Below are 72,089 nucleotides of genomic sequence, written 5' to 3' on the forward strand. Positions count from 1 at the left end.
CACCAAAGAAAGAAGAACGTGTAAATAGTGCAAAAAATAGAAGTATTTTATCTAATTAAAACAGAAGTATATGTCAAAGAAGCGCAGCAGCTTACTTCATCTTTTAGAAGCAATGTAAAGCAGCGCCCTATTTGGAATGCTCTAGCTGTCCTTCCAGCACGATGAAGATATGCTTTGATGTAACGTGGCACATCATAGATAATGACATTTGCTACTGCTTCAACATCTGTTCCTCGGGACAGGTTATCAGAAGAAACGAGCACCTCCACTTCTCCTTTCCGAAATGCATCTAGTGTTTTGCTGCAAAACATGAGAAATTTACACTTCAATTTATGGCTTTTTCCTTGCACATTATTGAGACAAGTGATCAAATTAAATTTATCAATAAAAAGCAGAAAGCCAATACACCAAAAACATAGCAGATGTGATTTAAGAAGTAAATCCATGTATAACCATTTCTCAATCTAAATCCAGAAGTAGAGTTACCAGCATTAAATGCAAAACCTTATTTGCTAAAGAGAAAGGCGGGGAAGGGACTTAAATTAACAATACTAGAATGTTATCACAAGCCATTGTTATACCTAATCAAATTCAGAGTTTTATTGTGGAACTCTATAGTACACCAAAGATAAATGTATGGTAATCAAATTCTCTTCATGGTTATGCATGACTTCCAAGGTGTATGACTGGGGAGACAGGGGGAGAGGGTAGGAAGAGAGTAAGAGACTCATTTTTCAAGTTTAATATTAACAATACTTGTTTTAGTATAACAAACCTCTATATGTCAAACATAAGCAAAATAAGATATGCATCAAATTTTACCTCAGTTATTTATTTATTTATTTATTTTTTTTTCCAATTAGAATTTTACCGGTTATCCATTAGTAGGTCTTCACCAGCAAATAAGATCTCTCGCTAAAAGATACATACAGGATACAGCCATCAACTTTTCTCAGTTTTATGGGTCCTAAATAATTCCCAAGAACGCCAAAAGCTTACGGCAACAATTAACTTATTCCACCACATCCTCTGTCACAACTCGAAATTTTTCTTCCAGTACTCTAGTATGTGCCCGTTTTAACTAACAATAAATATTAATCCAACGCAGAATTAATTGCTTTAAAAATTGAATGAATATATTACTTCATATCAATATTACTTCTTACACATTCTAAAAAGCAATAGTGATGCATTATACTACCTCCGTTTCTTATTTTGTGCAGCTTTTGCCAAAACGGGATATTACAAGTTATGTGCAACAAAAAAATCTTTCCTTTTAAAGTAAATTTTTTTATGTAAATTTACCAATAAACCCTTTAATATAATCAACACCTTAAATCATATGATATTAACTTACGGGTCGTTTGGTTGGATCATTTGGAATGGAGTTAGAATCTATTTCATCTAGTTTTTTTTGTTTGGTTGAGGTTTTTAGTAATGGAATCTCATATCCAAAGGGGTTCTAACTACCCACATATCCATGGAATTCCATACCCACCCCTCCCTCTAAGATTCACAATCTATTCTATTAATGAAGGATAGAATCCATTCCAATAATAAAACCAAACAACTTTGGATTAGTATGTGTTTCAGAATCCATACCTCTCTAATATGAGATTCCATACCAATCCATTCCAACTTGATGAACCAAACACCCCCTTATATCCTAGCTTAATCATCCCTCAATTAAACCCTAACCTACCTTATCTCTCCAACCTCACAACCACATCCACCACCCACACCGACATTTTCTCTCCTCCTCAATCACCACCCTCACCACCAAGTCCACCATTATTCTCTCTCTTCTCTCACAACCACCGAACCACCACCATATTTTCTCTCCTCTCCCTCACAACAACCACCACCACCGGTAAATTTGACCGCCCTTCGTCACCGCCACTTCCTCTTCCCCCATAAAAGTCGTCATCTACCTTCCTCCTCGTCAAGGATAAATTTTCGCTGCCCCTACTTGTCAAGATCGAAGTTGCTGCCGCTCAATCTCCCCTCCTCGTCGAGATCGCTGCATCCTCTCCTCGTCAAGTCCATGCTCCTCATTGAAATTGAACCCTAAAGGTTGGTTTGTGTTGAGGAGTAGTTTTAGAGGTGGTTTTGATGGTTGCTACTTGTAGTTGTTGTGGCTAATTGTGCGTGAGTATGGAGTGGGATGGTGTTGTGGTGTGGTGGATGGGGGTGATTAGTGGTGGTGGTGTACCTGAGGGTGGTTTTGGGTAGGGTGTGGGCTAGGTGGGGTGGATGTTGGGTCGATTTTGGCGATTCAGTGGCTGCGTGGTAGATTTTGGGTGGGTTACTGGTGGTAGGGTGGGTGGTGGGTGAGTTTCTGGTGGTTTGGGTAGATGAGTGGTGGGTGGGTGTTGGTATTGGTGGTGATATGGTGGCTGTTAATGCTAATTTGGTGGGATGGTGGTGATTAATTATCTTATTTATTTGTCTCTTATTACTTTAATTAACCCCCTTAAAAGTTTTGTCTTGGGAAACGTGCAAGAGATTTTGTTGCACAAAATAAGAAACCGAGGTATTATAAGTGTATATTTTTGTAAAAAGCAATAACGGTGCATTACATAAGTGTATTTTAAAATGCATCATCTTATTTAATGCATCATTAGTGGGGAAGGACAGGAAAGGAGGGGCAAAAAACACACCTTCTCACAGCCTGGTGTTGACAACTTGAGTATCCCTTGATTCTCATTTCAAGATTTCCAAAACATTTCAGCAAGCTGCATAGCCTATGGGTCATATTTTTGGATGATGTAAAAACAATGCATTTCTCGCCTCTTAACTTTTGAAGAAGGGCCACTAGATACAGGGCTTTATCATTTGATTCACAAATCTGCACAGATAATGTACAACAGAGAATCTCAGCAAAAGCAAATCCATATTTATATTATAAAACCCGACTTACCAATTTATTAACATGGCAAATTGAAAACTTCTAACACCATTGTATCATATCTTGTATTACAGCATCCATTTGCCGGGTTTTTTTTTTTTTTTTTTTTTTTTAAATAAAAAAAAAAAAAAAAACTTTTTTTCTTAGGGTTTTTCTTTAATTGTGTGACACCAGGAACATATTCAAGCAATGCCTTATTGCACCACAACATGGCAGAGGATTCTTTGACAAAAAGTGTCATGGGATATCTGAGAGTCTGAGACCATATGTTTCACCTCAAATTACTTAAATGAAAAGTCCATTTTAAAACAAAAATGAAGCACTTGTTTATTCGTAATCTTTGGATTATAATAAACCAGATGGCTTATTAAATGTATACATAATCCTTATTCTCGTAAAACAGCACCAGTGATATTGATTCAGTAACAAAAAGTCTAACAACATGGATAAGGCCATGTCTTACAGTCACAGACCCTATACACAACACTATGGAAAGTTTCTATGCTTGAAGTCATAACCACATTGACATGGAGGCCAAAGGTAGCATGCACGTGCAGTGAAGCCATAATAAGGTAGGCGTACTAGAAGCTATGGCCCGAATGACAATGCTGCAAACCCTAAATGAAGCAAGGGCAGAGATCCTCTTTGTTTCTCGTCAATCATGTAAGCAAAAGCTCATGGGGTTATCTTTCATTAGAAAAAACTGGTAAAGGGAGGACATGGAGACTCAAACAAAAATGAGAAAGCTGGGTTTTTCCTAGCTAAAACACATCATTCCATTTTATAGCCTCAACCCTCAATGCTAATTTATCAGCATACTTTGATTAGTTCAAAAGTAAAAACTTTCCCCCTACCCCCTTCTGGCTTGCCCCATTAATTTTGGTTGAATGGAGTTGATATGAGACAAAAATATCGTGACCAATGGGGTGAATGTGAGAGTAAAATGTCAATCCCTAGTGATCATTTTAATATGGGGCAATCCAAAGAAGGAAAACGAGGCAAATAAAAGGGGACAAAAGGAACAAAGTCATGATTTATAGGAGAATTCAACCTATCAAAATCAGAATTATACCATTGCCTCTACAAGGCTCCCGCCCTAGGTGGGGCATGCAAGTTATGAAATATGCAATTGACGATGAGGTCAATCCAATTTATACCATTGGTACCAACAAGAAGGTTGTTTCCATACGACTACATATCTAAAGCAAAATATGATTTGGGTCTTTGGCTCCATTGGATATAGACCTGTAAAATAGGCTTATTGCCAACACTATGGTGAGTTATTGGAATGGTTTAAATAGATTGTTGTCTCTCTAGAAATGTAAGATCGCTACAATGAAGCTGAAATTTATCTAAAAATACATACTGATACATGATGTCAACATCTTTCCGTGAAATGACTTTCCTTGTTAAAGCCCGCCAAAGTATCTTCCTTGATACCTTGTCATAGGCCTTATACTAATCAATAAAAACCACATGTAAATTCTTCTTATCTTGATAATTCTACATTAGCTACCTCATAAAATGAATTTCCTCCACAATCGATCTTCCAAGCATAAAGCCAATTTGGTTCTTCTAGATCTTTACACTTTTCCTTAACCTTTGTTCAATCACTCGCTCCCAAAGTTATATGACTCATTAGTTTGATCCCTTGATGTTGGCATAAGGACACCACCTTTGTTCTTATACAAAGAGAACAATTCATCCACTTCATTGGCATCCATAAATTCCTCAAATCTTGTTGAAGAATGTTGCCAACCAATCAATTCCTCTTTCTCCCAAACATCTCCAAACCTCAATAAGAATGCCATAAAGCCCAATTGCTATCTTAAATCCCATTTTTTATCAATGCTATTTTGACATGTCCCTTTTGAATTCTCGGCATAAACTGCCGATTAACCATCTTGTGAGTAATAATTATATATGTGATATCTTGGATTTAATCTCCATTGAATAAGCTATAATCAAACAAAAATATATGACATACACCTTAATCTCCAATAATCCAATCCTACAGAAATCAGAACTTAGAAAACCTATACTTTATAATTGCTATGCACTTAGAAAACCTATACTTTAACATACTTGAGTTTTGCAGTGGGCACATTGTTCAGCGGGTACTCTCAGAATATTACTACTGTGGCTATAAATATGGTTAGTAATTAACATGTAGCTGCTGGGTACTCTTTTAAGGTATGCTACATTAATTTCAGCATTTACGAAAAAATTGTACCAATCACCCATCTTACCCAAGAGCTTTAGCAACTTGTTGCAGTTACTACAATGTTCATGTACCAAGGTTTTCATGATCTTCTATCTTCAAAGAATGTGAAAACCAAAGGCAGGCCAAATATATGTCCAGTGACTGAAAATTCTAATTGAGAGTTGCATTGAGAGTGCAATGCCAGCACAAACTCTGCTTGAGCTACATTGTGAAAATTAACTGCGCTAGCTTCACTTCCTCCCCTAGTATTATACTTCGTAGTATGTTGGGAACAACTGCTCTAATCTAACTAGCATACATAAGATTAAAACAATCCGACATGACCTCATATCCTAATATTAGAGTTTGTTTATTAAATTGCTAAATATCAAGGTCTTTCTTCTTGGGTAACATTCATGTCAGCAGCTTCACCTATATTTATGGACCACCATACAAATTTATAGAACACTTTGTGTACCATTATTGTCAACATGCCGTCCCTTAAGTTTTACACTTAGTTTGCGGAGACCAAATTCTACTTCTGCCTAGGTAAAAATGAAGAACAAAATTGGTTAAATTAAAATGACCTGTAAATGGGAATCCAGAAAAAATTAGACAACGAGATGAACATTGCACAAGCACATCACCATCTAATATAATCACTTCAAGAAAAATACATATTGACACTGCAATAATATCACTAGTACAAACAATCTGCCTTACCACTTTGAAAAACTCAAGCTTTTCAGGAAACGCATAACGTGATAGACCAGTTGTTAAGAATAAAGGGTGATGAAGATCCAGCAGATCAAGTTTGCTAGGATTTCGGGTCAGTGTAGCAGAGAAAAGCATCTTCACAAGCCTGGGATTAGCTTTATCCTTAAAACCCCTCTCAACTCCACTGCAATAGAATGAAGATAAACTCAAGGTCAAGCCTGAAGCACAGAAGAGCATTAATTATACATAATGAATTCTTGCAGGATGAAAGCTCAAAGTACAATCATTCACAAATGAAAACAATGCTGATTCAAGTAATGATAGCAGAACATTACATGCAAGGATATTGACTAAATTGTGATTTTCATCACCTAGATGTTATATCCAATCAAACAAGAACAGGTCTTCAACACAATTATGACTAGCTCGGCCCCAATCCATTAAGGTAAGATAAATCAAGAACAAACAAAAAAGAAAAGTTAAGCAAGAGCTAACCCAGAACATATTAAATACATAATTAGGGATGGAATGAACAACAATCATACTCACAATCTCCGAATGGTTTTGAAAGAACCACATATTGAAGCAGAAAAGGCTTCAACACAAGGTGCAAACACTTCGTCATTTGGACTGGACAACTTGAGCACAGCGGGCAACCATGACTGATAGGCCTCCCCTAATAATCGGTCAGTTTCATCAACTACCTACATCATTAACCAAACAACATCAAATTTACATATGGAATCAAACAGCATATATTAAACAGGGTTCGAGATCCGAAATCCGTATGTTTCCTTTTGCACTAAAACCAAGGTGAGAATAAAAGGGCCATGAGATTACAAACTTCAGAGAGTTCTGACAAAACTGGCAATTCACTCCTAAATTTAAGCAGTTATTTTGGAGATATAAGTTCCTTAATCATCAAAAAGGCTTATCCCAAGTTGATGGACTAAGCAACATGCCAACATGACCTCATTTTTATTCATGAATAATAAGATATATCTAGTTTAGTAATCCTATTCGTGACAAAAACAAGCTGGGAATTTAAAGATATGTCGCTAAGACATTAATATATCTTTCACAAAAACACCTATCATTTATGCAAGGATATGAGGGGGGGTGTAGATGTGCAAATAAGAACTGACAAAGAAAAATTATAATTTTTTTCCATCACTCAGTATGAAAAATGGCTTTTCCACTACAGATGATTAAATGTATCAAGCTCTTCGGAGGATAAGGAAACTAAACACAAAGAGGAACAACCAAAATGTCTCAAACTATTGTACTATAATTGTATCCAACAAATTTTTGGTACTGCTAATAGGGCCAACAAGCTACAGTGCAGATAATTAAGGAGAAAGGTATGCTACCTACAAGATAACGTAGATGCTCAAGTGTGAAGCCTTTAGTAGTATTGATATGGTCCATAAGCCTTCCAGGAGTTGCTACCAGTATGTCTACAGCACTTCGTGATTTGTTTGCATGATCTTCAGGGTCATAACAGAAGCCAGCCTCAAGTCTTGGTGCTTTAACTAGTGCTGAAATTTCATCAGCAAGTGAGGACTGCCCAACAGCCAAACCAACAGACAAGCCAACTGCTGCAGCAATATCATCAAAGACTTTTTTGACCTGAAATTTTAGAAACAAAAGTATATGAATGCATGCCTTCACGATTACTTACCACATTCCCCTGTTTTTAAATCTAGATTCACACCAGCAAGATAGCTACCTCCATGATGCCACTTAATTATGCGTTCTGATTATCTATTTTGAGCAGTTTAACTTTCTACTGACCTCAATTAATAGGAAGCAAGTTCTTTAATTTATATAACAGTTTTAATCTTTTTTTAGATCTCTATTCTAGACTACAAACATTGAAAAATTAATCATTTTCCTTTCTTTTGCAAGTGTGTTTTCATTAGTTTTGGAGGTAATTAATATCTATAATAAACTAAAAATTAATGATTTTTTTTCTAACATCAACTGTATAAGAAAACAAAGATTGGAACTACAAAGTATAATGTAACGGATTAAATTATAAATTATTCAATTTAATCTCGTTAACAATACAGAGTAAATGGATTTCTAATCCCCTTTGAGAATAAAAAAAATAATAATAAATCAGCTGTTAGCTGCACTGATCACAAGCACAACTCAAAGACCAAAAGTTATTAGCTTTCAACAGAATACATGTAAAGACCTTCAGGGGATCGACAATCTAGTGTCATTAATAAATCAAAGAAGCTAAGTCAGTCTCCAACCTCCAATTAGTCCAATATATGTATCACATGGCACATTTGCGCACAACTACTAGGAAACAAATGATAGCTGAGGAAAGACTCATGACTAACAGAATCATAAGATGTCAAAGCCAGAATTAGATGTATAAATATATAAATTGAGAAACTAAGAGTCCTAAAATAACAAACCTGCACAGCTAAATCACGAGTGGGCAACACCACCAATGCACGCAAACATTTCACAGAGTGTGTAGCTAGCTTCTGCACTATTGGCAGAGCATAAGACAAAGTTTTTCCACTTCCAGTGGGTGAGTTTACACATAGGTCACGCTCAAAAGCACCAGGACCTATAGTCTCTTGCCAAACAGCAACTTGTACAGGAAATAGTGAAGAGATATGGACATTCTTCAAAGCCTTATCCAATCTGAAAAAGAATTAATACACTACACCATCAATCAATCCAATAGAATAAATAATGGTCCAAACTTGGCTTGGAAGTTCAAGTTTATTCAATTTGACCATCCATTTATGGCAATATGCAATATGGTTTTGACCTTTTAACCTGAAAATTATAAGTTTAGGATAATGAAGTTCAGATGTTTATTCAATAAGTTTCAATAAGAACATGGCCATCCTAATGAAGAAACCACACCACTCTTGGAATAATAATCTTCTAACTACCACAATATATACTTCCTCCGTTTCTTTTTAGTTGACATGTTTTGACTTAGTGCACTATTCACATAACTTACTTTGCCTTCGTTTTGTGATTTAGTGTTAAGAAAAAACACAGTCATGTGGGTTCTTGTTAGATTCGTCTCAACGTTTATCTTCCAAATATCAAATTTTCCTAACACGTAACTAAAGATATTTCCATTTAAAAGTGTGCATTGGCAAACGTGCCAAAATGAAATGTGTCAACTAATATGAAATGAAGGAAGTATAGAATAAGGCTTCCCCAAACTTGGATCAGTTGTGCTGCTATCCTGTTTGTAATTTGAAATTGTCTATATAAACCATCTAATCTAGAAAGCACTTAAAGCTAGCCAATACTAAACTGCATTGCCTCCATTAGTAGCCCTCACTCTCTACACGAAACTTTACAATCATAAATGACAATGACATTCTTACAAATAACCTAAGATCCCAAAGTTCTACACAGCATAGTATAAAATTAGTTAGGAAGTTAAAATTCATAGCATTACATAACATTCCAAGTATAATCTATAGCATCCCAATGAAAATAGCCTTCAACATAATCTATATAGGATTTTTCCCTATCTCTTCTCTACGAGACACCAAGCCAATTATCAGTTTAAAGTCTTCAAACTTCTGAATCGGCTTCTTTGTAGATATACTAGAGTCCTTGATATCAAATGTATAGAATATGATTTCTAAATCCACTGAAGTAAAAAAGCTCCCACTCCCCAATAGATTTTCCAGACTACCTAAAGCTAACACCAAATTGCATGCCACTATTATAATCCCCAAATTTTGTAGCACTTACCAACTTCAGCTAAGCCAAGAATGTTCATTGATCTCTTCTCATAACATAGCATCACATTCACAAAAGTCCATCAATTATTCTAGTCACTGAAGACATACACAAACTATCTATTTTTCTTTCTAATCTAGATGCAACAACAAATATATCAAATTTTCAACTAATAGCAATCGATATCTATATCTACACTAATCCGCAGAAGTTTGTATGTCATGATCCCATGTCCCCTTCATGCTTCACCTCCCTACTTTCCTTTTATCATAAAATTCAAAGCTTACAACCCTTCTCATAATATTTTCTCTCCTTCAGTCATTCAATGTATTTTTTATGCACATATACATTTTCTCGTTCAAACTTTACAAAATTTCAAAATTAATATAAACAAGAAACTAATATTACTTAACCACATCACATGTATTTTATTAGGCTAAAACATAGTTAAAAAAATAAAATTAAATAAAATAAAATTAAAATTAAATAAAATATAAACAAAAATGAGAATAGAAACTAATCAAAATTTCACAGTAATTGCAGTAGTAAATCAATTATCATTAAAAAAAAAAAAAAGAAAAGAAAAGAAAAAGAAAAAAGGAATTTAGTGGGGATACCTAGGGTCGAGAAAAGGGAGCATAGTTAAAGGGGTTTCCTTAAAATCAACAATGTCAACTGGGTTTTTCATCCATGGAAGCACTGGTGTGCTCTTTTGAACTTGGGTTGTTTCTGCCATTGTTTGTAACAGGCCTTCACTGACAATTAAATTAACGATTAATAAAAGACTGAAATTGATATTCGATGATTATGAAAGGATGAAAATAAAAAATTTATACCTCTGAAGCTGCTTCAAAGGAAGAGAGAGGCGCTTCAATGGAGGAGAGAGAGGGATGAATGCAGCGGCTCAGCGTAAACGTGAATTGGCTCCAAGGGGAAAGTATAAGTGTTTAACATAAAGAGTAGACCAGCGTTTTTTTATTGTGAGGACGACAGAAAGCAGTGCGGTCTTGAACCGGACTGGTAGCTTCAAGTCTGGTCCTGGACTCCCGGTTCTTGAAAAATAAGGATTTTGGGTTTCAAGTTCGATCTAGTAAAGAAGTGAGTTATGGAGTCACATTCGCTCGTATTGGCTTCTACTCGATTCTTATTATGAAAAGTGATTCCTGCGATAACTATATTAAGCTAAGTTGGTTGAATGTTAATGCAACATATAATTCTAAAATATTGTGATCACTTCAATTAAACAACAAGATTAAAAAGGAACCTAAACCGACGTCCAAATTATCTTATTAGGCGTTATATCAATTACATATTCCCTTTAAACACGCAACATGGTGATCATAAATATAATAAAATCAACTTCAATATTGGAAGCAATTTAGCCATAATATTGTTGGTAAATCAAATCATAATAACCCTAATCATGATACTAGCAATAAGAATGAAAATAAGGGTAATTAATTAAGTGATTAGTTACTCAGGTTCCGTGCGTTCTTTTAAATTGGTACATCATGAATAAATTGTTAGTAACTTCAAAGAATAATAAATCAAAATTGAAATTAAATTAAATAAAAGTAGAGTTGATTTCGGGCCAAACCCTCAAACAGTTCTACCTTTCACACCTTGGTTTAATTTTAGAATCTCGGGTAAAGTATGGACTCTGGAGAGTGCTTAGGGGATGTATTGTTGAAGAATAGGAAAGGCTAGTGTTTAGGCTTAGAGCATAAGAGAGAAAGAGAGAATGATTTTTTGGTATATAAGAGGGAAAGAGAGAGAATTGTTTTGTGCCCCGAAACTGAGAAATCAACCTTGTATTTATAGAGAAAATATGAGGGGTGAAGCACGGAACCCTAAAATTGAAATGCGCCGCGGAGAAACCCTAGAAAATTGCCGTATCACGGTAGAGATTGCCGTGGCGCGGCAGAGATTGTCGTGGCGTGGCAGAGATTGCCGTGGCGCGGCAGCTTTTGCCGTGTCGCGGCATTTGTGTTTTCCAGAATTCCGTCCAAATTCATTTTTATATTTTACTTAAGCATTAAGTACGGGATAATTGCGCGTCGTTTAAGCTATTTTGGGTTTAATTAGGTTTAGGGTTTACATACTTATTAATCGGGCTCAATCAATAAAAATATGAAATGGATTAAAAAGGGTTTGGGTTGAAATGTGGATTGGACTGAGTTTGAATAAACATTTGGAATAATCTGTTGACTGATTTGCAGGCTATGTTTGATTGAATGTGGGTTTTAAGCACTCCTAAGATTAAATACTTGACCCAACCAATAATGGCGGTGAAAGGATGTTCATCATCGGGTTTGGTTTTGGGAAGACATTTTTAGGTGTCTACACATGCATAGTACCATTGAATGTTCAATGGTACTATTTGATCACCCAATGGTACTACTCTAAATTCAAGGTATGCATTTACGTCTAATTACACTTTTGCTTCTCGTTATTCAATTGTTTGTGCATAACCATCCTCCCTTTAAACATCCTCCGATCTAGGTTAAACCAGAATTTTTCAATCTTGTCCGAAAATTTGATTTTGGTGGAACTGGTTGGTTTATCGTGGTCAATTCTTGTAGGTTTTAGGGGTGGGGTGATTTCGAGTTGGGGAAAAAGGATGGGACCTGTTTTGGGGTAGGGAAAGGAAGGGGGTGTTAGTGGGGAGGTGGTTGGGTACATGTTTAAGGTTTTTTTTTTTCTTTTTCCTTTTCTTTTACCCAATAGCTTAGTGATACTGACACCGACACCAAAAGTGTACATAGTGGACCACTGGACCCTACTAACAGGTTGGACTTCGTTAGATGGTGTTGAAAACCAATCTTTAGATTTTTTTGTGGTGGTATAATAAAACTTTTAAAAAGTTGGTAGAAAAAAATAATTTGGTGTTTTTGTTTTTTTTGTGATAAAAATCAAAATTCCTTTTTTTTAAGGTGGCTTTTCACAAAAATTGGAATTTAAAAGGTTGATTTTGACCAAATTTCTTTTATAGTTACAAACAATTTTTACAAAGAAGGAAATCCATTAACTATTACTAAAACAAAATATGTTGAAGTCATCAATTCCATGGAGTGTCTTATATGCCTGACTTTCATTAAAAAAAATTTCTCCAAATTTATATTGATGTCATTAATTTATTATTTTTTTTTTTTTTTTTTTTTGCCATTTCCTTTTACTTGCTAGAAAACTAGCTAGGACCAAGTAGGTTTGAAACTAAAAATACGAAATTTGACATTGGCATCAATATTGTTGTATACTCCGTATTACTTTTGGATGTTTCAAATACAACAATATTTAATAGATATAGATATTGATAGCTAATTATCTACCTTTCTTTCGCTTCAATTTTAAACATATAATCTCAATAGATAATGCAACATTAAATGTATTTTGTCTAACCATCATTTTAATATATTTTACATAATATAGGAAATATTATGATGCTTATTCAATTATTATCATTTAACAAAAGGATTATGTACATGTTTATTTTAATATTTATATAACAATTTTATTTATATGAAAGCTTGCCAAGTAATTTTAAAAAGTTATCAACAACAAAAATATAAAAGAAATATGGAAAAATTACTTATTGACACGTGGGTACTAATCTAGTATATTTAATACTTCGTATAAAAGATATTATCTTACTAGGAATATTATCAAGAAAAAATTACAAAACATAATACAACCTTTAACCGGTTCTTTTTTAACAATACAACCTTTTGATTATTCCCTAATATTACTAACTTTGAACCCATCTATTTTTAACGGGCATTTTTACCTGAACCGGAAGAGTACAAGTCAACATTTATGTGACTGTACATTGTTATTAATTTCCCTCCTAAACTTGCTTATGTGGCACTGACCCTGCCAACTACCCCAATTACTCCTTCATTTCCCCTGTATTACTCACCATTGCAGGAGAGCATTTTAAAAAAAAAAAAATCAAAATTCGACCTTCGTCATTGATGATATACAACCACCAACCTAGTGAAACTGACGTTGCATCCAAGGGGAGAAGCTTATAGCAATTAAGACCTTGACAATTGACGTTTCAGCCATGGCACGATCTTCTTTACCCTTTTAAAGTTAAATTTATGAATTTTGCTGATTTAGGGTTATTAATGCGGCAAAAAATGTGGGGATGAGATCCATACTCCACCTGGAAGTGGAGATGAGACTGAAGTGGGAATTAAGCAGAGGAGGGGTATGCTTGTAAGTTTGGATGTTGATTTTACTAGGTTTACTTGGAAAGTTAGTCAAAGATTTGCAAATGGACATGAATTCAAGCAAGCTGTTGCTAGGTATACTATTATGCAGGGAAGAAACTTGAGCTTTACTCACAGCAATAAGAACAAGCAACAATTTGGTGTTAAGTGTGTGAGTGGTTGTCCATTTTACTTGTACTGTGCATGGCACTCAAGGAGTGGAAGGTTTTTATTGAAAAGGGTGATTGATAAGCATACCTGTCACATGAATATGAAGAAGAACGGGCAGCTTAAGGCTTCATGGGCTGCTACTCAATTACTTGAAGTGTTTAAGGCTAAGCCACACTGCTAGCTAAGGAAATTATTGAGTCAATTAGGAGGGCTTACAGAGTTGTGGTTAGCAGAGATTTTGCATACAGAGTGAAGTACAAGGCTCACAAAATGCTTCATGGGTCTATGAAAGACCACTACATGAAAGTGGAGAGGTATGTTCAGGCATTGAAGGTGAAGAGTCCTGGGACTGTTGTGGAGTTGGTGACTAGTGGTTCTGCAGAGGAAGGAACTCCAACATTTCAGAGACTTTTTTGCTGCTTTAAGGGACTTAAAGAGGGGTGGAAGGTTGGATGCAGGAGAGTTATTTGTGTAGATGCTGCCTTTTTGAAAACTTTCCTTGGTGGGCAGATATTAAGTGCAGTTAGGAGGGATGGTAATGAGCAGATGTTTCCAATTGCTTGGGCAGCTGTTGAGGGTGAAAATAACCTATCTTAGGTGTGGTTTTTCACTCACTTACAAAGTTTCTTGAATTTGGGAGATGGGACTGGCATTGCAATTATATCTGATGAACATTAGGAAATAAATCATCTCCTATTCTCTTTGATTGTGTATTTAATTGATTGATTATGTTTTACATAACATGTGAATGTACTTGGTGACTTTGTTGCTTTCCTGTTTTTGGTTCTGAACTGTTGTTGTTGCTGTCATGTTTTGATTTGGTTATCTTTGTTGTTGTTGTTATTTTATGTGAAAGCTATACTACATGCTATTGCAACTGTGTTACCTAGGGCTGAGCATAGACATTGTGCTAGGAACATTTTTGCTTTGTGGCATAAAACTTATAGGGGGGATAAACTGAAACTTCTGTTTTGGAAGATAGTTAAGTCTTATAATATGGCTGACTATGAGGATGGTTTAGCATAATTGAATGAGTTGAAAACAGATGTTGCATTATCATTTAAGTCTTACAACCCAAAGGTGTTTTGTAGAGCCTCCCTTAACCCTACCATCCACACTGATGCCATTACAAATAATATGGATGAGACCTTTAACGGGTACATTGTCAATGCAAGGACAAAACACCTTATATACATGATGGAGGATAGTAGGATTGCTCTAATTCAAAGGTAGTGAACAAAAAAAAAGGAGATGTAGAAAAACACTTCAGTCCTTTGTCCTAGGATTCAGGCATTATTAGAAAAAAGAGAAGGTCAAAGCTATTGACTATGATGTGCTACCTTCCTTAGAGACATTGTTCAATGTCTGATACATCCTTGACCAACTTATAATTGACTTAGATATTAAGTCTTGTACATGTAGGAAGTGGAACATGACAGGTATACCCTGTTGCCATGTTGTAGCCTACATTTTCTTCCTTAACAAGGAAGCTGAGTTGTATGTTGATGACTGTTTCAAGAAGGATGTGTACTTGAGTTCTTATGCTGGGTCCATACCTCCTTTGGAAGGAGAAAGACACTGGCCTAGACTTCCATGCAATCTAAACCCTCCTCCCATTAAAATTGGTCCTGATAGACCAAGAAAAATTAGGATTAAGGACCCTTATAAGCAACCTAAGAAGCTAGGGACACTATCTAGAAGTGGCATGGAAATGACCTACAGCCTATGCAAAACTAAGGGCCACAATAAGAGAAGGTATCTTGACAAGGGTAATATAATTGTCACTGAGCCACCACCAAAGAGAGGAAGAGGTAGACCTAGGAAGGAAGCTTAGGAAGTCCAGCAGCTTCATCAGCACCCTCCACATCTGCATTAGTAGCCCAAACTTAGCATCATTCATCAACAGCTCAGCCAACTTAGCTAGGAAGAGGTGGAAGGGTCTTATTGGGAGGAAGAGATGCTAGAGGTGGGAGTAGTCAAAGGGGTAAAGGACCAGGAAGACGTAGGGGAAGGGGGAGGACTTCTGCACCAGCTGGGGTAAGGGTCCTTTTTGGTGCAGATGGCATACCATTGTCACAGGTATGGTAATTTCAACCCATATTCTCTGTTTTGTATTTAATTTTCCTAAGTGTTAACTATATTAATGTATTATTATCCTAGGTGTTTTGGGGTTTTTTTGGAGTCCCTCGGGAGAGTTACAATTCTAGGAATGCGCGCCGACCGTCTGTACCTGCAAAACCACGAAACTCCGGTTGGGTGGAGTTCCGCCTCCGACGATCAAGTTAGAATGTATCCGGTGAAAGGAATGGTGTCCTTCCAACAAGTGTATTATTCTGATAGAGGGTTCAGAATTATTGCAGAGCTAATTTTCCAATAAGGTCAAGTGATCGGAATCCCTAGGTGGAGGCCGCTTCCAATCAGTAATATTAAGGTACAATTAATATTACAGCTTAATCTTAACTGAACCCTTCGAGTCGAACCCAATCGAACAACCGATCCGAGACGACGAATCAATCCGGAGGATTCGATGAGTCGTCGGAGTTTTACGAACACAGACGTCGGATATAGAGCCTAGGGCGTCGAAACCGAGCGTCGCAAAATCACAAGCAACAAGTACGAGCATAGCCGTAGCATCAACATTGGCCTAGCCATGTCAGTGCTAGGCTAGGCTAGTTCATCGCAAGCTTAGCATGCTAGGCGTGCTAGGTGCTTGCGCATATGCTAGCAAGCCATGCGCCCTAGCATCACAGCCCTTCGCACCATCACAGCCCTTCGCACAGCACAACACCATCGCAAGTGCTAGGCACTAGCGTGTGTGCGTGCGTGTGTGCCTTCGCACAGCACCATCACAAGTGCTAGGCACTAGCGTATGTGCGTGCGTGTGTTCCGTCGCACAAGCACAACACCATCGCAAGTGCTAGGCACTAGCGTGTGTGCGTGCGTGTGTGCCTTCGCACAGCTCATCGCACCATCGCAGCACATAGCACAGCACTAGGCAGCGTAGCCATGTGCGTGTGCATCGCTAGCACAGCACGCACCAAGCAATAGCATGCTTGTACGTGTGGCTGGCGAGGCAATCAATGCCCAGCATGCGTGGCTCGCTAGCAGCACGCATGCTGGCTATGCGATGTATGTGCGAGAGGCTAGGCAGCAGCACTACGCACCAGCCAACAAGGCTGTGCACATGCGTGTGCGAGAGGCTAAGCAGCAGCACTGCGCATCAACCAGCGAGGCTGTGCGTGTGTGTGTGCGTCGGCCAGGCAGCAGCACCACACTAGTAGCGCCCAGCAACCCAGCAGCACGCAGCACGCACATGCTGGGCGTGCTGGGGCCAGTGCGTGCTAGTAGTGCATGCTGGCACCTTGAGCTGGCTGGTGTGCTGGCGTGCTAGCTGGCTGCCAGCCCAACTGCCTTTGTGAGTGGCAGTTTAGGAGAGGTGGGGACCAAGGCCTCAAGGCTTCCCTTGGGGAGTAAGGCAATGGTCCCCCCATGGGATATGGTCCTCACCTAACCCATTCTCTCCTCTTGCCACTTGTTGCCTTGTGATTGCATTTGCTTTATAATTTATTTTAGAATTAAATAAATTAGTGCATTTGCACATGATCCCACATTGATCATGAAATGGGATTCAAGTCCCCATTCTCTATAAATACCCCTTGGTTGGGATTTTGAGAATACACAACTTGAGTAGAACTCAAAGGTATCTCCATTGTTGAGAAAGCCTTAAGATCGTAAAACTCCCTTTTTATTTGATCAGGTCCCGACTAACCTCTAGGACTTGGATCACTCAGGTCGGGGTTCGTGTGTACGAGTCGTCGGAGACCTTGCGATTGTGGGGTTCAAGTAAGAGCTCTTTTGGTGAGCGAAGCACGCGTCTAGGGTATAATTCTTTATCCTTTTTGCTCTTAATTATGTATTAATTATGTTTTGCATGCTTTAATTGCTTTAGTTATCGGGGCGGGTCTTGGTGGGTTTCCTTCCGCGTAGAGTGGGTCTCTACGAAACCCTACATCCGGATGTATAAAAGTGCGGAAAGTAAATGGGTTTTCTCTCTGATTCAGAGAGAATTCTGCAATTAAGATTGCTCGGTTTTTTGTGTTTATATTTATGAGTGTTTCTGAATGTCCCATAAATGAGGAGTTTTCCTCTATTTATAGTAGAAGAAGATCTGCTCCCCTATAGGGTTACAGTGTCACGTGTCAGCATCCGATTGGATCCCGTTCGGCCTTTCAAGGGCTGCCATGTGTTAGCTTGCTATTGGACCACGTGGAATAGGGGTTTTTTTTACCCCAAACATTTGCCCCTCACAGGTGTGACGTGGCTTGCCATGTGGCACCTGTGACACGTGTCACACTCTGGGAAGGTGACGATTCGTCTCCTTCCCTCCATTTTTTTAATTCGAATTTCGAATTTGAATTGGAGGGGGAGATGACGATTCGCCTTCTGCCCCCCCTCCTATAAATAGGAGGCTTCCTCCTCTCGTTCCATACTTTGCAAATTTTTCACAAAAAACTTCCTTGAGAGAAAAAAGCTCTGACACCGGCTGCTCTTGCGTTCAACCAGCTCTTTTGATTTAGACACATCCGGATACCGTTTGAGTGCTTTTTTTATCAACTCTCTAAGGTACCGTCTAACTTAGTCAATTTTCTCCTTGATTTCAATAGACCCACAACTGGTCATATACCGTCTAGGGTATCTTTAAACAATTGTCTTCAAAAATTGCGTTCCATAGGCCCACATCCGGTCTTATACCGTCTGGGGTATCTTAGAGTAATTTTCTTCATAAATTGCTTACAATAGACCCACAGCCGGTCTTATGCCGTCTAGGGTATCTTCGAGCAATTTTCTTCATAACTTGCTTTCAATAGACCCTAAGCCGGTCCTATACCGCCTGGGGCATCTTTGAGCCATTTTCTTTTAAAAACGTCTGATCATTTGTTTTGTTTTTCAGCTTTCAAAACGTACACAGCCGTACTCTTCCGCCTGTAGTATCTTCAAGCCACATTTTGGGAAAACGGTTAAGTCTTCTACAAATTTCAGTTGCTCTTCAAAGAGGTACCGTCTGGGGTATCTTCAAGAAACAACTCAAAGATCCGTCTGCTAGCAAGTTTTTCACAACTTCAAGGTACCGTCTCCGCCCCTTGCAACTTTTTTTTTTTCCCGGCTGTATAGGTTGTTAGAGAATAATGGACTCACTCAACACACACACGGCACAGCCTAGGGAAGTTGTCAACCGTTCACCGGATACGGCTGAGTCTAGGACTGGGGATGTCGTTTGGGGTGCTTGGATCACCCTTACTCTTCTACGAATCTGACCGTCTCTGTTCATGTGCTGGACAGAATGGCTCGGATAAGGAAAACGACTGTTGACCCCGAGTACCAGTCAAATGATTCAGCCGGAACTTCGGTTGATGATGCTCCGGTTGATAATGCTCCATATGACCAACCGGGCGTACTTAGCACGCTCGGAGATGAGATTCTTGAGGAATTCGGGAGCTTAGACGGTGAGGAAACCGTCCAGTAATCTGACTCAATTGAGTCTACAATGGAGCCGGATGCCCCTCAAGAGGATGAGGAGGCATACAACTGGCCTTCAATAAATAGCCCAGGACGTTATGACTTTAAATGCGACCCTCCCGTCATTTTTGAAGAAGCGCCCGGTAGGGGCCAGATGGGAGACAGTTGTGCCGCCGGTAGATGCAGTCGTTCTCTGGGATGACGATGTGGAACACGCCGATAATTACTTCGGTTGTTATGAGGCGGCATTCAAAGCCGGCCTCCGGTTCCCCCTTCACAACACAATCAAGGCCATTCTGAGAGGTTACGACCTTGGCGTCTGGCAACTCACACCCAACTCTTGGGTGAACATTTTGGGGTACATAGGCGCCTGCAAAATGTAGGACATGACGCCTAGCTGGGAGGCGTTTGCGCACATGCACTATCTTAGCCGTGCCCTAGGCGGCTGGAATGCATGGTACACACTAACCATGCATCCGCGTACATGATGACTTTGGAGAAGCCATCTAAGTGGACCAGCTGGAAAAGCAAATTTTATTTGGTCTCTTCCCTATCATCGGTTGCGAACCACCGGTTGCGCTGTTACAATAAGCACCCGGCTCTATTGGGAAAGAAATGCGCCCTCCCCAAGATACCGGAGAGGTCTTGGGATCAAATAATGGAGCCGGGCCTTTTTAAGAAGACAACCCTACCAGTGGATGATGGGACACAAGTCATTGTCCCTAAGTTCTGGGTCCCTCATCCGGGCTAGTTCAAAGACTAGGCGTTCCTTTCCGCCTGCGGTATTAGCATCTTTTGGAGCAAACGTAGGTGCATTACTTAACCGGCGTCTTATGCCGCCTGTATGGTGTTTGAATGATTTTTAACTCACTCTAATTTTTTCACTTTTTTTTTTTTTTTTTTTTTTTGTAGAGAAAGGACTCGAGATGACTCCTCCTGAAAAAACGCCGGCTAAGTCAGCCGCTGAAATCCAGAAGGAGCAGCTTAAGAAAAAGAGGGTCCAACTGGCGGCCAAGAATGATGGGGTAAGCACCGGCTGATCTTTTTACCGTCTGTATGTCTTGTAGCCCATCTTGATAATAACTGGTTGCTTTGTTTTCTTTTGCAGACGAGGAGCCAGAACGTTCCTCATTCCTTAAGGCAGATGGTGAAGAGACCGGGAGAGGAACTCTCCCAGCCTGCTTCACAAAGGCAGAGAGTCCCGCCTGCCCCTGCCTCTGCCTCTGCCGGAAGACAGCCGGCTCCTGAGAGGCCTACGTCCGCAGGCAAAAGTCTGCGTGATCTAGGCTTAGGCTCAGGAGCGGCTTAGGCCGGAGCTAGGGAGCCTGAGGTTCCCTTTAGCCGGGTGCTTGTTATTGCATCCGTCTCTAATGCAGTTGGGGGTGGTGCCAACCCTCAGCCTGAAAACCAAGGTACGGATCTCACTTTTGACCCCCCCTGGCCGCTTGGGCCTGTTCGAGTCAAGTCCCAAGCTACCCAGTCAGGGGATTCTTTATGCAGCCGACAGAATATAGGCGCTGCTTATGCTCAGTACCTAACAGATAAATGTCATGATGCAGATGTCTCTTCTCGTTGGCCGAATCTGCAAAATTACGCCAAGAGAATGCTAAGGACTCTCACCCGGTCTGAAAAGGAGGCGGTACCGAGTATCAACCAGGTCAACATTGATCGCATCAACTCACTGCTGGCCGAGGTAATATATCGGTTGGGGTACTTTTGTGCAATTTTGCTAATCGCCGGTTGTAATACAACTGAGAAGCTAACTTCTTTTCCGGCTGATTTTGCTGGTGATGTTGAGGGTTGATGGGATGAAAGCCCCCTTGCGGAAGAAGCAAGAGGAGGTAAGGGATGCCCAGAGACGGGCAGCCGAATTAATAGATGTCTATTAATGTAACTCTCTTATGCTTGAAATCCAAACTAAAGCCCGGGAGATGAAACAGGAGGAACTCATCCGGGAGCTCACGGCTGCTGCTAATACAGCCAACAAAAAGGCTGCCGACTGTGAACTCTAAGTCAACCAACTCAAGGCTAACGTCAAAGCCTTGGGGGAGGCTGACAAGGAGAACATCGGGCTGAAGGCTGAGGTCACCCGGCTGAAGGATGAGCTGGCCAAGACTCAGAAGGAGCACAAGGACTAGCTGGCGGCTGAGCAGGACCGGCTGGTTACCGAGAACGAGCGCGACTGCGAGGAGCGCATGAAGATGGCATGGTCTTTGATCCATCCGGATACCGACTATGCTTTCTTCGATTTGAGGTACAAATATGCTACAGAAGTATTTGACGCTCAGGTTCTCGGGGCTGAGAAGCCAGCACCCTTCGAAGAGTGGGCCGGCATCGAGGAGGAAGAGCATGTGGAAGAGACTGCGCCGGGTGAGGCTGGAGAAGCCCAAACCCAGCAAACTCAAGAAGCCCCTCCTGCCGGCCAGGACCATCCGTCAGAGTAGCAACACCAGCAGTAGCAGTAGCTTATCATTTTTATTCCTGCTTTCATCAAGCATGCGTGCCGCGTACTTTTGTATCTTTTTCCCCGGACAAGGGTCCGGCTGACATTTGAATTTGAATTTATATATATATATATATGCCGAATGTGTCGGTTTGCTTTGCTACTATTTGCTTCAATTTTTAGCAATTTTTGCAATTTTGCCTTGATTGAAATATCTTTGTTGCAATTTGAATTGATACATGCGGTATGCCGGATGCATTAGCTCTGTCTGCCCCTGGATGGTTGTTTGCTTATAGTTAATCCAAATCTAAGCAGGAAGCCATCCACAAGCATCCGGATGAATAAATAGATGGTCCATGACAGTTTTAAAATAGAATTATTCCTAAGTTGTATCTGCCGGCTGCGCCGGCTAAACCCTACCTAGAACACTCGTTTAACCGGCTGCAGATTACCTCTAGGGTATCCAACAATGCCGCTGATTAGTATCAGGCGGCCTGTGGCCGGACGTATGCATTTTAACCAATTACGGGTTCAGCGACAAGGTTTTGACCTAGCTTAATGAAATTGAATCCGACTGTAGTGCTTTTTGGCAAAAGCCAGCTGCAGACCAAGATTTAATTCACCGTCTGTATTGCCTTGAGGCAATGACCGGGTGTATCTTGATTTCGATAGGTCATTCGAACGACCATGAGTTATCTTTAACCTAACCGGTTAAAGCCGTTTGAGTTTATGACCTGTAGAACAATGTACCACCCAGAAGGGAGATGTTCTCTTCGACGAATTCACCCAAATGGGCGTCGCCGAATGCCTGCTCATGTTGGAGAAGGCAGTTTAAAACACGTTGGCCATTGGCCTTTTGAATAACTAAGTTCGATACATAGCCTTCTACTCAATTAGAGCATACGGTTGCCCGGTTGTGCATTGCACATATGGGACTTGGTAGTTACCCGGTTGTGCATTGCACAGGCGGGACTTACACAAAAGATAATTGAAAATAAAGTACTCTTTCATTAATATACTATATTTACAAAATATTTACAAGTCCTTAGAAGTAGTACATTTTCAAGTTATCTACATTCCAGGTTCTGGCTAGCTGCCTGCCGTCTGGTGTTTCCAGGCGATAGGTGCCGCCTTTAACTTTTTCAAAAATCCGGTAGGGGCCCTCCCAATTAGGGGTTAGCTTCCCTTGCTCATTTTCCCTACCGGTTGCCTCCATTTTTCGTAGCACAAAGTCCCCCACTTTGAGGGGTCGTTTGTGTACTCTTTTGTTGTAGGCCCTCGTCATTCTCAAACGGTATATCTCATGACGCAAGGCGACATTGCCCCTGCGCTCCGGGAGTGAATCCAATGCTAGATGCATGGCCTCCCAATTAGCCTCTTCATCATATAGCATGACTCGGAGTGTTGGCTCATAGAGTTCAATTGGCAGGACGGCTTTAGTGCCGTATGTCATGAGAAAAAGGGTTTCACCAGTTTCCCCTTTTACAGTTGTTCTGATAGCCCATAGGACGTCAGGCAACTCATCCGCCCATAGACCGCCAGCCCTTTCAATTGTCTTCTTAATGCCGCCTGAGATGAGCTTGTTGAAGGCTTCAACTTGGCCGTTTGCTTGGGGGCGACCAACGGATGCAAAGCAATGTGAGATCTCTTGATCTCCCAACCAGCTCTTGAGGGTAGGTGTTTCGAACTCCATTGTCAAAGACCATAGACATAGGAACCCCAAACCGGGTGATGATGTTTCTCCAGATGAAGGAGATGACATCCTTTGTCTTAATACCCTTGACCGCCTCTGCCTCAACCCATTTGGTGAAGTAATCTACAGCCATAAGGATGTACCTCTGCCCGCCTGTGGGCGTATATGGACCTAAGATGTCCATGCCTTATTTTGCAAATGGAACCAGGCTGTATATAACCGTCAGGTCTGTAGCCGGACGGTGTATGAGCCGGCTTAATCTTTGGTACTTGTTACACTTTTTCACCATTTCCAAGGCGTCTGCCTCAAGAGTAGGCCAAAAGTAGCCCTGCCGTCTGGCTCTTTTTGCTAGAGTTCTGCCGCCTATATGTGATGCACAAAAGCCAAAGTGCAGATCATCTCGAACCTCTTTGCACCTTTCAGGGGTAACACACTTCAGCAACGGCTAGAGGTAACCCTTTCTGAAGAGCTCCCCCTTGTAGATCTCGAAGCTCAAAGCTTGCTTTTTCAATACTGCCGCTTCTAAAGGGGCATCCGGCAAGGTGTCATCTACCAAGTAATCCCGGATGGGGTCCATCCAGGTAGAGCTTCGGTCAAGAATTCCAATGGGATCATGTTCAATGCTTCTTTTTTCCATGACTTCCCAAAAGAATGACCTAGGCGTATCATAAGTGGCGGATGATGCCAGTTGGGACAATGCATCCGCCTGATTGTTTTCTGACCTGGGCACCTGACTTAGATGGAATTCGTCAAGTGTCTCGGCCTCATCTTTGACCGCCTGCAGATACTTGATCATCGCCGGATGGGTGGCCTCATAGTCACCATGGTATTGGCTAACGATCAGTTGAGAATCTGAGCAGGCGTCAACTTTTCTTGCCCCTGCCGCCTTACACATCGTATACCAGCTAGCAGGGCCTCGTACTCCGCCTCATTATTTGAGGCTTGGAACTTGAACCGTAGTGCATATTCATATTTGTCCCCTTCCGGAGATTTACAAATTACGCCTGCACCACAACCGTTCATAGTAGAGCTTCCGTCTACATATAACTTCCAAACCTGATCAACATTTTGCGGCTGAGCCGGCCTTGTTCATTTCAACAATGAAGTTGGCGAACGTCTGACCCTTCACTGCCTTTCTAGGTTCGAAGGAGATTTCCAAACTTTGCATCTCAATAGCCCACTTGAGCATTCTGCCGGATGACTCCAAGGTTGTCATTGGCCGCTTGAGGGGTTGGTCCGTGTAGACCACCACCGGATGTGCCAAGAAGTATGGCTTTAACTTCCTGACTGCCATGAATAGAGCGAGGCCAAAATTTTCAACCAAAGGGTACTGCAGCTCAGCATTCCGGAGAACATGGCTAATGAAATACACCGAGAGCTGTATGCCGTCTCTCTCAGCTAGGAGAATGGCACTGAGGGCATGATCTGAGACGGTTAGATACATGTAGAGAACCTCTCCTTCTAGAGGTCTGACCAGCCGTGGCAAAGAGTGAAGGTGCTCCTCTAATTTTTAGAATGCCGCCTCAGCATTCTCCCCCCTTCAAATCTAGTCTTCTTCTTGATTGCCTGGAAGAAGTAGAGGCACTTGTCACCTGACCGGCTGAGGAATCTCCCCAATGCCGCCAGACAACCGATGAGCTTTTGGACTTCTTTGACAGTGCCGGGTGACTTCATGTCAATCACCGCCTGCACTTTTTCTGGATTGGCCTCTATTCCCCTTTGATCAATCAAGAATCCGAGAAATTTCCCAGACTCAACACCAAAGACACACTTTTTGGGATTAAGCATGACCTTATGCCGTCTGAGGGTGGTGAAGGTTTCTCGGAGATCAGCAAGGTGATCCGTGTGTAGCTTGGATTTGACTATCATGTCATCGATGTACGCCTCTACATTCCTTCCAATCTGATCAGTGAAGACCGTATTAATCATTCGTTGGAAGGTAGCAGGCGCATTCTTCAACCCAAACGAAATCACCGTATAACAGAACAGCCCTTCATCAGTGACGAATGCCGTCTTTTCTTGATCTTTTTTCCATAAGGGTATCTGATAGAAACCTGAGTAGGCGTCCATGAAGCTTATCAAGGCATGACCGGCTGTAGAGTCGACTAGACTGTCGATCTTTGGAAGTGGATAGCTATCCTTCGGACATGCCTTGTTCAGATCTATGTAATCAACACACATTCGCCAGGTCCCATTCGGCTTTTTGACAAGGAAGACATTGGCTACCCAATCCGGGTAGTAGCATTGCCGAATGAACCCGGCATCCATCAACTTCTTGACCTCGGCAGCTGTCGCTTGAGATCTTTCCTCGCCGTGGTTCCTTTTATTTTGCATAACCGGCTTCTTTTTTGGATCCACGGCAAGTTTGTGGACAGTAAGATCCGGGCTGACGCCTGACATCTCTTCCATTTCAAAGGCAAAGATGTCTTTGAATTTCATTCAGCAGTTGGTGCAAATCTGCACCCAACTTTGCAAAAGAAACCGTCCCCACTTTTACGGTTCTTTTCGGACGGTTGTCGTCTAGAATAATATCAATATTATCACCAGCCGGCTGGGGACGGAGATCCTCTGATCGTTCCCCAATCAGTGATTGCTATTGCTTCTCTTTTTTGACGGTCGTCAGGTGGTCTGCCTTTCTCTTTTTGCCGGCTGCTTTGGGAGCAGGCGCGACTTCCTTGAAGTTATCAAGGTCAATGGGCTCCTCGCCTTGGCCGGCTGCCGCCATAGTCGGCTTGACGTCTGAGAGGTAGCACTCCCTAGCCGTCTGCCGATCCCCGTTCAGGGAACCCACTAACCCATCATCCCTCTCAAACTTGATCAACATAAGGGATGGGATGGTGACTGCCTTGGACTCGTTGAGGGTTGGACGGCCCTGAATAAGATTGTAGGCGGTCAATTCCTCGACCACCAAAATCTTGACGACCATGTGCCGTCCTTCTCCCTTATCTCCTAGCCGGATGGGTAGGTCAATCCTCCCCACCGGATGCACTACTCCTCCCCCAAAGCCGACTAGGGGGTGAGAAGCCTTGTGCATACTGCTAGGCTTGTACTTGAGCTATGCCAAGAACTGATATCTGATCAGATCAGACGAGCTCCCGTTCCTTGCATTCGATGACAATTGGGTCATCATGAGGCCGCCTGACCATACCCCGATCCTTCTCAGAGATGAGGACCTCAAGGATGGTGTCTTTCTACGCCTGACCCTCATCCACTAGGTTGGCCAGCTTCCGGATGTTGTCCTTGGTCCCCCGGATGGTAGGACCACCGCCCCCGAAACCGCCTGCTATGTGAAGATGTGCTCTTCATCAGTGTCAGAACTCACAACCGGCTTCTTGGACGGTTGTCCATTGTTGGTTTTGGGGTTACCCTTGGACTTCACCATGTAGGACTTCAAAGCCCCCTCATCAGCGAGACGGTCCAATAGCCGCCTGAGGCTATAGCAACCATTGGTGTCATGGCCGACATCCTCATGGAACTGACAATACTTGCTCTTGTCCCGGTTCTTGATGGAACTCTTCATTGCTTCCGGTTTTTCAATTGTTAACTGGTCTTTGATCTCCATGAGGATGGAGGAGCAGTCCTTGTTGAACTTCTTTTCTTTTCTTGCTCTCTTTTTTTTTGGCCGGCTGAGCAGACCGGCTCTCTTTGTTGGACCTTCTAAGTTTTGACGAGTGCTTGATGACACAGAGCTCTGTCGCCTTTATATAGGCTTCGGTTTCCATCAACGCCTCTTGGAGGGTAGCAACCCTCTTGCGGACCAGGTCGAACTTAAAGGTCGACTCGTCCTTCAGACCCTTAAAGAAGTCTGTGTATGCAATTTCGTCAGACAGCCCCTGAATCTGAATTCTCATCAGATTGAACCGCCTGACGTGAGACCGTAGTCCCTCCTTGTCTCCTTGCTGAATAGCCCCTAGGCCGAGACTTGTCTTTTTGGCAGGGATGTTCATGGAGAAGTTGGACGCAAACAGGTATGCAAGCGTCTTAAAATTGTTGATGCACCCGGCTGGCAGATTGCCAAACCATCGTTGGGCTATGCCCTTCAATGTTGCCGGGAAGCATTGGCACCAGGCGGCGTCTTCCAACCCCTGTAGGTACATGAGGTTGGTGTAAGCCATTAGGTGGTCTTCCGGGTTGGTGGTACCGTCGTAGGTACCGACCAACACATTCTTAACCTTGGCTGACTGAGCTGCCTCGGTTATCTCCCTGGAGAACGCCGACGGCTGTTCCCCAAGGTTAGCAGCCGGAGCTGCCAGTCCATGGGCTGGACCTGCTGTGCAGCCGGACTCCCAAAGAGGGTCGGCTGCATGTATGGTGATCCATACGGCATGTATGGCTGTTGGGACACATACGGAGCCGGTTGGATAATTTGAGGGCCAGTACATGCGGACATGCCGCGTGACTGACTCTCCTAGTTTGTCTCCAAATACTTCATTAAAGTATTGCGGAAACTGTCTGGGTAAGTCAACGTTGAGGCCGACTCAGACATTTATTGACTTCTCTTCTCCTGGATGAACATCCGGGCGTCAGAGTAAGTCTTTTTTGACCCATCCGACTGAACTTGCCGGATGGCCTTCCTTAGTCCCGACTAAGGGAAACGGAGTCTGGAGATGTCGATCAGGGGCCCATCCGTCCCCTTTGGTTTAGGGTGAGGAGTAGGCACCCGGTCTTTGAGGTGCTTCTTTCCGGAGGGAGAAGGCCTCTTGGCCGACTGACCCTTGTTTGAACCAGTTGACTTCTTTATTATGTTTTTTATTTCCCCCTTGAAACTCGTCATGAATTTCATGAACTCGTCTCTGGGGACGGGGGCTGTGCCCTCCGCCGCCTGGGGTTGCCCAGTAGGCTTGCCGGCTGGGTTGCTGGGGCCAGCTTTGTCTTCGCCCCGTTCCCGTGTTTCTTTGGAACGGGTGCGCCTTGTGCGGAGTGGCCCGTCTAGGGCCACATAGGTGTCGACCTCATAGTCGTCACCACTATCCTGGTCCGTATGGACCTCAGGCTCGGCCATAGGCCGCTTGCCCTCACCATGCAGTACAAAATCGGATGCCATCTCAGAAGTACTCTCCCCAAAGACGGCGCCAAATGTTTCGGGGTTTTTGGAGTCCCTCGGGAGAGTTACAATTCTGGGAATGCGCGCCGACCGTCTGTACCTGCAAAACCACAAAATTCCGTTTGGGTGGAGTTCCGCCTCCGACGATCAAGTTAGAATGTCTCCGGATGTATAAAAATGCGGAAAGTAAATGGGTTTTCTCTCTGATTCAGAGAGAATTCTGCAATTAAGATTGCTCGATTTTTTGTGTTTGTATTTATGAGTGTTTCTAAATGTCCCATAAATGAGGAGTTTTCCTCTATTTATAGTAGAAGAAGATATGCTCCCCTATTAGGGTTACAGTGCCACGTGTCAGCATCTAATTGGATCCCATTAGGCCTTTCAAGGGATGCCACGTGTCAGCTTGCTATTGGACCACGTGGCATAGGGTTTTTTAGCCCTAACACTAGGGCCAAACACAAGAGGGAGCATACTAAGGAGGATGCTAGCAGATGATGCAGGCATGAGTACACAGTCAAGTTAAGCTTCAACAGGCCACCAGCTTACTCAGTAGCAACAGCTTGAGCCTTTTGTTTTTTGAACATTATTGTGATGGTTTCTGAACATTATGTTAGCTTAAGCCTTTTTAATTTGGGACGTGTTTTTTCCTTCAAACTTAATGTACTTCATGTTCTCTTTTTAACTAGTTTTTGCAAACATTAATCAACATGGTATTATGGCAGACATGATTATGTATGGAATGGCATTATTTTTACTTGCACTGTTATGTGAAATTGTTGTCCAAATAAAGAGCATTGAATAGCTAAGTCTTAAAAAACATTCATTATTCCAATCAAGTGCAACACTTCAAAACAACTACCTAACCCATTTCCACTACTATTACATTTATCACTTTAAATAAAATAAAACAACACCAAAAACAATCCAAGAGAACAACAACAAAACAGAGATCTTTTGTTCATTCCCTGAGCTTTTCTTTAACTGCTTCCTTAATTCTCCAATTTCACTCTTCATCTCAGCAACATTTTCCTCAAATTTGTCCCTCTTTGACTACAACTTCTTGATCTTCTCATCCCTCATTTTCTGCTCCTTTTCCATCTCACAAATAATTATGTCCTTCTCAAAGATCTGCATTTGCATATCCTCCATGCAATTACTTGTATTTAACCGCTTGAACATCTCACATTGAGTATCTTGTACCCAAAAAAAAAAAAAAAAAAAAAAAAAAAAAAAAGTTGAAAACCAAATTAGGTAGAATTTGTGCCAAAAATTTGAGAAATAATCAACCACCCTAGCTCAAATTACTTATAGGCCACAACGGACATCCGTAAAACCTCATCCCCATATTTGGACAATTTTTGACAGTCCTAATAACTGCATCGTTCCCACAAGAACACTTAATCTTAGGGTGAACCTCCCTCCTAGAATTACTTGAACTCGGAGATCTGCCAGACTGAGAAGATTGTCTCTTCGCAGACATAATTCACCTTCAAAATTAGTTTTTGAAGGAAAAGATAATTTTTTGAAGAGAATCCAGAGAGAGAATTGCAAGAAGAGGTGCGAATTTGGTGAAGAGTATGGAAGAACAGGGGGAAGAAAGGGGGTTTTTATAAATAACAGGGAGATTTCATACCCTGTGCAATGGTCAATGACACGTCAACATTTTAACTGCCATGTCATCAGTTCAATTCTAATTCTCCAAATAGGTTACCAGGTAAAAATGCCTGTTAAAAATAGATGGGTTTTTTTTTTTTCCAAGTTAGTAATATTAGGGAATAATCAAAAGGTTGTATTATGAAAAAAAGAACCGGTTAAAGGTTGTATTATTTAAAAAGAGTCGGTTAAAGATTGTATTATTTTTTGCAATTTTTCCTATCAAGATCAAAAGTACACCTTCATTTCTGAAAAACAAAGTATATTTCTATAATAAATCAATGGTATCTTATGTTGAGATATCTTACATCAAAATATTAATATGCCTCTTGTAAAATATTGTATGATTTTTTTTTTCCTTTTTTGGTATGATTTATATGTATGAATAATGATATGTCTTATAATTTGTCAAATTTTTATAATTTCAATCAATAATCCGGAAATCACCCTTGCATAAATCTAATAATCTTATAATATTAATTTTTTTATAATTTTAACTTAATTGTAATAAAAAATAATGTCAAGATGATGATTTGGTACATATGCCAAGTCGAAAAAACAAAGGAGAAAACATAGAAAAACAGAAATTTGAGGACAGTAACATCATATACATAGTATATACTTTATTTCATAATATAAGCCTGCTCATTGTATGAGTTTGAAGCAGGTATCCTTTTATTTTGCACAAATTAGAATAAAGTTGGTTAATAGCATAGAGTAAGAACCAACACCCTTAGTACCATATCACTAATGTACTTAGCAACTGAGATTGTTCCCAGGAGAAACACCAAACTGATTACAATATTGTCTATAGTACTGAGTACGAGCATTGACAGCACCTGGATTACCACCATTACATTCGATGTTATTGATAGCTCGAATGGTGGAACCGAACCCTTGGCCGGAGGTGATAATAGAGTGGACGTTGTTCATTCAAAACCAGAAGGTGTTCTAATTAAAGGCAGTAACAGGGTTGTTAGCAACTGTTTCTGGTGCATTGATACCGTCGAATCCAATGCTTCTACCAACTGCTCCATAGTTGTAGTTCCATGTGAGTTGAAGAGGCCCTCTGCCATAGTATTGCTTGCTTGGATTGCATGGCCATGCTTCGCTTGGTTTACAATAGGTTGATTTTGCAATCTCCTCAATATAACAAAAAGCTACAAAATGAAAGTTGGATATCAATTTGTTGGGTGTAACACATTTTATGAAATAATATGTTCATGTGGATGTTGTCAGGTTCGTTACAATAATAAATATAGAGTAATCTAAGTGAAGAATATAAAATTAGAGTATAATTTTCGTGCATATACAATTAGAGATGCTCCATATTTTATGTTTGTTAGGCCAGGGTGGCTAACGCGCGCGATGCGCAGGTCATAGCTAGCCATGTACGAAAGTTCTTTCGGTTAGGTGTTGTGAATAGCGTTAATATAATTAGAGAAAATATGTATACAAACATTTTAGGGTATAAATGTCCATACACTATTTTTAAGAGGGAAAAAATTAACGAAGGCAAACATGTAAATAAACATTTTATGGTCATAATTATCTCAACACTATTAATAAAGTGTGGTCATCGTACTTTTTAAAGGGTCGGGGTAAATACATAAATAATTGTTTTTAGGGGCATAATAGTCTCAACACTATTTATAAGATTTTACTCATACTTTTAAAAAGGTAGGGATAGAGGTGTCTTGAAAAACATAAAAAGTCAAATGGGACAAACAAATGGAGACAAAATAAGGTATCTTACGCCATGAGTATAAGTACTTGTATACAGATGATCAACCATATTGGTATGATGAATATAATGTGTTCGATTGCTACTCTCTTTGTCCCATTATTAAGTGTCTATTTTCCTAATTGGATGTCCCAAAATTAAGTGTCTATTATTATTTGAAAAAATTAACAAGAATAATCCAAACTACTGTCTCCCTTCTTACTAATCCCAACTATGGTTTAAATCAGAATAATCCCAGCTATAAGAATTCCTTCTCAAATTAGTTTTAGATTTTTGTTAACCTGTTAATCAGGTTAAATGAGCTAGGTGTCAACATAATATTGGTTTAATTATTTAACGTTATTTAAAAAAAAAAAAAAAAAAAAAAAAAAACCACCTGCTCTTAAACCCAAACTCCAACCACCATGGCACCAGCCCCTCACCACCTACCCAACCAAATCCATCCACTAAAACCACCTTTACATCCACTCCCAGCTAGAGGTGGTTATTGGACAGGGTAGCCCAATGATAATAGGGTCAGGGCCAAGCTCATAGGACTTTTAATGGACAGGGCTATTAATGGATAGGGCCCTTATTGGGTAGGGTCAATATAGGGTCAACATGTTTTCCCAATTTAGTTGATAAATAAAATACATAATGTAAAAATAATTATATAGATTAATTTGTATTCATATGTATTTAATCATGGCTTTGTCAAATATATATTTTAATTGATATTTTGTAGGCCCGCCCATTATCGACCCGCAACCCGCATTGACCCGACCCTATATTGACCCTATAAAATGTGACCCTCTTTGACCCTGACCCGCAACCGACCCTGACCCGACCCGCCCATTAACAAGCTCTACTCCCAGCCACCAAAAATATCTTTCCAGCCAAGCCCATCCACCGAAACCACCCTTTCTGCCACCCTAGTCGTAAATCACCATCGACCACCAGCAACCACGTAAATCGGCATTTCAGACTTTGCAGTAGCAGGACAAGCACAAACCCGTGGCTGCTACTTCAACAGTACAATCTCTCAAACAAGCACACAAATAAGTATGTGCTCTCATACATTATTATATGGTACAAACAAAATACTTCAGTTGGGTAATTGGCGTGCAATTTAACGGCAGATCCCAAATTAAACTAAATAAGGACCAAGCCCTTACCCTGCATAGGTGTCACCATCAACTCTGCACGGCTGCACGTCCATCCGATGTTCAGGGAAGGAAGCGCTTGCATAATCATTCAAAATATTATATAAAATGCATTGTATATGGTTGTTAGTGGGCAGATCTGAAAAGGAGATGCACTTGAGCTTGAAAATATGGAGAGCAAAACACAATCAATGCTCTGGGCATACACGACATCAACCACACCAACGACCGCAGTATGAAGAGGAGAGAGGACAGAGGTGATTTGGGAGAGGGGAAAGGAGAGAGGAACGAGAAGGGGGTCGGAGAAGGAGGGAACAAAGTGGGAGGCGTCGAAGGTGGAGGAGCTGCGGTTGATGGAGGGGTAGCATATGGGATGTAGGGTGGAGTCATGGGGTGGAGGTGGGGGAGTAATAGGGCGCCGGAGTTGCAGCAGATGGAGGCAGGGAGAGGAGGTGCAGTGGTGATGGATATGGGGTTGTTGTTAGTGGTCGCGAGTTGAGGGTGGTGGTTCTGGTTATGGAAGGGCCTAAGGAAGGTGAATGGTGGGTGATAATAAATAATAAAAAGTTAATTATTCTCTAAAAAAAAAAACTTAAACGATATTACAGGTTATGGGTAAGAGAGACTAATTTGAGAAGGGATCCTCTACAATTTGGATTATATTGATTTAAACCATAGTTTGGATTAAAATGAGAAGGAAGTCAATAGTTTGGATTATTCTTGTTAATTTATCCTTATTGTTTTTGTTTCATGTATAATTATCTACATATCCCCACTTTATACCTTTTAACATACCAAACTTCTCTAAATACCCTTTAAAAATGGTACTCATGTGTACTTCACATGCTTTTTTTTTAATTATTGTCTCCACTAGAAAACAAAATATTGTATTTTTCATAACATCGTTTTTTTTTTGTGTGGCCAACCACACCATGTGACAAGATGACACACACCAAAACACTGATTGGGTCACCCTTGACCGATTGACTAAGTAATCTCTGACCGACTGAGTAACCTTGGTCACATCTGGCCACACATGAAAATTTGTGTTTTTATTAGTATTATTTTCAATGTACTTCACACATGCTTCTTATATTTCATTTAGTATTTGCATTAAAACCCGTAAAATATAAGAAACGGACACTTAATAATGGGACGGAGGGTATGTTCAATATAGACTTTCGTGACTAATAAACAAGTAGGAAGGTAATTAAAGGTATTCAATACACTGACATCCAGTTTCTTGGGTGACATGGGCAAAGAAGGCAGCAACTTCACGCTTAGTAACATCGGAGGATCCACCAGTGCCGAATTGAGGATAGCTATTGAGAGCGTTTAAGAAAGCATTCCTGCTGTAGAAGTTCCTACCAGAACAGTTAGTGATTGGTTGATGATGCCATTGATGAACGCGTCTGTTACTAAGCTTCGGACTGTAACAACACCTCCTCCTCCTGAAGAGTAACAAGGACCTTGTCGGCACCCTTCGCCGCAGTATTCGGCTGTGCTTCCGCAATATCCATATTTGCTACAGCATAAATTATTGGCACAACCACAATTTTGAGCCACGACTAGGGTGCTTGACATACAAGCAACCGCGAGGAGCATGGCAAAGATGATTAGTCTAACGGAACTCAATTTATGATTGATATGGGTATGTAGTATATTGTATGAAATGTGGAAAATAGACAAAAGGTTACATTTGTTTATATAAGGAAATTGAGTGAGAGTGAGGTCACCTAATGGATTGAGGAAGAAGTTTCCTAGCTAGCTAATGACATAAGGATAGGTGCTTATTGCTTGTGTTGACGGTTTGTGCAAATCCAAAACTTAGATTGTTAGTTAATGTTGCATTGATTTCTTAGGAAAAATTTAATTAAACTAACTATTCTGAAATTGAACAAATAACTTAGTATTTTCTACAATTAGTACGTGGGACCATAACACTACATGTAGGTGGAAAAAAAAAATAGAATCGAATTTGGATTCTAATGCCAATACTAGTACAACAGCTACAACAGAGCCTTAGTTTCAAAAAGATTTGGAGTTGCTAGTATAAATCATCATAAAAAACCGTGTGAAAAACAAAAAGAGCATAAGAAAATATCGATTAAATAAAAGTCGGAAAAAAGTGTATAAAGTGACAAATAGACAGAGTATACAAATAAATTTTACAAGAGTGTTAATGCCAATATCAATTTAAATTTAGATTTAGTTCAAGCTCATGGTATTGAGATAAAAAAAAAAGATTACCTTAGCGTGAATATTTTTGTTTTAGGTCAATAAAGATTTCAAAAAGTAAGAAATACTAAAAAAACACAACGTTTCTTCTATTTACCTCTCAAATAACCCCCTATATTTTTTGGCTTTGCAAGCAATGGTCTCTAGTTTTAAGACCATGAACAAAAAAAAAAAAAACAAAAGAATTGAAGTTGGTTTTCTTATTTTCTTACATCATATTTAAGACAATCTGCTTGAATTTCTTGTTCTTGATGGTTAGTTTTCTTGCTAAATTGTTATTAGATGTACTATGATTAGGTTTTTAATTAATACTTCGTATATATGTGACTATTGGTTGCTTGTATATTAAAGTTAGACTTATTATTTATTACTCGTATTTAGGGCGTGTTCGGCACTGACGTTTGAGTAGCTTTTAGTGGTTAGACTTAATCAAACCATTACTTAGTTAAAAATACGAGTGTTTGGCTATGTAGTAGTGGGAGTAGAGTTTAGTGGTTGGAGTAATTTTTGTGAAAAGTTAATATTATTAGCTTTTAAGAAAAACTAGATAGCTGTTGGAATTTTTCTTCTATATTTCTAGAATTTTACAGCTAATAGTCAGTTAATAGCTACTTTAGCAAACACTCATTCTTAATTATTTATTTTCACAGCTAACAGCTACTATCACAGCTAACAATTATCTTTACAGCTACATTTTGCCGAACACGCCCTAATTTAGAATCGTTGCTTGCATAAGTGTTTTTGTACAACATGGTCTCTAATAGACAATTAGTACTCCTTCTATTTCAAAATTATATGTCGACTATGTTTGACTAGGCTTCTAATATCTTTAATACCAAATAAGTATAAAACATAAAAAGTTAATATTCGGAAACTATAAACTAAGCTAATCGATTCTGACAAGCACTAGTAGAAAAACTTGAATGGGCACCGCCAAATGCGCACCGGTTTTTAAAAACCGGTGTGGAAAAAAATAGGTGGGATTGAGGGAAAGAGTTTTCGCACCGGTTTTAACAAAACCGGTGCAAAAAGTGAGTAAATCGCACCGGTTCAGTTCGAACCGGTGTGAAAGCTGTTGTAAAATAAAAAAAAATAAAAACCCGGTTATGCACTTCTTTCTTTCTCTTTCCTTCTCTCTCATCTGCCTCTCTCTCCTCCAATGAAGCGTACTCGACATTCTCCATTGAAGGGGCTTCTGAGCTTTCTCTCAACACTACTTTCCTCAACCTCCTTCTCTCTCCTTCGATCTCCTTCTCCATAACCACCACTTTCCCTTTCCTTTCTTCTGTCTTTCGATCTCCTTCTCCATAACCAAGCACAACCTTCATCGTCGCCGCCGTCAATGTGAACCAAATACAACAACAACAACAAACTTGAATCAATTATCGATTCAAAAATCACAAATTCGAGGTATGTGCTGTTTGATTTGAAATCTCTAGGTTTTTTTTTTTTATTTTTTTATTAATGATGAACAATTGAAATTTGGTGTTGAGAAGTTGGTTGTGCATGAAAAATCAGAAGATGAGTTAGAAGTTGAAAGTTTGTTCAATGATCTTGATTATGCTCTTCGAGCTTGCAATATTGGTGCTGATTGTGCTACCTAGTGGGCGGGTTCGGGTTCATTCCACCTTGAATAGACCTCACTGGAGGTCCGAGGTTTGCACCCGATTTTTTAATTAGATCAGGATTAGAGTCTGATCTCTTGCTTGGATACAGCTTTAGCATAAAATTGGTTGTTTATCTTGTGTGCTTGAATTTTCTAATTGTTGACATGTTTTGGCTGCTGTAGGATTTTGAACAGTGGTGGGTTTGTTGCTTTGATGAACGAGGATATCAGTTTTTTAAAAAATGTGATTCTCTATTAGTTGTGGAAATATGATTTAGTGTTGCAAAGGATTGTGTTTGATGGGAATATAGCTTTGTTGCTAAAATATGGTGTTTTAGCAAAGGTGTACTGGAGCACTTGTCTTTTCATGCTTATAGTTTTTCTGTGAATTTCAAGAGCTCTTAGTGCTGTGGTAAAGCGGTTGAGCATTCTTTTTTGCTGTATTGCTATATGTTGTATCATATTCACGCAAGGGTTTTTTGTATTTGGATTGCAGAAGGTAAACTTTTAGCTATACTATCATTGCTGTATACTTGTTGCTGTTGTATGCTTAAGGAAGCTAGACTCTTTTCCTTTTCCCTTTTGCCTTCCTCATTTTTGTATTAGGTGAGCTTACCGTGTCCAAAAGTTTGGCCATTGTCTCGAGGGATCCAAGTGGAAAGGGAAATGAGGCGGTTTTCATGTTGTGAATGAGATTTAAATTTGTCTAAGCTTTAGTTTTATCAGAACTTTCTATTCATACAAAATTGGTTAAGCATCTTGTGTGCTAAATTATTCTGCTTTCAATTATTATCAAGCTTTTGGCCAATTTGGCAATAGCTGCTTCCATTTACACTGCATATAAGTGTATTTTTTCATGTCTTAAACACAAAGTCCGCAACCTGTCCTGCAGTATAACAATGATGGTGACAGTGAAGATGTTCCTTCTGATGATGCCATTTCGCAAGAGGAGCTTTGCGCTAAAGGGAAGCATTATCTCATTCATGATGATGAAATTGGAGTGATTTGCAAATTCTGCTCGTATGTACACTTGGAGATAAAACATGTTATGCCAGATTTTGTAAGTTTGGCATATATTCAAGCTCTTATAATTAGCAAAGGTGTTGAGCAATTGGAGATGTTTCTGGAGATGCGTTTTCTCCTAAGAGAGTGCTTTTCTTTGTGGTGTTTCAAATTCACTGTTTTACAGTATATTTGACTAAGTGACATATATATTTCATTTGGTTGGATATAAATTTAGGATTGAAGGGGAAAAAAAAAAAAGAATTGGAGGGATCTATTTAATTTTCTTCTCTTTCTAAACCAGTCCATTCTCTCTTCTCCTCTGCTATTCTCTCCTCCGCTCCTCTCCTCTCCCATCCCCGTGTCTATCCTCTCTTCCTCTTCCATTTCCTTCCCTGGACTGTTGTTATCTAATTTCTATATGCAGTGACAGGAAAATATGGCTACTGAAGTGAGCTTCTGAAAGGCAGCAATATGTGCTGCTTTGAACTGCTGCTTCCTGCTTATTACTCTGCTTTTCAGTTTTGTTGCCAAGCCTGATTATTCCGTTTTCTTTCAAGTTAATAAGAAACATAGGTGTTTGGAAATTGATCTGGATGGGTTGTACAAGACGATGCTGCTCCTTAAGAAGAAAAAGTATGCGGCTGTCAAATTGCAATTCAGGGATGGAAAACCATATGAGGTATCTTTAGTAACCTTCTTGAAGATATTATGAGAGAGAGGAGAATGTAGAAGTTAAGGAGAATAAAGAAAATGAAAGAGATATTGAGGAGGAAGTTTCAGAAGCTGCTAAAGGAATTGAGTTTGGGAAGGTGAAATTAGCTGCTTCTAGTGATGATGGTAAGAATTTCTATTGGAAAATCTCTTTTGTTTGCACTTATTTTATTTCTTTTTTGATAATTTTTGTCTTGTTTCGGTTGAATTATTGGTTATTATTCTTGTAAATTGCAGCAAGGTTAATCATTTAATCGTCGAAAGTTGTAACATCTTTACTGTTTTATTGTTCTTGTGCTAACTAATTGTGTAGATGACTATGGTCCAACATATATTTTGTTGTAGCAATTTTTTCTGATTAATAATACAAGCCATTGTAGAATTTATGTTTGGAGGTTAGTTTGTACTAAATGTGATATTGTAGAATTTATATGCCGCTCTATAATTTTAATGGGATTTTATTTATTTATTTATATATATGAAATCATGAGATGTTGAAATGGCTAAAATGTTTTTCGAGGTTGGATTGATGGCAGTAGTTACTATGATGGACATCATTGAACATGGGAACTGAAAATTGTCTACTTTTTGTTCTTTCTAATTGCAGTATCTAATAAGAAGAAGAAGAGGAGATTGTCGAAGGAGAAGGAGCTACAAAGAGCTCAGAAGCTGGAAGAGGCAATGAAGGATCCGGAAAAGGGTGGTGAGTTGGCAAAGCAGCACTCTTGGAAGTCAGCAATGGAGAGGACAATGGGAAATAAAGTGCATGATGGATTTGCTAATGGACCTGTTTACTTCCCGGCAAATTCATGGATTCACTCCTGTAATGACAATCCTGAGAGCAGAATTATCTTCAGAAATCATGTAAAGTGTCACATTTTGTTTTGTTTGTGTTTTTTTGTTGCATTGTTTAATTTGTATAGAGTATACTGTTGCGAGGACTTGATAGTGTATCTGATGTTACACTGAATTTTTGTTTGTGAAGACATACTTACCAGCACAAACACCGCCTGGGATAAAAGATCTACGAAGGGAGGACTTGCTCAGTCGTCGTGGTGATGGGAAAGAAGAAAGGAGGTTACATGAGATGATTTATAATTATGCTCCATATAATGATTTGGGAAATCCTGATAAAGATGATGACCTCTTTAGGCCTGTTCTTGCTGGCTCTAAACGACCTTATCCAAGGCGTTGTCGCACTGGAAGGCCACCTATGAAATCTGGTATAGCTGCTCTCCCCCATCCATATACTGCATTAGTGTTTGTAAGTTTAAGTGACAAGCAATATGTCTGGTAGCATTTAATCAGTAGCAATCCAGTTTAATAAGGATTGGACAAACAATCTATGCATTTGGGACCATTTGATAAGTAAATCGGTTCAATAAGAGAACAGGTCCTGTGTGGATATAGATAATAAGGCTTGGATTATGGATGAATTAGCTTTTCCAACTTTAAACACTCAAATATCTGGTACTTTTTTTTCTTGAATTTGATTGTTCTGTATTGGAAATTCATGCCGAGTAGAATTGAGAAACCTCATCCAGTATATGTTCCTCGTGATGAAGCTTTCGAGGAGATGAAGTAGGCAACATTTGCTACTGGAAGACTGAAAGCTATTTTACACAATTTAGTGCCTCAGATTGCTTCTGCTTTGGCTAGTTCGGATATCTCATTCATCTGCTTTTCTGATATGCTATGGAGATCAGCTTTGCTGCCTACAAAAGTATGTGGCGGTTTGACATGGAGGCACTGCCAGCTGATCTACTTCGAAGGTGAACTATTACTCACATGACTGTTATCTTATTTCCACTTGCTTCATGCACCTTTGCCTCCTTTCATTCTTTGAACCTTAGTTTACCAAATATATGTCTCATATAACCAAACTGAACCTATGTGTTGAGGACAGTTGGGTGCTGTACTGATAGCTGTATGATTTTCCAGGGGAATGGCAGAAGAGGATCCCACAGCACCCTATGGAGTGAAACTGGTGATTGAAGACTACCCTTATGCTGCTGATGGCCTTCTCATATGGTCTGCCATAAACGAATTTATATGTTTTTCTTTTTTGTTTTTTTTTTTATTTTTTTTCAGTTTTTTAAAGTGTAATATTACAAGTTATTGTAGAAAATATATGTGTTTTATGTATATTATGATTATATATAAGTATTTGGTGCAATTCATGTGAAAAAAATGCAAAAAAAAAAAAAAAAAAAAAATATTTTTATTTTTTTGGGGCATATTTGGCACCGGTTTTGAAACAGAACCGATGCTAAAAAGTTTTTTTTTTTTTGGGCCACTTTTAGCACCGGTTCACAGCAAGAATCGGTGCGAAATCTCAGAATTGGCACCGGTTTTAAACCGGTGCTAAAACTTATAGTTTTTGGCATCCCTCAAATCTGCACCGGTTCAAAACCGGTGCTAAATGGGGGTTTTGAACCGATGTTGATTACCATTTTTCGCCTAGTGAAGTACTCACATGACTATATTTTTTCTTCTGTATTTAAATCATTAACATTAGTCAAAGTGGATTATGTGAGTAGCATAAAATTATAAGTCAAGTTAGGTAGGGCATTTATTTTGAAATGCAGAGAGTATTATTGATAATTTTTATTTTTTGGGAGAAATATTAAATAAAGATTACTCACGATGCACCCAAATTTTTTATATTACTTCCTTCATTTTTCAGTGCATCAGTTTGACCGATACAACGTACAACACATGACACTCTTAACCCGTTAAAAACAAGTTAGGGAACATTTTAGGAAGAATCCTTCAAAGTTGGATCCACTATAAGATAATCAAAAGGTGGGACTGATTACGATGGATGGCTAAAAGTTGGGCCTGTTAAAATCAATTATTCCATTATTTTAACTCCTCTACTTTTTAATAAATTCATTATTTTGATTTTTAACCTGTTCATAGTATACAAACTTTGACCACATTTTATTACTCATATGAGTAGATAAATGGAATATTTTTTAAGATGATTTTTTTTTTTCTTTTTTCGGGGGTAAGGAGACATACCTATTAGAATTCACAAGTTAGTTTACCCAATTATACACAAGTAACATTTAAGAGCAAGGGAGAAGGTAAGAGAATCCATCACTTCAAAAAACAAGTTGATAGATGTTGAGGTTTGAACTTATGACTTTAAAAACTTCTCATTTGCTACATGTTAATCTCTTAAAATTAGACCGGGCTACATCTACATCTATCTATACTTAGTATAATAACACAAACCTATAGCACCACATGTCACGCTCACTATTTAACTTTTTTTTTTCTTTCTATTTTTAATAAAACATTTATATTAAATCCTTTTTCATAAAGTTAATGATGTACATGTAATTAATTAACATTATTTCTTTCATATTCCCGCTAATGTTAAAAAATTTAGGCATTTTCTAAATTGCATACTTTAAGTAACAACATAAAGTGTTTCATTTTCCTCATTAGAATGAAAAAGTTTGAGCTAATTATTTGTGCACATTATATAAACGTATTACATTCATCGTTGACTTAACTTTTTCTTATTATACAAATTATGTTTTTTCTATAAATATTATCTTCGATAATTGCATTTTATCATCACATGAATACCTATATATGCATGTAACACTAACAAAGGAATACACCTCAAGAAAAATAACCTATAGGTAATAGGCCGGCATTAAACAAGCCTAAAGACTAGTTTAAACATAAATAAAAAAAAAAAAAAAAAAGATTAGATCTTGTCCAAAGACATCACTTTTTAAAAAGAATTTGATGATATTAATTTAAAATTATAAAATTATAAAATTTCATGACGTAACTTTAATTTGGTTACATACTTCCTCAGTTTTTTAAAAGTGTGTCACTTTCTTTTTGCAATTTTTTTTTTCCAGTGAACATTTTGTCTTTTTATTTTTAAATATATATTCTTTTTCTTACATGATCCCACTCTTACTTCTTTTTATTACTCTGCCTGTTTTTTTAAGTGCACCATTTCTCTTAGGCACGAATGCAAATTAAAACTTTGACCAATTATAATATCTTTAATTAAATAAAAACTATAACACATAAATATCATTCAAATGGTCACAATAAAATTGTGGCCACTGTATTGACTAATGTGAACCGTGGATATGTTTGTTTTTTATTTTATTTAAATAAATTGACCAAAAAAAAATGAATTAAAAAAATACAATGTTCTTATCAGTTATGTTTCAGTTACTTCTTTCACTACAAAAAAATAGACATTTAGCAATAGATCAAATTCGTTGCTAGATTGTACTTTTCCTAGTCGCTAAATATAGGTAGCGACATATTTTGAAACGGAATTACTCCGTTGGCAAAATTGTTGTCGCTAAATGAGACTAGCGACGTTGTATTTGTTTTCCGTTGCTGAACTTAGCAATGGATTTTTATTTCCATCGCTGGTTTTAGCAACGGATTATTTTTATCTGTCGCTTGATTAGGGGATTTTTCCCCACCAATCACCATCTGACAAGTGGACCAATCAGGTTTCGCCATGTGTCCGTCACATGGGCCAATAGGAGCCTGCCACGTGTCAAGCAATGATCCGTCCACCATGGACCAATTACGACACGACACGTGTCCTTCCCATGACACCTGGGATAACCGGTCACCTAGGCCCAACTTCCGAGGGAAGCCCAATCAGCCCAAGGTTAACCTAAACCTAGATTGGCACGTTTCCCGAGGTTATAAATACCTCCCTTAATCCTCATTAAGGGAAATTACATGCTGAACACGCTAAAAACGCAGATTACACACATTAAACACTCTCACCTAGAGAGACCCAATCACTTTAATTTCCGCATTAATTACTCCTTAATCAGGTACTAACTTGACCGTTGGAGGCGGAGCTCCCACCACCAGGAGTCTCCGTTGTTTTGCAGGTACAGGCGTCCGGTTCCAGTCTCGGAATTGTAACTCTCCCGCAGGACATCAGAAAACCCCGAAACATTTGGCGCCGTCAATGGGGAGAGTACTTCTGAGATGGCATCCACGTCTGTACCGACTCCTGAAGAGAGGCGTCCCCTAGACGACCCTCAAGTTCAGTCGGACCACGATACTGAGAATGAATTTGAAGTTGAAGCTCACACGGCTTCAGACGAGACCCTAAGGGCCCGACGTACCCGTCATACCGAAAGGAGGGAACGGGAACATCTTCAAACTGGAAGCTAGCCAGCAGGCGCACCGCCTGTTCGGCAGCAGCCGACTGATGGGTCTGCTCCCATCACAAGGAACGAACTCATGACCTTCATGAGGGACTTCAAGGGAGAAATTCAAGAGTTGATCAACAAGAAGCCGCCTGCTCTGGACAAAGAGCAGTCGGCTAAGAAACCCTCCACTTCACTGAAGAGGAAGCCGGTTCAAGGGCGAGAGGCGACTCCTCATCCTAAATCTAGGAAGCGGGAGCCGACTGCCCTTGATTTCACAAAATACCGTTTTCCTACTCTAGGAACTAGGAAACCTGTTCGTCATATTCAGGCGGACGGGTCGAGGAAAACATACACAGACGCTCGGCTACTGCTAGAGCAGAAGAAGAGTGACCGATTGTCAGAGTCGGCCTCTACTTCAAACTTCCAAGACAGTCTGCGAAATACCTCGATGAGGCATACTCAGTCGTATCATGAGAGTCAGTCAGGCGGCACCTCCCGTCAGTCCGGCTTTCATAGCGACCTGGCGGTACCAAACTTACCGTTTGTACCGCAACAACAACATTTTTTTACAGCCACCTCCGTTTGGTGGACATGCAGCAAAAAATGTCCAACCTATGGACTGGCAGCTACGGTTGCTTAGACTTGGTGAACAGCCGTCGGCCTTCTCCAAGGAAATTACTGAAGCCGCTCAGCCGGCCAAAGTGAAAAATGTATTAGTAGGCGCCTATGACGGCACTACTAACCCAGAAGACCATCTGATGGCATTCACCAACCTGATGTACCTTCAAGGGTTGGATGATCCCACTTGGTGCAAGTGTTTCCCAGCGACTCTCAAAGGAATCGCACAACAATGGTTTGGCAACCCGCCGACTGGTTGTGTAAATAGCTTCAGGACGCTTGCTTACTTATTCACCTCCAACTTCGCCATGAACATCCCTGCGAAGAAGACGACTCTTGATTTAGGAACAATTCAGCAGGGCGAGAAGGAGGGGCTTCGTTCTTACATCAGGCGGTTTAACCTGATGAGAATACAGATTCAAGGGTTACCGGATGAAGTAGCCTATACTGACTTTTTCAGAGGTCTTAAAGACGGGTCGACCTTCAAATTTGATTTGGTCCGAAAGAGGGTGGCGACTCTTCAAGAGGCCTTGATTGAAGCGGAAGCTTATATACAGGCGACTGATCTTTGTAGTACGGTAAAACACTCAGACGGAAAAAGGTCCGACAAAAGAGAAGGACGACAGAAGCAGTCGTCAAACAAAGACGAGAAGAGAAAAGAGGTCTGGGCGGCTGATTCCTCTAAACAGCCGGCCCAGAAAAAGAAAAAAGAATTCAAACCATACTCCCCAAAGTATGCGTTTAACAAGGATAGCCAGTTTATCCTAAAGGAAATCAAGGGACGGATCTCAATTGAGAAGCCGGTCCCCATGAAGGGTTCTGCAAACAGTCGGAACCAAGAAAAATTATGTGCTTATCATGAAGATGTTGGTCATCACACCAATGAATGCATCAGTCTCATGCGGTATCTGGACCGCCTGGCTGAGCAAGGTGATCTTGACACTTATGTCAAGAAATCTACGGGGAACACTTCCTCAAAAAAGCAGTCGGCCAAAAAGAATCAAAGGCCGACAGCTCCGATACAGATGATGCAGTCGTCTACACCATTGCAGGCGGCTTCTCAGGAGGCGGCCCCACTATTAGGGGCAACAAAGACAATATCAGGCGGTTAGATGTAAATTCCGTTCACCAAGAACGACCCTCCAAATATTCATTTCCTGAGATTGTCATCACTGAAGAAGATCTAGGAGGGGTAAGAGGGCCGCATGACGACCCTATCGTTATTGAATGTAAAGTGGCCAACCAGAGAGTTGGCCGAATCCTCATAGATACCGGAAGCTCCTCAGATCTCATCAGTAGCAAATGTCTGTCGAAACTAAAATATCAGACTGATTGCATACATCCGGCATCCCACCCTTTAGTAGGGTTTGGAGGAGGAGGAGTCCACCCAGTGGGACGAGTGGATTTACCCATCCGCCTGGGCGAAAAAGGGGAAGGACGACACATGGTAGTCCGGTTCCTGGTAGTAAAAGAACTCTCGGCCTACAACATGATTCTGGGACGACCAACCCTGAATAATTCCAAGGCTGTTATAATCCCATCTCTTATGTTGCTCAAGTTTGAGAGGGATAATGGAACAGTCGGGTCCCTAAGGGGAGATCAGAGGATGGCCCGAGAGTGCTATCTCTCGGATGTCAAGCCCACTGTTACGGCCACTGGGTCGAGTGGTGGAAAAATAGACCTTGACAATGTCAAGGAGAGTGCGCCTGTTCAAGAAGCAGGCGGCAAGAAGAGAAAGGCATCCCAGACGGGGGCCGCAAGAAAAGACAGAAAATAGCAATCATTGGCAGAGGAGCGGTCGGATGAATTCCGCCCTCAGCCGGCTGGTGAGCATACGGACCTGATCCTAGACGACTCGCGTCCTGACCGAACAGTCAAAGTTGGGACGACTGCTCTGAGAGTCCTAGGTGACGACTTTCACAAACTATTGAAAGAATACAAGGACATCTTTGCATTCGAAGTCCATGAAATGCCAGGCATTAGTCCTGATCTGGCGGTACATAAACTGGCCGTGGATCCGAAAAAGAAGCCGGTACGGCAGAAGAAGCGAAACCATGGCGAAGAAAGAAGTCAGGCAGCAGCCGCCGAAGTTAAAAAATTACTCGATGCAGGGTTCATTCGGCAATGTTACTTCCCAGACTGGGTTGCAAATGTGGTGCTTGTTAAAAAGCCGAATGGCACCTGGCAAATGTGTGTAGACTACACAGACTTAAACAAGGCGTGCCCCAAAGACAGTTACCCTCTGCCTAAAATTGATAACCTGGTCGACTCAACAGCCGGCCATGCTTTGATGAGCTTTATGGACGCCTACTCTGGTTTCCATCAAATTCCTTTATGGAAGAAAGATCAGGAGAAGACGGCCTTCGTCACTGATCAAGGGTTATACTGTTACACGGTCATGCCGTTTGGTCTTAAGAATGCCCCGGCTACCTTCCAGCGAATGATAAACACTGTGTTCTTTGATCAGATTGGGAGAAACGTCGAGGCATACATTGATGATATGATTGTCAAGACTAAGCTTCAGATAGATCATCTGTCGGACCTCCGAGAAACTTTCGCCACACTCGGGCGGCACCATGTCATGCTCAATCCCAAGAAATGTGTATTTGGAGTTGAGTCTGGGAAATTTCTCGGATTCCTTATCAATCAGAGAGGAATAGAGGCGAACCCTGAGAAGGTGCAGGCGGTCATTGACATGCAGTCGCCTCGTACCATCCGAGAGGTTCAGAGGTTAACAGGTTGTCTGGCGGCCTCGGGAAGATTTCTAAGCCGATCAGGCGACAAATGCCTATACTTTTTCCAGGCAATTAAGAAAAAGGGCAAGGTTTGAATGGGGGCCGGATGCTGAGGCCGCCTTCCAGAAATTGAAAGTTCACTTGCATTCCTTGCCGAGGCTGGTCAGCCCTTTGCCCAAAGAAGTACTCTACATGTACCTGGCCGTCTCTGATCATGCGTTAAGCGTTGTTCTCCTTGCTGAAAGAGACGGCTGTCAGCTCCCGGTCTACTTTGTCAGTCATGTACTGAAAAATGCCGAGTTGAGGTATCCCTTAGTGGAGAAATTTGGTCTTGCACTCTTCATGGCTGTTAAAAAATTGAAGCCCTACTTTTTGGCACATGCAGTCGTCGTGTATACAGACCAACCTGTCAAGCGGCCACTGACCATCATGGAGTCGTCAGGCCGAATGATCAAATGGGCCATAGAAATACAGAGCCTCGAAGTTACTTTCGAGCCTAGAAAAGCAGTGAAGGGGCAAGCCTTTGCTGACTTTATTGTTGAGATGACTCGTCCTCCTGACTCTCAAGTTCCAGACCAAGTCTGGAAGGTATATGTGGATGGAAGCTCTACTTCAAATGGTTGTGGAGCAGGCGTCATATGTCAGTCGCCAGAGGGCGACAGGTACGAGTATGCTCTACGCTTCAGTTTTCAGGCCTCAAACAATGAGGCAGAATATGAAGCTTTACTAGCCGGAATCCACATGTGCAAGGCGGCAGGAGCAAGAAAAATAGACGCCTGTTCCGATTCACAATTGATAGTGCGTCAGTACAATGGCGAATACGAAGCAACCCATCCGGCCATGATCAAGTATTTACAGGCGGTCCGACAAGCAGTCGGCTCCCTTGAGGATTTTCATCTGACCCAAGTGCCGAGATCAGATTACAACCAGGCGGATGCACTTTCAAAATTAGCATCATCCGCCTCTTGTGATACTCCTCGAACTGTTTTTTGGGAAGTAATGGAGAGGAGAAGCATTGAGGAAGAATCTATTGGAATCTTAGACAGAAGCTCAACCTGGATGGATCCAATCAGGGCATATCTGACAAATGGTACCCTGCCGGATGATCATCAACAGGCGGCAGCACTGAAAAAACGAGCAACCAGTTTTGAAATAATAAAGGGAGAACTTCACAAAAGGGGGTACCTTCAACCCTTCTTAAAGTGTGTTACTCCAGAAAAGGGGCGAGAGATACTGGACGATCTTCACTCTGGTTACTGTGCTTCCCATATAGGCGGTAGGACGCTTGCTCAACGGGCAAGGCGGCAGGGCTACTTTTGGCCTACTTTAGAAGCTGATGCGATGGTGATGGTGAAAAAATGTGACAAGTGCCAAAGGTTTGGCAAACTAATTCACTGTCCGGCTACTGACCTCACTACCATTCATAGCCCATTACCGTTTGCTAAGTGGGGCATGGATATTCTGGGTCCATATACGCCTGCTACAGGCGGAAGGAGGTACATACTTGTTGTCGTCGACTACTTCACTAAATGGGTAGAGGCGGAGGCTGTAAAGGGAATCAAGACGAAGGATGTAATTGCATTCATTTGGAAAAATGTCATCACTCGGTTCGGGGTTCCCATGTCTATGATTTTTGATAATGGTCCCCAATTTGAGACGTCTGTTCTCAAAAGCTGGTTGGGTGACCAGGGAATTGCACACTACTTTGCATCTGTCGGCCATCCACAAGCAAACGGCTAGGTAGAATCCTTTAATAAAATCATCTCAGACGGTCTCAAGAAAAATATTGAACGAGCAGGCGGCCTATGGGCGGATGAATTACCACATGTTCTCTGGGCCATTAGGACGACTGAAAAAGGGGCGACTAGAGAAACTCCATTCCTCCTAACTTATGGTGCGGAAGCTGTTCTTCCAATAGAACACTACGAGCCGACTCTTCGGGTAATGCTATATGACGAAGAGGCAAACTGGGAAGCCATGCGCCTGGCATTATACTCACTTTCTGAAAGGAGGGGCAATGTTGTCTTGCGCCATGAAATTTACCGCCTGAGAATGACTAGATCATACAACAAAAAAGTACACAGGCGTCCACTCAAAGTGGGGGACTTTGTACTTAGAAAAATGGAAGCAGTTGGTAGGGCTAATGAGTCTGGCAAACTAACTCCCAACTAGGAAGGACCCTACCGAATCTGTGAAGAGTTCAGGGACGGTACCTACCGTCTGGGAACACCAGACGGAAAACCGTTGCCTCGAACTTGGAATGTAGATAATCTTAAGAAATATTTCTTTTGAATGATGTAGTCAAAGGCTACTTAATAAAAGTTTGCATACTTAATATTCAATTTTGTACTAAGAGGGGCACGCCTACTAACAAACAGTCGGCTACTCTCCATGTTTAATTTGTATTCTTACTTAAGAGGGGCAGGCCGCCTATACATTTACAGTCGGCTACTCTCCATTAAGTATTTTACTCTCTTCAGAGGGGCATGCCGTCTGTACCTTTACAGTCGGCTACTCTCCATTGAGTATTTTACTCTTCAGAGGGGCATGCCGTCTGTACCTTTACAGTCGGCTACTCTCCATTGAGTATTTTACTCTATCTTCAGAGGGGCATGCCTCCTGTACCTTTACAGTCGGCTACTCTCCATTGAGTATTTTACTCTATCTTCAGAGGGGCATGCCGTCTGTACCTTTACAGTCGGCTACTCTCCATTGAGTATTTTACTCTATCTTCAGAGGGGCATGTCGCCTGTACCTTTACAGTCGGCTACTCTCCATTGAGTATTTTACTCAATCTTCAGAGGGGCATGCCGTCTGTACCTTTACAGTCGGCTACTCTCCATTGAATATTTTACTCTCACCATAGGGGCACGTCGTCTGGACATATAGTCGGCTACTCTCCAAAGAAAGGGCCGACTGGTTCCAAACACACAGCCACCCCCCTTATACTTATCTAAAAAAGATAAGGGCCTTGCCGACCCTATGCCTAAACAGGCGGCTACCCTCCTTTTACTTAGCACCTACGTTCACCAAGAACTAACCAAGGCCACAGGCCGAATGATCAGACCAGGCGCCAAGCCAACTGATCCAATCTTCAAAACTAATACGACCTGTCCCAACATCATAGCAGGCGTCCGGCGGCATCCCTCCGGATGAAATTCGTCGCAGAGAGTAGCTCCCTTTTGGGTGGAACATTGCTCTATAAACTAATTACACGGCACCTATACGACTGTCCCCAAGGGCAACCACGTAGCCGTTTTTGAGACAAGGATAACTCTATCACTAACCAAACCAGTGGTAGCAGTTGACATCTGAGTCAGATGACCGCCTGTATTACTTGGGATAAATGCAGGGGGTACCTCTTGAGTTAATAGCCAACAAACATTGGCGAATCAAAAGGATCAGCCGGCCTCCGCCGCCTGGTACCTTTACTACTCAAGCAGGAGTGACGGCAACTGAGTAACTCCAAAGTTAACTCATAGTCACTCTCTCAAACTTAGTATGGAGCCTAAAAGGTATGAGTCGTCCGCCTGTTTTTAGAAAACAGGGGCTCTCAACCACTACTCCTGCTAGGTTAACAACCTATGAGTTAAAAGCCAACAAACATTGGCGAATAAAGGGGAACAACCGGTACCCACCGCTTGATACCTCTACTACTCAGTTACTTGGCGACTAGGTAACAATCATGTTTACTTGGTCACTCCTTAAAAATTTAGTATGAAACTAAAAAGGTGTTCATACAGCACCCGTTCACACTAGATTAAATATGGCGGGGAACAGTCGGCCTAGACGGCCTAAAGTCTCTAGCCTAAAAACATGAGTAGGAAACCACTTTCCTACTTGGTTAATTTTACAAATGACAAGACCGCCTGCCTAAAGGGGATCCAGTCTTTAAAATGGTTCGAATACCGATTGGATAAATGGCCGACTGATCGTCTAGCCTGGAAACAGACAACCAGTCGTCCAGGGGCATAGGCGGCGTGACTAACTATCCGTACCTGTCTGCAACTATCGGCCATGAAAAAAAGTCGGTATAGTGTACAATTGGATATCAGAATATTCAATACTTAAACAAATTTGAAGCAAAACAAAAAAATTCATTAAAAAGAAGCCGGTCATTAAAGACCGGCAAAATATTCAGAGCCCCGGCCCCCTGGCCGGGTAAATACAAACAAACGGCACGCAGGCCGTGGAAAGAAGACATAAAGCTTAAGAAGGGGGCAGATCTTCAATATTAGCAGCTGCCGCCTGGTCAGCACTCTTCTTGCTGGACTCGGCTTCAGCTGCATCCTTTTTTGATGCATTACCCCCAAGCGGCACAAGCGCCACTACCGGCTATTCCTCCTCCTCCAACGCCTCTTCCTCAGAAGCCGCCAGGATCTCTTGATTATATCTATCAGAACACTGGCGGTACGTTTTTTCCCATGAGGCAAAGTCGGCATTGGGGAAGAGGCGGCCCCAAGTCATGCGCTGGATTTGAGCAGAGTCTTCCATCATCTCCCGGACCAGCTCTTTCTTTTCTTGCTCGACCTTTTCCGAGAGCTCCTGAGTAAGACTCTTCTCCTGGGTCACCAGGCGTACCTTTACGCTCGCCAAGGATTTCTCCAAGGTTTCGTATGAGGACATCTTTTGGCGAAGAGGTCTCAGCTCGGCCTTGAGATTGTTGATGGTCGCCTCCAGCTCGCTATTCCTCTTCTAGGCCGCCTCTAACTGAGCCCGAATAGCGGCGGTAGCCTGCGCCTGATAATAAAGAATATCAATGGTCAGAACTTCATTTTGGGCAATTTGAAACATTGCCTTATCACAGTCAGAGGCGGCCATAGCTTTTGCAGCCTTTACCTCTTTGTTCTTTCGGTCAAGCGGCTTGCGAAGGCCGTTCACTCGCAGCAGGGCCTAAGTAAAAAGGGGAACAGGCGTCAGTTTCCAAACAAAAAAGAAAATAGGCGTCCTGGAATTCAAATACTCAAAAATATGCTAAGTGTACCTCAGCAAGGACCCCTGCAATCCCGTCTAGGTCAAGGGTGCCGACACCCCTGACCGCCTCCCTTTCAGCTGGAGGAACGGCCTTGATCATAGACTTGGCCACCTCGACCAAGTCAGGCTCCTGAGGGCCGGCTGCATCAAGCATAAACAAACGGATTAGACCTAGTAAAGAAGGCAGCAAGTCTAAAATTTACAAGGATAATTTCATACTTCTAGGTGGCCCAGCTGGAGTTTTAGAAGAAGTGGCCGGCTGTTTCTCAGCCGCCGCATGTTTCCTGGCAGAACCAGGAGAGCTCGCAACAGTCGTCCTCCGGGCCTTGGGGTCCGGCTGTTGGGAAGAAGAAGCTCTTGGAGCGCCCGTCTAAAAAAGAAGAAAAGAGTCAGTATATACATAAACACAACTCCAAAAAGAGGGTGAAAGGTTCGAAGCCCACCAAGGGTGCCCCCTTGTTGGGGGAGTCGGTTGAAGACTGTTGCATGATGGAGGCCCGCAACATGGCCGCCGCAGTCTTGGAGGCGGTAATTTTGCTCAGGGCGTCCGCTGCAAAAACAAATAGAAAAGTTAATAAAAGTCATAACAAGAAATGCATGGAACAACAGAGTATTCGACAGGCCGGCTACCTCTTGAGCACCGACTGCTGAGGCCACAGGCGGCCAAAAAGTACTCGTCGTAGAGCCATTTGAAGCTCGGGATGCAGTGCAGGGGTACTTGCTCTCGTACCCCTGAAGTAGAGTTCACCTTCGACTCTACTTTAAAGAGTCCTTTATCTAGGATCTCTTTCTTAGCCTTGGGGGGAACAGGCGGCATGCTGCGGCCGCCTGCAAGAAGGGGCGGATTCCTGTTCCACCTGTTGAAGCGCTTGTTCAGCTCTGTGTCTGAACTCTCAATGATGAGGAAGGTGCTCCGCCAGTCCTTCCATTTGTTTGCTTTACCTCTCGTCATGAGGTAGCCCCTGTGGATCGTCAATTGATACCAGCCGGTACCGCCTGCCTTAGGGGTCCGGCTGAGGTAGTTCATGTGGGCGAAAGCCTCGAAGCTCGGCTCCACCCCGTGCAGTTCGCACCCGGCCACATAGCCGAGTACGTTGACCCAGGAGTTCGGGGCTAACTGCCATAACCCCAACTCATACCCATCCAAGATCCGCTGAACAGCCGGATGTAGTGGGAAGCGCAGCCCAGCCTTGATGGCCGCCTCGTAGCAGCTAAAGCAGGCGCTATCATCACTGGTACCAGCCGGCCAGACGACTGTGTCTTCTGGATCCGGCACAAACACTAAAAAGTCGGGGCCCATTGTGTGGTTTGCGATAAAGCTCTCCACTTTCTCTTGCATGGCTGTGATCCGGCCCCGAGGTACCGTGCAGTAGTAGGGGGTATTTTGCTCTCGGTGAGAGGCGGATGGCTCCGCCCAATCGTCCCCCTTCTCAACTGCGTGAGAAAGCCTCGCCTCTTGCAGGCGACTGTTTTTCTCTTCTGTGTCCAGAGAAGCATGGCTAGAAGAGCTAGACTCGGAATCGTCCTCTGACGAGTCCGAAGAGGACGACTCCTCCCCACTCCCGGAGGGGCCCGCCTCCTCTCCTTTAAAAGGAGCAGGAGAGAATGAAGAATTGTCAACTGTAAAATGGGAAGGGGTCACTTTGACTCCTCCCTCAGAACTGCCGGCTTTCAAGCCGCTTTGTTTCACTTCCACATCTGGCGCCTGGTAAGATGTTTCACTAATCAGCACCCTGTGGGAGGAGCCGTCTGAGTTTGAGATCCTGGCAGTCTTTTTTGTTCTGGCCATCATACTCTGCATAGACACAGATACAGTCGGACTTTGTATAAAGGGCAAAGATGGGTCCAGAAAAGGGCAGGCGGCACTCCTAGTCCTAGATTCAGCCGTCCCCGGTGACCGGCTGATCACTAACCTAGGTCGTGTCGTGTGCTTCCGTGGTGCCATTTCAATAAAGAATAAAGTAAAGAGAAAATTAAGAGTAAGAGAACCGACAATTACCTGAACGAGTGTCGATTGATGAAGTTCTGAAAATCCTTTGCAGTCGGCTTGTCAGAGCAGGCGGTAGGCAGAAAGGGTCCAAAATGTCAGAGCAAGTTCAGGGGTCCGAATGTTCTCTCACAAAGTTTTCAAGTGTGAAAATGACCGAAGTCAACACTCCTTTATATAGGCGAAGTGAGAAGGCGAAGGGTCACTTCCAGAATTCAAAATTTTGGCGGGAGAATCTCTCGGCCTCTCGCCGAGTGACACCTGTAGCAGGTCGTCGCCTGTTACAGGGTGATACCTGTCACAGGTAACACGTGACCAGTCACGTGCCACCTGTGAGGGGCAAATGATTAGGGGATTTTTCCCCACCAATCACCATCTGACAAGTGGACCAATCAGGTTCCGCCATGTGTCCGTCACATGGGCCAATAGGAGCCTGCCACGTGTCAAGCAATGATCCGTCCACCATGGACCAATTACGACACGACACGTGTCCTTCCCATGACACCTGGGATAACCGGTCACCTAGGCCCAACTTCCGAGGGAAGCCCAATCAGCCCAAGGTTAACCTAAACCTAGATTGGCACGTTTCCCGAGGTTATAAATACCTCCCTTAATCCTCATTAAGGGAGATTACATGCTGAACACGCTAAAAACGCAGATTACACACATTAAACACTCTCACCTAGAGAGACCCAATCACTTTAATTTCCGCATTAATTACTCCTTAATCAGGTACTAACTTGACCGTTGGAGGCGGAGCTCCCACCACCAGGAGTCTCCGTTGTTTTGCAGGTACAGGCGTCCGGTTCCAGTCTCGGAATTGTAACTCTCCCGCAGGACATCAGAAAACCCCGAAACATCGCTGGTATTAGCAACGGAAAAAAAAAATCCATCTCTAAATTTAGCAACAGAAAAAAATAATCCGCCGCTCATATCAACAACGAAAAAAAAAATCCGTCTCTCAATTTAGCAACGGTAAAAAAAATTATTTTGTGTCTAAAAATAGATGCTTTTCGGTTCAACCTCACTCGGGTCAACCCGACTCGGCTTTGCATATAAGGCTCCTTGAATCCCCAATCTCAAGAATCGCAATAGGTAGGAGTTGAACATGTGACCTCAAAGTCACATAGTTCTAACCAACTATACCAAATATTATTTGTTTACTTCTACGCACATAATTGATAATAAGTGAAAGAAATATTAGAGACGGAATTTAAAATCCGTCTCTAGTTTAGAAACGGATTTTCAAATCCGTCTCTAGTTTAGTGACGGATTTTCAAATCCGTCTCTAGTTTGGTGACGGATTTTACTTTACATAATAATTCGTCTCCAAAGTAATATTTTACATAATTCGTTTCGAAAATAATTTATAGACGGAATTAAAAATATGTCGCTCATATCAGCAAAGGAAAAAAAAAATCCGGTCTCTAATTTAGCAATGGAAAAAAAATCCGTCTCCGTTTCTTATTTAGAGACGGATTTTCAATTCCGTTTCTTATTTAGAGACGTATTTTTTAATTCCGTCTCTAATTTAGAAAAGGATTTTTTTAATTCCGTTTCTAAATTAATTTAGAGACGGACTTTTTAATTTCGTCTCTAATTTAGAAACAAATTGACTTCCATTTCTATGTGGACATTTTTTTGTAGTGTTTGTTTAGTCAATATTTCCCCCCTTTATTTCTCTTTAGTCTTTGTTCATGATCCATATATACTGATTATAACGATTGGCTCCAAGTTCAACATTGTTGTCTTCACTGTAATTCTTCTTGAATCCACCTTTTGCTTACCTCAGTATTTTTTCCCCATTACGCTAGTGAAATCGCCATAATGCTATTGCATGTGGATCCACTGGTCTGCGAATTAAACTAATTAAGTGGAAATCATACATTGACAATAAGTTTAACAATAAGAATATTAGGAGCGTATCTATTTTCGAAATTTGTGCATAGTGCTACTTAATACATGACAATAGGAGGTCCATCCCTAAAAGCTAGCTCAACAGGAGAAGAGCCCAGGCCATGCATTGTCCTATATAAACCCTGCATCACCCCCCATATTGTTGGAAAAATATTTATTGAACATGGTTAATCTCCAACAACAAGACGACTATGACCTGTAGAGCCTACTCGCCTACTTCACCACGAGCCTAATAGCCCAGATGCATTACTAGAATTTCCAACAATTTCCCACTAATGCACACGGTGAAATTTGAACAGTAAAAGAAAGTCTCAACATTTAAATGCCAGTATCTGTGAGGAGGATATGTGCCCATCATAGGGGATCCTTCTCCTCTATGCCCATGGCCCTTTAAAAGCCTAGTACTTTACACTTTTTAGGGTGTGTTAGGATTTGAATTCCTGACTGTTTGGGGGATCTTGAATTAGAGTTGATCCTATCATTACGCTTTTTTATAAGAAACTAATAAGGAGTTGCCAATGAGTTTTAGGAACACTCATGAACCTTGTTCATGCCTTTCTCCCAAGTTGGTTCAAGGGATATTTAGCATGAATCATAACTTTACCCATGCCCAAATTAGTCTACTTGTACTAGAAATGAGTTCGGGAGCGAGGGTACTAAATAACGTTCCTTTTAGTGGGGAATCGCTATTCTAGCCCAAGTGTGGCCTCTACTAGCTCTTCCTTTTTCACGACTTCATTACCAAACAATATATGCGACGTGATACCTAAAACTAAGTTAGTTGATTTTATTTACACGCATCAACCACATAAAAATTACATTGCAACGAATGTCGTTATTCTTTGTTATTCAAATTCGTGAAAAGAACAAGAAATAAACAATATTTGCCTTGACTTAAGTGATAAAAAAAACAATTAATTATTCCAATTCTAGTCTTTAATTAACGCAAGATACTATGTGAAATTAATTAATCAAAGTTTATTTAAGGTGATCAAGCAAAACTAATTAGTTGATTAAAAGTTGTTTAAGTAAGAAATTAAAAGAAGGGTGATTTATCTAAGTGCTCGGGAATTACCACTTTTTCTTTCTAGATCTTCGTTTAGAACACGTATGGAATCCTTCTTGTTCGGGAACCTCCACCGTAAGAACAAACAATTAAAGGGGTGAGTGTTTAGGACAAGGGGATGATTAGTGCATAAGTTCACAAGTTTCTGTTAACTTTTTAAGTTAATTTCGGTGTATTTCAGAGCTCGTATTGAGCCCCTATGTATAGGGAATGGGTGAGTTTAGGGTTTTGAACATTCTACCGCAACAGGTGGCGCACGCAACTCAACAGGTTGCACGCGGCTGTTGCGCGCAAGTGATTAAGCCGCGCTACACTGAGCAGCGCAACCTATGATCTTGCGCGTGGCTTTATGGTAAAATTCGATTAAGTATTTTTATGAAATTCTAAATCTTCCGCAAGCGCATCACTAGAGGTTGCGCTGGGTGTCATGCGCAACCTTGTGAGTTGCGCGCACCAGGCCAGCGCGACTTCTTGAGTTGCGCGCGGTTTTTCCTGCGGTTGCCCTAGATTTTAACCTAGGCGCTTCTAAATCCGTCAAAATTAGGTTTAATCTCGGGATTAGGCCTAATTGCTAATCGGGCTTAGTATTAACAAGCTTTGGCTCATTTCGTTTTGGGTCAAGCTAGTTGGTTTATGTGTTTAGGCTTTAATCAGTAGTCCATAAGCATTTTTCATTCCAATCCAACACAAAGATGGAATTATTTATCTATAGTTAGCCCCCACTTTGACTGAGTCTAGAATAGACGATGATCAAAGTAGCCAAGGAAATAAATCCGAGACTCATTCTGCGAAGTTCCTTAGGGATAAGGAATCTTTCAGTAGTGTCGAGAAATGTCGAGACTATTCTCGATTCGCTAAGAGTCCAAGACAGGTAGCTGCTAAGACCAAAAAAGGTATCTTCTGGTTTTAGTGCGCTAAAGAATCTAGATTGACCCTTTGCTAATGTAGAATAATTTTACAAGTAAAGGTTGTCCTGGGTGATTTCATGTTATGAGAAGGTACCGGGTTTAAAAAGAGTAAAGAGGATGATACCCTCTCAATATGTCATCGGCGGTCTAAAGTCCCTCGATATGTCATTGAAACTTTAGTCCATGATTTTAACAAAGTAAAAAATGATAAAATGGGAGTGTTTCGGCATTTGTAGCCTAGCACTTGAATAAAAGATTGACATATGCTGCCAAAACAAGTACTCGATGTGCACAAGATAGAAATACATATCTCAGGACTGGAGGCACATATCCAAATGCAGTGAGAGAGAAGAAAATCGGCAACTTCTTCAGTAGTTTTGTCCACAAGATGAAAACACACGTCTCAGGACTGGGGGCTCGTGTCTAAATAGATACGGCTTCAACAAGGGCCGCTCTTTATACATGGGGTGGCCGGACACCCTTACTGTCCGGTAAAGCTAGAGTGCTCCTAGCTAACCGTATTTGCTTCCAACGGGGGGCGTCTGACCCCGATGGTTCGGCGCGCTCGTCGACTCGTTTAAGTTAACGCCTAATGACAGAAACATAAGTTCTACTGTTTTCGAACGGGAGGCAGATCACGTTGCTAGTGCAATTTTAGGCAGCGCATACGCCATACAATTTTACGATGTACGATACACCATACAATTTTACGTTGTATGATGACGCGGTATTTTTGTTATGGACGCCAAAAATACGAAAAACATGACATTTCTAAAAGGGTAATACAGGAAAATGCCAAACTGTCTATGGGAGCTTTTGCGTAAAGCACCACTACGGGATATTTTAAGACGCTTCACGAAAAACATCCAAAACGTATGCTTGGTGTTGGGTTTCGTAGTGTCCGACACTACGTGGAATGAAACCCTCCCAAAATCCAGACACAAATTAAAGTAAATATACATGCATATTAATTAACAATCACTTAATTAATTATCAAAGGGAGAGAAAGAAAACATGATCATACCCATTATGTGTGATTCGCTCTTTCTTAGAGCTCGTACTTGAAAGCGTAGAGCTTCGCAAATGCGCAAGCCTCCAACAGCTCTCACCCTCGAGACCCGACCCGAACGGCCCCTACCTCGAAGCTTAGTCGGGCCTAGACCAAAAGTACATAGAGTATTAGAACGAAAGTGTTCTCGCTTGTGGAGATCCTTTCAAGTTCACAACTCAAGTGCCTTTTCCCAAAGCCAAATGATTGGTATTTACAGGGAAAGGTATCCTTGAATTCCAATCTCCCATCAATGTGGGGGATTTGGTAAAAAGGCATTTATTCAATTTAATTTAATTCTAAAATCAAATTAAAATGCAAATGAATCAATAAACAACAAGTGTCAAGTGGAGAGCAAGGGGTTAGGTGAGGACCATAAAGGGGGGACCACCCTCCCCTTGCTCCCCAAGCAAACCCACACAAAACGGCTTCCCACACATGCCCTATCGCAGCCTAGCACGCAAGCACGCACACCCGCAGCCCACGCACGCATTGCGTGCTGCTGCTGCGATGCTCGTGCTAGGTGCAGCCCAGCTCGCAAGCCACGCATGCATGAGGGCTATTGCTGGGTGTTTGCTTGCTTGCGAGCTGCTGTGTGCGAGGCACTAGCATGCTAGCACGCTTAGCGTGCCAGCGATGTTGGCCATGCCACACCAGCCATCTAGCCAGTGCTGCTATTGCTAGCGAGCTCGCACACTCGTTGTGACCATGTGCGAGGCCCAGCAAGCACTTGCGTGGTGTTGGCCTTGCGATGATGCGGCTGGTGCTGCTAGCTCACCTAGCACATGCAGCCAGCCATGCTGGCCTTACGATGCGCGCAAGGCATGCTCAGCCATGCTAGGCATGCTAAGCTTGCGGCCGAACCTTGCCTTGTGCTAGTGGCCTTGGCTAGCTATATTGCCCTAGCCCTCGGATTGCTCGGGGCATTTGGAGGCTAGGGGTATATTTGTAATAACTTGTTGTTTGCTTGATTTCTCGTCTCGTCAATTCCTAAATTAGACTTGACTTACGACGTTCGGTTCCGACGCTCCAAGCTTAGAATCCGACGTCTATGTTTGTAATACTCTAATGACTCATTTAATCCTTCGGATTAATTCTTCGTTTTGGTTCGGTTACTCGATTGGGTGTGACCTGAAGGGTTCAGTCAAGATTATGCTGTAATATTAATTATGCATTAATATTACTGATCGGAAGCGGCCACCACCTAAACATTCTGATCACTTAACCTCACTGAATAATTAGCTTTCTAATAATCCGAACCCTCTATCGGAATAATACACTTATTCAAAGGACACCATTCCTTTCAATCTCCCACTTGTCCTTCCGGACAAATGCGCTGTTAGTGTATAGCCTATTTCCTATGTTACTTAATGTCTCTTCATGAACTATAAGGTAAGATTCTTCGTCATCCTTATTACGTTCAGAAGTGTTTCTCGATTTCCGAGTTCAACTGTCAATAAGCAGATGATTTCTAAAATCCATCTGAGCACGGCCATGCATTTTCAAAGTCTCGCGCGCTCTTCGAGAGGCCTTGCAAACAACAAAGACATGTTCTCTATTGTTAATAGGGGGACTTTCCCAGTCTTGCATTGTTAGCTTCCCTTACTAAGAGAACCTAGCCGCCCGAGTGTTGCCGTTATAATCCCCTTGTACGGCAGACGTTTGACAACATCAAAATGGACTAGTACTCAAACAAGAGAACTTACAATACTCATGGTTGAGGAACGAGGTTCCGATAGCTATAATAAGAAATGTACTTATGAAGATTTTAAATCTCTTAAATTATTCTCATAGGTCGATCCGACATAGTTCCAAACAAATACCTGTGTAAATAATTTATGACAATCATGTCCTTGTAGCACAAGAAACGGTGCTATAAATCATACTACACACTAATCTCAAATGGTCATTAGTCGTCCAATATTTAAATGACCTTGATCAGGGATAATTTTCGATTAAAATATTTAATGTTCACTTAATAGGTGTTTCTTTATCCAAGACATTGTCTTGATACCCTATTTTTGAGAATTTGAATATTCTCAAAAATAGAATGGACTCATTATTTAATTCTAAACCACAATTAAATAGAAATGGAGTGATAATAATTTGTAGAAAATTAAATTACTCCAAAACCGAATGGTTCAACATAGTGTTTTACATTAAAATCCTCATAATTAATTAAAACACATAAACAGGGATATCAAAGCCAATCTCCTATGTGCCTGATTCCCATTACCTCAACATGCTTGTTGTGTTTCACTTGAGGCAAATTAAAGGTTTAGTGAGTGGATCGGCTACATTGTCGTCCGTTCCAATCTTACAAATTCTGATTTCACCCTCGAACTTCCATTCCCTTATCATGTGAAATCGCCTCTTGACATGTTTGACCTTCTGATGTTCCCTTGGCTTCCTAGCCTGATCAATAGCTCCATTGTTATCACAATAGAGATCTATCGGACCCTTGATTGAGGGTACAACATCAAGTTCACCAACGAACTTACGAATCCAAACTGTCTCCTTAGCTGCTTCTGAAGCTGCCAAGTATTTAGCTTCAGTTGTAGAATCTACAGTTATGCTTTGCGTAGCACTCTTCCAACTAAGCGCTCCTCCATTTAGACAAAATATGTACCCTGATTGTGACTTGAAGTCGTCTCTGTCAGTCTGGAAGCTTGCGTCGGTGTAACCTTTAACAACCAAATCATTACTCCCACCATAATCCTGAAATTTTTCCTTGTTCCATTTCAGGTACTTTAGGATATTCTTGACCGCAGTCCAATGCGTCTCTCTTAGGTCTGATTGGTATTAGCTCATACCACTCAAGGCATACGATACATCCGGCCTAGTACATATCATGACATACATGATCGATTCAATAAGCGAAGCATATGGAATCTGATTCATCTTCTCTCGCTCATCAGGTGTTTGTGGACACTACTTCTTGCTGAGAGTTATACCATGTGACATGGGTAGGTGCCCTCTCTTTGCCTCCTACATTTTGAATCGTGCCAGTACCTTATCGATGTAAGTACTTTGGCTCAATACAATCATCTTCTTAGATCTATCCCTATAAATCTTGATGCCCAATATGTACTGTGCTTCTCCCAAGTCCTTCATTGAAAAACACTTTCCAAGTCAATCCTTTACAAACTCTTAACATTGGAATGCTATTTCCAATGAGCAATATGTCGTTTACATATAAACAAGGAATGCGATGTCACTCCCATTGACCTTCTTGTAAACACAAAACTCATCTGGATTCTTGATAAAACCAAACGTACTAATGGCTTCATCGAATCGCAGATTCCAACTTCTGCTTGCCTGCTTTAATCCATAAATGGACTTCTTAAGCTTGCATACCTTCCCAGAATTGCTTAGATCAACAAAACCTTCCGGCTGTGTCATGTACACAGTTTCTTCCAAAATTCCATTTAGGAAGGCGGTTTTGACGTCCATCTGCCATATTTCGTAATCGTTGCTAGGATTATCTGGATGGACTTAAGCATTGCAACTGCTGAAAAGGTTTCATCACAATCAACGCCGTGAAATTGCCTGTAACCTTTTGCCACCAATCTAGCTTTGTATACATATACATTTCCATCTTTGTCGGTTTTCAACATGAAAATCCATTTGCAACCGATAGGTGTGTAACCTTTGGGCAAATCAACCAAGTCCCATACTTGATTTTCAAACATGGAGTCTATCTCGGATTTCATGGCCTCTTGCCATTTTGCAGAGTTGGGGCTCGCCATAGCTTGCTTGTACGTCGTTGGCTCATCTCCATCCACAACTAGGATGTCTTGATCCGGTTAAGAAAACACCAAGATATCTATTTGGTAGATCTTGGTCGTTGCGACCTACGCAGGGTAATAGGTTGAGCATTTGCATTGTCGGTTTGACTTTGCACATTGTCGGTTTGACTCTGACCAATGTCAACAACTACTTCTAAAGCACTTTGATTGTAAGTTTTGTCAGTTTGACTTTGTTGCTCGTCATCTCGAACTTCATCGAGTTCGATTTTCTTCCCACTTGTCATTTTGGAAAGGTGCTCCTTCTCCAAAAAGACACCATCACAAGCAACAAACACTTTGTTCTCAGATTTGTTGTAGAAGTAATACTCCTTAGTTCCTTTTGGATATCCCACAAAGAAACACTTGTCTGATTTTGAGTGAAGTTTGTCAGAAATTAATTTCTTGACATATGCTTCGCAACCCCAAATCTTAAGAAAAAAAACAACCTTAGAGGTTTCTTCGTCCATAATTCATATAGAGTCTTTTCGACATCTTTTGACGGAGCTCGGTTCAGTGTTAGTGCCGCAGTTAGAAGTGTGTGTCCCTAGAAAGAGATAGGAAGATCGCTAAGACCCATCATTGATCGGACCATGTCCAACAACCGTTCCATTGTGGAGTTCTGGGAGCTGTCAACTCTGAGATAATACCATGTTCTTTCAGATGATCGTCGAATTCATGGCTCAAATACTCTCCACCTTGATCTGATCGAAGCGCTTTGATTTTCTTGCCAAGCTGATTTTCCACTTCACTCTGAAATTCTTTAAATTTCTCAAATGATTTAGATTTGTTCGACATAAGGTAGACATTTCCATATTTACTATAGTCGTCCGTGAAAGTGATAAAATAGCGATAACCATTTCTTGCGGCTGTGCTCATTAGTCCACATACATCCATGTGTATAAGACCCAATAAGTCACCGGCTCTTTCTCCCAACTTGGAGAATGGTTGCTTTATCATCTTGCCTAATAAGCATCCTTCGCAATTTTCAAACGACTCTAAGTTGAATGAGTCAAGAATACCTTCATGAAGGAGTTTCTTGATGCGTTTGATGTTAATGTGACCAAGACGACAAAGCCACAAGTAGGTTTGATTCGACACAACTGATCCAAGTTTGGGGAAGCCTTATTCTATACTTCCTCCATTTCATATTAGTTGACACATTTCATTTTGGCACGTTTGCCAATGCACACTTTTAAATGGAAATATCTTTAGCTACGTGTTAGGAAAAATTTGATATTTGGAAGCTAAACGTTGAGACGAATCTAACAAGAACCCACATGACTGTGTTTTTTCTTAACACTTAATCACAAAACGAAGGCAAAGTAAGTTATGTGAATAGTGCATTAAGTCAAAACATGTCAACTAAAAAGAAACGGAGGAAGTATATGTTGTAGTAGTTAGAAGATTATTATTCCAAGAGTAGTGTGGTTTCTTCATTAGGATGGCCATGTTCTTATTGGAACTTATTGAATAAACATCAGAACCTCATTATCCTAAGCTTATAATTTCCAGGTTAAAAGGTCAAAACCATATTGCATATTGCCATAAATGGATGGTCAAATTGAATGAAATTTGAACTTCCAAGCCAAGTTTGGACCATTATTTATTCTATTGGATTGATTGATGGTGTAGTGTATTAATTCTTTTTCAGATTGGATAAGGCTTTGAAGAATGTCCATATCTCTTCACTATTTCCTGTACAAGTTGCTGTTTGGCAAGAGACTATAGGTCCTGGTGCTTTTGAGCGTGACCTATGTGTAAACTCACCCACTGGAAGTGGAAAAACTTTGTCTTATGCTCTGCCAATAGTGCAGAAGCTAGCTACACACTCTGTGAAATGTTTGCGTGCATTGGTGGTGTTGCCCACTCGTGATTTAGCTGTGCAGGTTTGTTATTTTAGGACTCTTAGTTTCTCAATTTATATACTTATACATCTAATTCTGGCTTTGACATCTTATGATTCTGTTAGTCATGAGTCTTTCCTCAGCTATCATTTGTTTCCTAGTAGTTGTGCGCAAATGTGCCATGTGATACATATATTGGACTAATTGGAGGTTGGAGACTGACTTAGCTTCTTTGATTTATTAATGACACTAGATTGTCGATCCCCTGAAGGTCTTTACATGTATTCTGTTGAAAGCTAATAACTTTTGGTCTTTGAGTTGTGCTTGTGATCAGTGCAGCTAACAGCTGATTTATTATTATTTTTTTTATTCTCAAAGGGGATTAGAAATCCATTTACTCTGTATTGTTAACGAGATTAAATTGAATAATTTATAATTTAATCCGTTACATTATACTTTGTAGTTCCAATCTTTGTTTTCTTATACAGTTGATGTTAGAAAAAAAATCATTAATTTTTAGTTTATTATAGATATTAATTACCTCCAAAACTAATGAAAACACACTTGCAAAAGAAAGGAAAATGATTAATTTTTCAATGTTTGTAGTCTAGAATAGAGATCTAAAAAAAGATTAAAACTGTTATATAAATTAAAGAACTTGCTTCCTATTAATTGAGGTCAGTAGAAAGTTAAACCTCTCAAAATAGATAATCAGAACGCATAATTAAGTGGCATCATGGAGGTAGCTATCTTGCTGGTGTGAATCTAAATTTAAAAACAGGGGAATGTGGTAAGTAATCGTAAAGGCATGCATTCATATACTTTTGTTTCTAAAATTTCAAGTCAAAAAAGTCTTTGATGATATTGCTGCAGCAGTTGGCTTGTCTGTTGGTTTGGCTGTTGGGCAATCCTCACTTGCGGATGAAATTTCAGCACTAGTTAAAGCACCAAGACTTGAGGCTGGCTTCTGTTATGACCCTGAAGACCATGCAAACAAATCACGAAGTGCTGTAGACATACTGGTAAAAATTTTCTTTGGCATGTTGCTTAGTCCATCAACTTGGGATAAGCCTTTTGTTTTATGCACTGGTTAGACCTAACCCCGCAAAGCATATTCTTCTCACAAAGAAAGTATGCCTTGGATCTCATTAATGAATATGGTTGCATACTAGTCCAAATGTATTAGAGTTCCTTTGGATGCTCACTCAAAGTTGTTTGTAAACCAATGTGACTCTTTAGTGCAACCAAATATCAAAGGGTAATAGGAAAGCTCATCCATCTCATAATAACCAACATCGCCTATACTCTCCCTAGTCCCTATGTTATATGAACTCGAGTACTCATGTCCGACACGGGTACGTGTCCAAGCGTCCGGCTCGGCTATTTTGTGAAAAATTTCATGATTTTGAACTTAAAATGAAGTGTCCAAATGTCATACCCATGTTCAAGTGTCGAGGGTCCGACATGAGTTTTTGAGGTGAAATAAAGAGTCCATATAAAATACTCCTCTCCACATTTTTAGTGAGCTCATCCAACTAGTACGTGACAGGATTATGTATTTGCAAGCTAAAAAGTGTTGTATAATTCTCAAAATTTTCTTAAAAATAGAATTTTATTAGCATCTTCCTTTGCTCTCAACCCTCACTGCTTATATACACACCATTAGTGACTGGGCAGGGTGTCCCATGTCAAGAAAATCAACCACTAGTTTCCGCATTTTGTTAGGGACATCACTTGTTTACTAGAAATCCAAACGCATTGTGTAGTTGCGAGTTCATCAACTAAAGTTGAATACTCCCTTTGTTTCTATAAGATTGTCTTAAACATCTAGTTCACCTTGTTAAGAAGCAATTACAACTTGTGAATGTTGTGAATATGGGTGGGCACAATTATGAGAGCCTAGCAAGAGCAAATGGGTTGCAAGTGGGAAAATTAACCAATTGGTCTACCGTTCACTTCTAGTTGCAACACTTTGACTTTCATGTTTGCCAATGCATAATTTTAATCCTCCATAAATTAGATATTGCGAAAGTATTAGTTAAGACGACTCTAACAAGATTTTACATAACTAAATTTTGCTCAAAATATCAATCAATAATGAAGGTCAATTCTAAAAATGTGAGTAGTGTACATTTTCACATATTGAATTTAAAAGTGAACGGAGAAAAAATGTAATAGTGTTTTTTTGTTTCTCACCAAAATTATTCTCATATTCCGTGATATTCTCTGTTGAATGGAATTCTTCAAACATACATTGTACGTAACTCAAGTAGCTAGCTTTATGCACATTAAATTGAGGATATTCTCTATATCTTTTTTTGGTCAAAAATAGTCTATAATGAACTCATTCAAGATGCCGTATTAAGAAGGGAGGAATTAAGCTTAGTACCTATATCTCACTTTGAAGAGCCAATTTTGAAGTTAGCATGGTCTAAATTGATTCACTAGTTCCTATCAATATTGCCACCGTTTTCAAATTAAATGCAAGGGAGGGACGGCTACAATACTAACCTTTTTGTATGGGTTTATGGTTATCCATTTATGTATTGATTTGAACTAAATAATTTAGCTGTTATTTATTTTATTTTATCTTATAGGATATATTCCAACTTATGATTGATAGCACTAACATGAACAAAACTAGATAAGACCTGAGTCATGCTCGGTTTTTAAAATTAATACGGAAAATTAATTGAAATATGGAATTCTCTATATAGATATAAGTCAATAGTCAACCATAAATAAATAAATAAATAGTGAAGTTTGTTAATAGATTAGTTTGAAGAGTGTAAAAAAATGTGCATAACAATAAATAATTAGATAATAATGCTCCTAGAAAGATTAATAATTATGTAAAAATCTAGAGAAAAAAAAAAGAATAAAGCAGAGTTTTGAAGGGAAAATTCCCTAAAAAAAAGAATTCTGCTTTAGTGTATAGTAATAGATAAATTATGCAATGCTATTAAAAGAGTATTAACATTAGGCATACCCTTCGCTACAAATTCCAAATTATACAAATATGGCTACGCTAATACGCTATAGCATAAGATCATCTCCTTATTAGGAAAAGAAAAGGGATTGTGCCTTGCAAGTTGCAAGACGAAATGTCCATAGCATAATTGTTTGTACGACTATACTATATAGTATATACAATACAATGACACACAATCCAACTGTCGAACTTCGACACATCATATGAGCAATACCTAATTACGTGTTGGACATTATTCAAAAAGACCGTGCTGTGTTTTATGAAAATTTTGGACAATTGGATACATGTATACCATGCCCATGCATGGTACTGCTAACAACAATAATGTCATGCTATCATTTTATTCCCAAGTTTTGAAAATTTCCTTGTCTCTCGACAACCCTATTTCTCTCCTTACTACCACTTCGTCTCTCTCCCAAGCACCTCGATCTCCTCTTTTCTTGTATTTACACTTTTATGACGATCTACCTTCTCTATTAACTACCACCCTAAACGCCTCCCCTCTTTTCTTTTATTACTCCCTCCTTTCCTTAATGATAATCCTTTTTGGTGAAATTTTACGGAAATTAAGAAACTTAAATAAGAAGTAGTAGAAGTATATTGAAAAGGTAAATTTACATGGAATATGCAAAAAAATAAAAATAGAAAGTAATAAAAGTATATGGAAATGCAAAATTTACATGGAGAAGCTAATTTTACACAAATATTGTTGCAAATTGGAGAGAATTTCGGTAAAAAAAAAAAATATATTAATGGTTGTTGGAATAAGCAAATTAGGTGAACATTTTGGGACTCAAATTTGACCAAAAGGGAGAAAAAGGCTACACATACAATTTGACATAACAACCTTTAATTAGTTGTTTAATTAGGCCCCAAATTCCACTACTTTTAAAATTTCAGGTTAACCTAATCTTTAAATTTCAAATTTTGTGTCATTTCCAATGCAATATTTAATTACTTAAAAAAACTTCCAAAAAGAAATTAAAATAAAAAATTCTGTGCATTTCTTCAATACTGTGAACTACAATCATTCTATAGAAACGACATCCATGGAAGATGAAAAGAAAACGAAAATATTGTTTTTGTTAATATATATTGGTCATCATCTTCCCGTTGATTTGTTCAGCCTTTTCGACATGAAAGAATTTTGCTTGGTCTTTCGCTTGAATTAAAATCATATATAGGGCTTAGTTTTTTCAATTTTTAGAGTTAAAATAGAGTTTATTCCGATAAAATAATTAATTGATGTGTAATTATTTGCAGAGGATATTGTGCAAAATAGTTTGTTGTTTAGTTGAGTTAATCTTCATCATTTAATCATCCACAACAATTGAAATGGGTTTTCCTCCCCTTTTCTATTGAACTATTGAAATGGGTCATCTTCTTTCTTCTTATTCTTTTCATTTTCTAATGAATTTGAAAATTGTGTAGGAATACATTAATTAATCACAAACTATTGGGTGCAGCAGTTCGCACCCAATAGTTTGTGTGGCAAGAAGGTAGCGGGAGCGGCAGCGGCGACAGCGGCACTCCATCCTTCCAGCACCTGCAAAATCAAACACATTGAACCACAATCCAGATCTATATCCCCCAAAATCCCCAAATAATACTAAGAAAAAACGAAATCCCCAAAATCAAAACAAATCACAAATTAAAACAAATAAATCCCAAAAAACGAAAGACAAGGGTTTCGATTTGTGTAGGCTTGAACGACGGCGACCTGGTGGTTGGTTATTTGCGGTGGGTTCAGTGGGTTTGGCTTAAGGTAGAGGTGGTGGTGGTTGGTGAGGGCCTCGTTGCTTGCGCTGCTTTCAACCCACACGACTTTCTTGTCGGAGTTTTGGTTTTTGTCACCGGAATTTGGTGGACGATTAAGACCAGATGGTCCTTAACCCATTGTTGTGGGGTTTCTGAGTGTTGTTGCAGTGAGAGAGGAGAGAGATTGAAGGAGAAGAAAGGAATATTGAAGAGAAAGAGGGGTTTCAATTGCAACTTTTTTGGGAATTACGGGAAGAGTGTATTGCTTTGGACTTTGGACTTTTGTTTCCTGAGGAGGGACGACATATCAGCTAACAATAGGAATTAGAGGTGGCCAGTGGGCCGGGTTGGACCCAGCCCACCCTAACTCGCACGGCTGGTGGGTCACGTGGGTCCGACCCGGTTTCAATCCGGCACAGCCCGGCACAGCTCGGATTTAATCCGGGTTGTGTCGTGGGTCCAAAATTTTCGACACAACCCATTTCAACCCAGCTCAATTTAACCCGTTTGATTCGACCCAAATCGCACAACCCGTTTTGACTCATTTAATTCGACACACCTAGCCCGTGAACCCACCTAACCCGACCCACCTGGCACAACCCAGCCCGCACGGCCCACCCGCACGAATGACCCACCCAACCCGCACGAGCCAACCCACCTAACCCGCACGCATGACCCACCCAACCCGCACGCATGACCCACCCAACCCGCACGGCCGGCACAACCCGCACGGCCCGCACAACCCGCACGGCCCGCACAATTCGCACGACCCGCACGGCCCGCACGGCCTAACATCCATTTTAAAAAAAAAAACGGCTAGTTTTTTGTATCTAACGGCTAGTTTTTTAAGTGTATGATCATCCATTCTATTTTTCCTATAAATACCAATTCCATTTCACTCAAATTTCCACACAAATTCAAACTTTCTTTCTCTCTTACTTAAAAATTCTTATTGTTCTCAAATTCTCAAGTGTTATATAGAGTTATATTTTTGTTAAAAAAAATCTCCTTAATATTATTATTAGTATTCTTAAGATTCTAAAAAAAAAAAGTTCTTCTCCATATTATAATTAGTAATCATACAAAAAAAAAATGAGCTCAAGAGGAGGAATGGGAAGGAGTCAAAGTGGTGGTCGAAGTGGTAGCCAAAGGAGTGGTGGTGCAAATTTTTCGTATGAAATTAATACGGAAAATTTAAACCAATTTGTCAATGAATATGGAGATTATGGTTTAGGAGATAGGCAAAATATTCAAACGTCTCCACCACAACATTTCTCCCACGAGTCCCACCAATCATCAAGTTCAACTATGCCACCTCCATCGCAACCAACATCTCAACCTTCATCTCAAGGTAATTTCTAATTAAATTTTTATTGTTATGAATATTTAAAAAAACTATTATAAAATTGGGTGGATACATGAACCAACCCGGCGGAGGTACACCTTTCATTTATAATAAAGATAGAATGATTGATGAAATGAGTACTTTAGTTATTGCTAATGAATACCCTTTTAGTTACGGTGAAAATGCAAACGTTGAGCATTTTAATAAAGTTGCATTACAACCTGCATTTACTCGTGTCCCCCGAAATACCCTAAGACGTTATACACAAACTTCTTATTATAAGTATAGGAGTGGTTTGATTGAATTATTTCGTACTTTTGATGGTCGTGTTAGTTTTACAAGTGATACATGGACTTCTAGTTTTGGCGAACCTTTTCTTTGCATTACTGCTCATTGGGTGGATGATGATTGGTTTATTCAAAAACGTATACTATGTTTTCAAGCTATGGAAGAAAGGCATACCGGTTTTAACATCAAAGTTCGTATTTTGGATTGTTTAAAAGAATTTCACTTGAATAATAAAGTTTTTTCTTTGTCTCTTAATAATGCAACTGCAAACACAAAGTGTATTGACTATTTGAAAAATGACTCCGAGTTGAATTTGTTGTTGGGTGGTAGTCTCTTGCATGTTAGATGTTGTGCTCATATTTTGAATTTGTCTGTTCAAGAGGGTCTCGCTGAGTTGCAACCATTGCTAAACCCAATTAGAACAGTTATAAAATGGATTAGGATTACTCAGTCAGTTAGAAGAAAGTACATAGCTATGTGTAAAGAGAGAGGTCTTAAGAAAAGACAATGGTCTATTGATACCCCTACCCGTTGGAATTCTACTTTCAAGTTGTTGAGTGATGCTATAAAGTATCGTGATATTTTGACCCAACTTTACAATGAGACTCGTGTTGATCCTACTGAGTTAATAACCGAAAGTCATTGGACTAATGCTTCTTTTGTTCGTGATGTTTTAAATGCTTTTGATAGTGCAACTCATATTTTCTCTTATATTTATGAGCCTAACGTTCATTTAGTCATAATTGAGTGTGTTAAAGTTGTTCACACCATCGAAGAGCATACGAAGATTGATGGACTTCGTCCCGTTCTTGATAGCATGAAACGTAAGTGGCATACTTATTTTAGTGAATTTCCAATCATTTATGGAATTGCTGCTATTCTTGACCCCGGTGTCAAAGCTGAAGGTTTGGAAAA

The 72,089-nt window shown here is 40.6% G+C and overlaps 2 protein-coding genes and 1 pseudogene across 3 annotated transcripts in view; 1 reads left to right on the plus strand and 2 right to left on the minus strand.

Moving 5' to 3' along the window:
• Positions 1-10,607, minus strand: part of LOC110716917 (DEAD-box ATP-dependent RNA helicase 1-like) — a 12,643-nt gene extending 2,036 nt beyond the window's left edge. The window contains exons 1-8 of one of the 2 annotated variants that reach the window (XM_021895570.1): positions 10,400-10,607; positions 10,181-10,313; positions 8,258-8,492; positions 7,203-7,457; positions 6,378-6,532; positions 5,835-6,012; positions 2,661-2,848; positions 96-300 (exon numbers count right to left, since the gene is read on the minus strand). In XM_021895570.1, coding sequence (XP_021751262.1) covers positions 96-300; positions 2,661-2,848; positions 5,835-6,012; positions 6,378-6,532; positions 7,203-7,457; positions 8,258-8,492; positions 10,181-10,299 — 1,335 coding nt within the window. In that variant the 5' untranslated portion in view covers positions 10,300-10,313; positions 10,400-10,607. Of the gene's footprint in view, positions 1-95; positions 301-2,660; positions 2,849-5,834; positions 6,013-6,377; positions 6,533-7,202; positions 7,458-8,257; positions 8,493-10,180; positions 10,319-10,399 lie in introns of both variants that reach the window. The other variant, XM_021895569.1, reaches the window with a different exon arrangement.
• Positions 10,608-31,051: 20,444 nt separating this feature from the next.
• Positions 31,052-36,171, minus strand: LOC110717000 (annotated as a pseudogene).
• A 2,408-nt stretch (positions 36,172-38,579) lies between these two features.
• Positions 38,580-40,840, plus strand: LOC110716839 (probable lipoxygenase 6). The gene is made up of 4 exons (XM_021895486.1): positions 38,580-38,867; positions 39,349-39,605; positions 39,727-40,513; positions 40,683-40,840. The coding sequence occupies exons 2-3, from the start codon at positions 39,423-39,425 to the stop codon at positions 40,036-40,038; spliced, it is 495 nt and encodes a 164-aa protein (XP_021751178.1). The 5' UTR covers positions 38,580-38,867; positions 39,349-39,422; the 3' UTR covers positions 40,039-40,513; positions 40,683-40,840.
• The last annotated feature ends 31,249 nt before the right edge of the window (positions 40,841-72,089 follow it).

The sequence above is a fragment of the Chenopodium quinoa genome, unplaced genomic scaffold (genome assembly GCF_001683475.1).
Source record: "Chenopodium quinoa cultivar QQ74 unplaced genomic scaffold, ASM168347v1, whole genome shotgun sequence".
Classification (NCBI taxonomy): domain Eukaryota; kingdom Viridiplantae; phylum Streptophyta; class Magnoliopsida; order Caryophyllales; family Amaranthaceae; genus Chenopodium; species Chenopodium quinoa.

Coding starts and splice junctions, on each gene's coding strand:
- LOC110716839 (XM_021895486.1), top strand. CDS start 39,423: ATGAAGGATCCGGAAAAGGGTGGTGAGTTGGCAAAGCAGCACTCTTGG. Junction 39,606..39,726: donor GAATTATCTTCAGAAATCAT/GTAAAGTGTCAC, acceptor TTGTTTGTGAAG/ACATACTTACCAGCACAAAC.